The sequence below is a fragment of the Cornus florida genome, unplaced genomic scaffold, assembly GCF_030987335.1.
Source record: "Cornus florida cultivar Cherokee Brave unplaced genomic scaffold, ASM3098733v1 CherokeeBrave_3.0.0_Hap2_Chr11, whole genome shotgun sequence".
Taxonomy (NCBI): domain Eukaryota; kingdom Viridiplantae; phylum Streptophyta; class Magnoliopsida; order Cornales; family Cornaceae; genus Cornus; species Cornus florida.
Genome location: NW_026775581.1, coordinates 135,450,041 through 135,522,129, shown reverse-complemented (window position 1 = coordinate 135,522,129; position 72,089 = coordinate 135,450,041). Strand labels below are relative to the sequence as shown.

Genomic DNA, 72,089 nt, shown 5'->3' with positions numbered 1-72,089 from the left:
AGAGTGCTGGCTCTTGTTGGACCAATCCAATTTTAAGCCTGAGAGACTTCAAGTTCAATTTTCGGATGTCTTTTCCATCAATCATAACTTTTCCAGCTGTAGGATCATAGAATCGTTCAATCAATGCAATTACAGAACTCTTCCCGGAACCACTGGCTCCAACAAGAGCTTGGCTCTGGCCAGAACGTATTCTGAGGTTGAAGTCATTGAACACATTGACATCAGGTCGTGACGGGTAGGCAAAGTCAACGTGACGAAGTTCAATATCTCCACGAATTGATTCAACAGGCTCAGCCTCGGAGTCATCAGGGTCAATCTTTGTGGAACGGTCTAGAATTGAAAATACAGAACCAACAGCTTCACCACCCCTAATTATCTCAGGAGCAAGGCTAACAGTTTCCGCAACTGAATTGGCTGTGATGACTAATACCACAAAAACTTTAATGACCTTTGAGAATGTGGAGACTCCTTTGCTTACAAGGTGGGCGCCATACCAAAGGATGAGTGCTTCCGAGGTGTATAATGCCAGCTGAGAGAGGCCAAATAGGACGCCAGCAGATTGGCTGCGGCGAAGACTTTGGAGCTGTGGCACACGGAGCTCATGCCAGAATAGAGAGAGGATCTTCTCTTGTGCATTGAATGCTGCAACAGTTCGAATGTTGCTCACTCCCTCCCCCGCAATCATGCTAGACTTTGCATGTGCCTTGGCTGTATCTCCAGCAAATCCTTTAAGAGAGAGTTGCTTTATAAGGAAGAAAAATAAGGGAATTAATTGTCAGAAAACGGTTTAGATAGTATACAAGAAACACATAACTCATTGTAATTTAAATGAAAAGGACTGGCTGAAGTCTGTCATACAATCAGAAAATTAGATAACTTGCATAGGAGGATTGATACCGTTAAAAGTAGCTCTTTAGTAAATGTTACTTAAAAGGTGGTAATTTTTCATGCGCCTCATTTACTAGGCTAAATGGGATAGTTGGTATTACCTTTTTAATAAAGATTTTACTTAATGTTATTGACCAGGTATTGATGAGACTATATATTCATTTTTACCAATCAGTTTAATCATATCAGCAAGATTGAATTTGAATAGAAAAATTCACGCTCGTAATGGTGAACTTCATCGTTACAAATGAGAAAATTCGGAGAATAGAATGATAGTCATTTTTATAAGCGATCACGGGACCTGAAGTATTTTTGATCCATGATATTTAATTATTTATATACTGCAGGTACTTCTCAAGTTATTTAACGGTGTGCAAAATTCGAACACTGCTGAATCACAAGAAGCACGCTATCAGTATGCCACAGTATCCAAGAGGCCAGAATTTGAAAACTCTCTAAATTGAGCCTAAAAGAGCTAAAACGACAGCATTTGCAAACAGGGTGCATCACTGCGCACCGGGTAAATCGTAAAAGGCCTGTCCCTAGGCCCTGTAATGCCACCATCACTGGCATGTCCTGACAACCCTCCATGAAAAAATACAACTGCTAGCAAAAAGAAGTGCAGAAGAAGATAATATATTGCCAAACATATACATATATAAATATATATGCACAGACATCATATTAAAATGATCACGGGACCTAGAATTCCTCAAAACCTTCACATGGACCATCTGTAAAGACAGTAAACACAGCAATCAAAGCTGGTGGTACTACTATATTTACTTGCTCTGTTGTTCTCTCTCTCTAACCTTTGACTTAGGTCTCTAAAAAAACCAATATATAATTGACGAAATTTCGAGGTAGGTTCTCAGTGACAGAAATTTATGGGTAATGAACGAATCTTTGCTGTTCTTTTCTTCACAATACATATATAATATGATATTGCATAGTACATATTATATGAGAGTTTCGAAGTGTTGATGCACCAGAATTGGAGGAAGCACGTGAAATGCACCAGTCTGATGCCACGTTGTATTTACCCTTTGTCGTATGATATTATGGGAAGTAGCAAAGTAAGATTCCAGAGATAAACAAGATAAGAAAGTCTGACATGGTAATAAAATTAAAATTATAACTATGATTTTCCCAAAATGCCATCATAGTACTAATGGACCAACCCCATCCAAGAGAATGCTAGCAATTTGAGAAGCAACATGGTTTTGAGGTAAAGTGTGTCATTAGATAAATTTTGTGCTTACCTGGGCAAAATTTGCAAGGACAAGAAGAGGGAAGGTTGCTAGGATGAGAAGAGAGACCCTCCATTCAACTATGAAAGCAACTATGAATGAAGTGAGGAGAGATGTCATGTTCTGCAATATAACGGAAATCCTCTCAGCAATGGCGGATTTCACGTCAGAAGCGTCTGTGGCTAGGCGAGCTGCAACAAGGCTCGAGTTGTGCTCCTCTTCGTCGAACCAACCAACTTCATTCCTTAGGATTGCTGGAGAAAGAAAAACATACCATGAACACCCATTTAATGAATTGATGATTGAATTTTCCTTCGACAAATTTTCAACTACATCCATTTCATGCTTGGTGTAATGTAAAAGCTTGCGCTATCAAATCGATAATATAAGTTTAAAGCTAAAAGCAATCACTTTATGCATATAACCAAAGGTCACCTATGCATATATACCTGCAAGCATCATCCTCCTCACTCTTGTAGTGAGGTTCTCTCCCATAATACTGAAGAAGTAATGCTGTATCAAATATGCAACCACAGCATAAAGACCAGCTCCAATGTATATGAAAACATATTCCTTTGTCTTCCTCTCCATGCTTGCAGGATTTCTGTAGTAAAATACCTCAATCATATTGCTCATCACAATGGCAAAGGTAGGACCAATAAAACCAGAGAGAACAGATCCCACAGCACCCATTATGGAATAGGGCCACTCAGGAGCATTAAGCTTGAGAAGTCGGAAGAAGTACCCTCTTGGTGCTGGATTTTTTCTCTCTGTTTCAGCATTAGAGACCATCTCTATCCTACCATCTGCACCAGTGCTGTACTGATAGCTCAAGTTCCTTAAGCTGCCGGAGCGAAGGCTTAGAGATTTTGTTGACAATGAATGGCTTAGTCGTGATGAGCGTGAACGGCGGGTTGAAGAGTTTGAAAAGTCTCTGTTTCTTACCATTTCTTGGAATCGAATTAATGAAGCATACGCCCCAGCTTTGGAAATTAATTCTTCATGTGTTCCTGTCTCCACAACTAGCCCTTGCTGTATAACTGCAATTGTATCAACATTTCTTATGGTGGAGAGGCGATGGGCAACAACTACAGTTGTCCTCCCAACCATGAGACGGTCCAAAGCTTCTTGAACAATGCTCTCAGAACTTGCATCAAGGGCGCTAGTTGCTTCATCGAGGAGGAGGATCTTTGGGTTTTTCAACATAGCTCTTGCAATTGCAATTCTCTGTTTCTGACCACCAGAGAGTTGCACTCCTCGCTCTCCCACCTGGTTTTAAATGACTATAAAAGTTCAACGCCATACCAATTTAAGGAAAAGTATATTTGATGTGACGCATTGCGATTCAATTTGTGGCCAAAACGAGAAAATTATATATCTCAACTCATATAGAACAAAAACAAAACCACTAAAATATAAAAGCAGCCCTTTTAAGAAATTCAATAATGCAGCTTCATGCTCTACCATTATCAAGAGACCTGGCTGATGTATACCAACCTGCGTGTTATATCCATTAGGAAGCAAGGTAATGAAACTATGAGCATTAGCAGCTGAAGCAGCAGCTTCTATTTCAGCCATTGTTGCATCAGGCTTTCCATAGAATATGTTCTCAAGTATGGTGGTGGCAAAGAGAGCGGGTTCTTGGTTCACAAGACCAATCTGATCACGCAACCATTTAAGTTGTAGTGTCTTTATATCCACACTGTCGAGCAAAATTTGCCCTGCGTTGAGAATACAAAAAATTAGAAAAATTATATATTCAAATCGTTACCAATTTCTTAACATGACTAAATTCTAGTTATTACCTTGAGTAGGATCATAGAACCTTTCTATCAGGGAGACAACAGTGCTTTTCCCTGATCCACTCCCACCAACAACTGCAACTGTCTTTCCAGCGGGAAAGAAAATTGAGAAATCCCTAAATATAATAACATCAGGCCGTGATGGGTAACTGAAGGTCACATCTTTGAATTCTATGTTTCCTTTAACCTCAGCCAAACACTTCCCATCTGAGGGGTCTTGAATTATGGAGGGCTTTTGCTTGATAATCTCCATTAACTTGTACCCAGCTGCTTTGCCTTTGCTAAATGCCCCAAGATTTGAAAATGACTGACCCAAACTCCTGTATTTTAATAGAATAATGAATAGCCGAATAGCGGGCATATATCTACATTGGAAGGAGTAAACATTTCAGTTTCAGATCTTACATGCCCCCAACAATGGCAGAGAAGATAGCCGTGAATGCCTTCCCTCCATCCGTCTGTCCATTCCTGATAAAAACACCAGCATACCAGAAGACAAGGGCCCATGACATGCATGCTATTCCATATGTACATCCTAGTCCCAGGCCTTTAGCCATCCCAGCCTTATATCCGAGCTTCAATGTATTTTGTATGGCATCCGAATATGCGTTGAGGGCCTTGCTCTCACCAACATACGAGTAAACCGTCCTAACTTGTGCAATGGCCTATGCCATTAGAAGTTTTAGAAGGCCAGCCAAAAATAAATCCAAATTAAAATAGAATGCTAATACAAACACTAAACAAAGTATTTAACAAAAGAAATTTTAAAGCCATGCCATGAAAACTGGAAACCCATTGAAATCAAGATCATCTCAAAAGTTGGGATTTTGTCAACAACTCCATTCATGGTTGAAGCAGATAAATTATGAAAAGTCATAATGCTTGTAAAATTTTGGAAGGGGAAGTTAGAAAAGGTAAAAGTAAAATTAAACAAAAGGGAAAGGACCTTTATGATTTTTGCACATGTTAGAGCATCATTTGATCCACAAAGGATCACAAGCAAATATTGCCTATAGGCTAAACTAAAAAAGAACAGCAAAGTAAGCGCACCTGCTCTGCAATTATGCCTGCATTTGCATAGGATTCACGACTCTTGGATGTGAGACCGGTGAGAGTATATGCATACAAGCCCCCAGCAAAAGCAATTCCAGGAATCACTGCCACACTGAGTAGAGCTAATCTCCATGCTGATACAAAACCAACCACCAATCCCGCCAGAAACGTCGAGAGGTAGTGGATGAAGTTCCCAACCTAAAATTCCCCCATCAAAAGATTAAATTAAATCATGTTTCCATCACTTTTGCTATTGCAATTAAAATTCAACCACTCCCCAGAATCCTTGAGAAGTACACACTGCGTGCTGAATGTGTGTATTACATATGAATGTAAAGGGTTTTCTTATTCAGAAACTTCACAGTCACAGAGGTGAGGGCATTGATTAAACTCAGAATTTGCTAACAATGGGTTGCCCGGACCAGCTTTAATGGAAAATCAACCACCGCTATAAGCATTTTTCTGGTTTAGCGTTCACCGTTATCCTTGAGAAAGTACATAAAAATAGAGAGAGAGAGAGAAAGAAAGAGACCTTCTCACTGATGGCATCTTGGACTAGTAGAGTGTCCGTTGAGACACTGAAGACAATATCCCCAGTTCTAGCATCTGTATCAAAGAACCCAACGTCCTGTTTCAACACTGCCTGCAAATACTTCTTCCTCAGTGCACTCACTTGCCTCTCTCCCGTGTACATCCAACACGCAATTTCTGTTCAAATCAAACAATTTTCCCACAAAATTTCAGAAATTACTTCTGTAAAAAATGAAAATCGTAACTTTAGTGAAAGTTAAACAAAACCATCACTATAATTCCGTGTATCAACAACAGTGACAGAGATGCGTTTAATTAGATAATGTTAAGTATTAAACAGTCAAGAAATTGACTAGTGAAGAGGAAAAAGACACAGAAATCAGTCCACAGACCACGTGCAATCCAACGCTTACCGATCTGGCTAAGTAATCAGTTGAATTAGTTAAGCTCAAACATTTGAAGCTCAAAAAATATAAAATACTACAACAGATCAAGCTCACCTGCATAGGAGGACATACACACAAGCAATCCAAGATACACGAAATATAGAGCATACTGCATTCAATAAAAAAGCAAAAGAATCAGATCTGCCTTGTGAAATGAAGGTAAAAATCACAGAAAAATATATCAAATTATAATGTAAAAACTGAAATGGGAGGAATTGATTTTGCGCGGAACCTTGGACACTTCTTCAGTCATCTTCTTCAAATCGGATTGATTTTTGCCGAAACCATTCACCATTTCGCCGAACAAGAGGAAGAAAACCGGCATGGAAGAGCCGTGAACAATAGCTCCCAAGCTTCCGGAGATCATGAGAAGCCAATCGTACTTGTCAGCGAATGAGAACAGTTGATGAAAAGGAAGACTCTGCTCCTTCTTCTTCTCCGCCTCCGGCATTATTTTCGTCTCCGTGGTGGTCGTCTCGGCCATTGGAACAAAACTTTAAGGCCGATCAAACAAAGAGCTACAGAGAACGAACAAAAGCTCTGTAGTATTTATTTTGAATGTCTTATTGATTTTTCACCTTAAAGAAAGTTTAAGAGCTTGAATACAATACACATGACGCCATTAATGCAGAGAAAGATAAAGTGCAGAGAGATCTGAGAGAGTTCTATTTTTGCTTCGTTCTTTACTGCCTCGTTCTTTACTGCCTCAAAGAACTGACAGTGTCGGTTGAGTTTTACCAGACCTAGAAGAGAAAGTGAATGAGTCGTTCAGAACTTCGTTGCCGGAAAGAGTCAGAGAGACAGTGTGTGTGTGTTTTTAGAGAGAGAAAGTGAGCAGTGTGGAGGAGGACCTGTGGTCAAACGTGGAGTGAGAAAATGAGTCCTTCTCAGCAAAGAGAATGGCGTGAGTGAGGAGGACTCTTTGCTGAGAAGGACTCTTATAGTTAGGAAATTAACCTGAGTTGGTAAAATGGTTAAAATAGATTCTGTTTTAACAGAGTTGAGTCGTGTCACTTGTAGAAGTTTGTGCCGCAAATTTATTTTATTTTAGGGCAATACTGGGTCATCGAGGATAAAGTTCATCTCTTAATTAACGTGACTCAATATGATTTAGATATATGTCTAAAATTTACTATTTTTTTTTTTTTTTTCTCAAAAGAATAAGATTGTTTTTATACCCAAATTGAAAATTTACTAAATTTATTTAAAGAATGTGTTGTATCAAGTTTTTAATAGAGAAAAAATAGAAACTTAAATATTATATGAAAATTTGATATTAAATTATATTTGAATACAGTTTTTCTTGTATATTTTTTATTTATTAGTTTTTCTCGTAAATCCATTTTTTTTAGAGTCTGATCTATCTTTGCATCCCTCCCAATTTTCCAACACCTTCAATTGATAGGGCTAAGGGTTGTTTTTTTTTTCCCTTACTCTAATTGGTGAAAAATAAGTTAAGTGTTTGATTGATGTAAATAGGCTAAGATTTTATATTGAAGTTGGATATGGAGATTTGTGAGGGAGGGAAGAGAGGGGGAAGGGGGAGAAGAGGGTCCCTCTAAAAAAGGGATTCTAAAAATTTTTAATTAGAAAAAAAAAAAAAAAAAAATTGGAATAGGATTTAACAAGTAAGAAGTTGGATAATAACTATTATTAAAAAAAAAATTAATTTGGACATATGCCTAAATTGTATTGGCCCACATCAGTTATGTAAGAAAATGGGTAATGATTATTTTTTAAAAAAAATTAAAATTTTAGACATGTATTCAAATTGTATTAAATCACATGAGCTGAGAGGATGAACTTCGTCCTCTTAGAGGAGGACCTAAGTATTATCTAATAAATAATGAAACAAAAACGAAAATGAGTGAATGACTAATACTCCCACTAGTTAGGGATCAGTAAAATGAAATTTTAGACTCTAGTAAAAAAATTCCGTGATTATTGACCCCCTCTGTACCATCCTATGCTGTGACATGCTTAACATATTTAAATCGGTATTTAATACACTGTTTTAATTTATTTTATTCTATTGTAACAAAAAATCAACTCATTCGATAATTACTTAATAATTTGTAAATTTATATATATGCACAGAAAATTTGAACTCTGCTAGTTTTACCGTTTTGATTTTGCACCCAATCACATCATGAAACGAAAGTCTAGTATTTGATCAAATAAAAGCTGAAATCAATGCCTAATTATGACCTATTAACACAATAATTATAAGCTTTAGGCAGATGACTTCACGCATGCCTTGGTGAGCTTTGAGTTTGAATTGAGGTTTTTTAAAATAAAAAAAAAATCTGGTAAGGAACCAAAAAAAAAGGAACATAAAAAAAGGAACATGGCAGTTTTGAAATTTAGAGTTCGTTTACCAAGTGCATTATGGTCCAGTGATGTCTTATATAACTTTTAAAATGAATGGTGAGAGTTTAAGTCTCTAAATGAGTAAAGTGGGTATGTGAATTATATTTGTAAGTTTGTTGCTAATGACAATATATATATATATATATATATATATATATATATATAAAATAAAATTTAGAGTTAGTTTTAGATTGTTTTTCAATTACTTAAAAGCAATTTTATTTTTAAAAATTGTGTTTAGATGTATTTGGTAATTATTAAAAATATTTTAAGTGGTTATCAATTTTAGGTCAGTAGAACTTTTGAATGAAGGTAGAATTTGAAACTTTTTAAAAGTAGAGATTGCATATTTTAGATAATTATTTTTTCTTACAAAATTATTTTATTTTTTTATAAAAACAAAACAAAAGTGCAAAAAAAACTCACCATAGTATAAAAGTGAGCAAGTTAGTCAGTAGTTTCAAAATTGAGGTATTCCTTTGTTTCTTTTTTTTTTTTTTTACAAAATTGTTCATTTTTTAAATTATAGGGATTGACTTTCTCCCTTTTATACCACAGGGGTAGTCCTCACTTGGAGAAAATTGAATAGTTTTTTTTACACTTTTGCCTAAAGAGAATCTCAACCCTTCTTTTTACAAATGTATTATTATCAAATAAGATAACATTATATTAAAAAATATTATGCCAAAATTAGCAATACAAGTGTACTGCCATCTTGGCTTTAGGCCTTTGTGCCTTTGAATGACGATAAAAAATAAATAAATACAAGTGTTTTAAAAAATATTGTTATTAAACAAATTTAAAAATAATTTTATTATAAAAGTACTATTTTAATATGTTACCAAATATTTAACATGTTTTTTACCAATTATAACTTTTAGACCGTTCTAATAACAAAAACGCTTCTTTAATTCTAACGGCATCCCCAAACTAACTCTTAAAATACTTTACTTAATAACTTGGAGAACGTGAGTCTCTAGTGAGACAAATAAGTGCACTTGATAGAAAGAGAAAAAAAAAAAATGGGTAAGACCTAATGAAATTAGATATCAATTAAAATCATGAAAAAAATAATAATAATAATAATTTGTATGATACAAAGACACTTGTAAAATACTAAAATGCATGTAGATAACACAAAACTATTGGGAGAGGAAGATAATATACAATTGAGTTATAAATATTTGTGATTTTTAAAATATTCAGGGTCTCATTCAGATTACAACCTATTTCATATAAAAGAAAAAGAAAAACGAGGCATGGCTTAAATAAAGCTATTAAGGTCTCCATTTTAATTATTATCCTTGATAGTAAGTCTTACGTCTCATCATTTATCTTTTTATATGACATCATTGACATGTAATGCGGCAAAATCAATCATAATTTGAGATAATATTTCATGGAGTATTATTCTGGTTCTGAATTTAAATAAATAAAGCAAACAAACAAACTTCATAAACTAAGAGATGATTGAAATAAACCAATCAGAGGTTGTCTTGTGATTTTTGACTGCTACCATCTCTAAATTCCTTTATTTTTTATTTTTCACTTTTTTCCATTTTTATTTGATGGTGTGATACGCCATGATAAATGACATCACACAAATGAAAACAAGTCCTCTGTAATAACGTTGTATTTTTTTCACTGCTGTTAAGAAAATTTGAATAGTGAAAATAAAAGATAATAATACAAAAATTAAAAAAATATAAAATCTTAAGTGGAGCACTTCTCTTTATGAATGATTATGTGAAATATTCTTCAAAAATATCCTTTACTATAAATGTCTATTGTTTTTGCAAAACATAGGCCATCAAATCAAAGTCATTTCCATTACATATATATTCTTATGAATTGGGAACTCTTCAATTATAAAATTGAGTATTGGACCCAGAAAAGAAATGAAGTTGACAACTAGATTGGAAGCTTATAAAGTGGGATTTATGCCTGTAAAAGTAAAGAGAGTTAATTGAAGCCATTAAAAAAGGTTTTTAAAGAGTATGCAGAAAGGACACTTTTTAATTAAAGTTTCAATGGCCTGAAATTATTCATTATAATCCTCATACTCAGTGATAAGATAGCAGGTCTATCATGAATAGTTTACGAGTACGTTTCTTTAATTTTTTTGATAAATATTTGATAAATAAAAAATGAACTTTTAACAAAATTACAAGAGCAAAGGGAAAATATGTAAAATGAGAATTCACTAAAACTGAAAAATACATTCATCAATTGGGATCTTTTAATACACAAGTGATTCACACATTTATGTACTTAGAGTGTTCTTAAATTACATTTCTAACCTCCCTCTCCATAAACCTCAGAAACTAATATTATTCCAAAGGGGATATAATCCTCCACCCTTTCACAAACACGTACACATGATCAGGTAAAACTGTGTTGGAGAGTTGTTTTACATGATCAAATAATGCATATGTACGTCTACTTTCTTTTTTAGTAAACATATCTTAATGGTTTTTCTATGGAAGGAGTTTATGTACACTGAGGGTCATTTGGTATGTGACTTGTTTTAGACGTTATTAAAATAATCATTTTGTTACAGGAATATTTTCAGTAGAAATTGAAACCATATTTGATAACAAAAAATTGTTTTGAAAATTTCAAAAATTTGCTTTAATTCTTCCATAGAATATCAAAACACAAAATATCACCAATTTGGTGATATGGATTTGAGTCAAAAAAATATGATATGTTATAAATTATTCCAAACGAATATCAATTGTCCCAAACATGATATGAGACCAATTTTAAATACTAATATAAAAATAATAACATCATAACTAATGTCAAATGGACTTTAAGTACACATGTCCAGGGACACCAACAAAATTTCATGAAATCTATAAATTCCGTTTTAAAATGTGATCTCCAGATTTCCCTAATTAATTTGGACTTGGAGAAGCTACAAAATCAACCAAATTTCATCTCCCATCACCTCGTTTTTATTTTTATTTTTTTAGAAAATTTAAATAAATAATAATAATCACCCAAAGGGTACAGGCCCCATCCAATACTTGGGATGGTTGCACTTTGGGCTGGGCTAGCAAGAGGCCCATATGCTCACTTAAAATGGCATGAGTTAAGTGAGTTCGGACCAAAATCAAGCATTTGTGTTTGCTGGCTGCAGACCCAAAGTAAAGTGAGAATAGTGCAAATTTAAGTCACATAAAGCATGAGGGGAAGTGCAAAGGGCTAAGTCACACGTAATAGGTACAAGAAAGTAGGAGGGTATATAGGCTTAAAACCTACAACCATTAAAAAAAAATTGTGTTATTTATAACTAACTCTTACTAGTAACTTTGGGTGTTTGGATAGTATTAGTTATGAGAGAAAATAAAAGAAAAGAAATGACAGTATTAGTGAGAAAAGAAAAGAAAAGAAAAGAAAGGATAATAATAATTTTTATTTGTGTTTGGATGGATAGGGGAGAAAAGAAAAGAAAGGATAGTTATTCTTGTTTGGATAAGATAGAGGAGAGAAAAAAAAAAAAAAGGATAATAGACAAATTATTTTTTTACCCTTTCATAACGATGGGACTTGAATGGAATAATAAATTTGTGTATTAATTTGTGGAGGCTAATTTTGATATTATCAAAATACCACTAAAATCATTATCCTTTCTCTCCCTATCTTCTCAAAATTGAGGAGAAAACAAATAAAAGATAAAGAGGGATTGCTATCCCTCCCTATCTTTCCTTATACCTATCCCTCCAAATCAATCTTACCAAACACACCCAAATGTTAACCGGCAACTTATCAAAAATAAAATGAAATGAAACTCAAAATTGAAAGTAACTCTTGAGTTGAACCAAACAATATTTAATAATATATTTGGTGCTAATGGTTAGACAATAAATTGTGGTCACAAACAGGAGTGGAATTGTCTGCTAATTGTTTGACAAATAATTGTACTTCTTTGTTCCCTGGTCCCTATTTTCTGTAAGGTAGGTTTTAAAGATCAAATTATTTGAGAAATGTTATCAACAAAATATATGATAAAAAAGTCCCTTTGGTTTTAAGCCAGAGGTTGTTGTAGCCAACTTTGGGAACAATCAATTCATTTTGGTGAACTAATGTAGATTATAGAATTTGTTTGAGTATAAAATATTATTTAAAAATATATTTTTTGATTTTTTGATGTTCGATAGTCGTAAAATATTTATAAAAAAAAAAAATAATAAAATCTAACAAATATAATTTATTCATCAATTTTCGTCAAACTATTTTACACACTCCACCCGATAGACTCGACTTCAATCTCGACCTAAATCTTTGTTAGACACTGAAAAATAAAAATAAAAAATATATATATTTTACGTTGAAACAAACCGAGTTTAACAAGTGGTCTAGTTTAATGGTATTTACTTACCTTAGAGTTCAAGTGTATAATACCACAGTGAGTGTACGAATTTTTTGTCACACACACACACACATATATATATATATATTTGGATTGTGTTTAAACGCTTTAAACTATGTAATCACTCTAATTCATGATTCACTGTATCATTTGATATGCGACGTATCAAATACGTTATCTTTTTTCAAGTCCGATATGTTACTTGTATCGGTTAATTTACACTAATTTTGTCCAAATCTGTTACACTGCAACTGTAACTAATACTACAACATGCTCTGATTTATACATTTGTTAGCCCGATCAATCGTGATAAATATTAATTGATTAACATTAATCAAAATTAAAACTAATACAGAAGTGTGATGGACCACAGGATAGACTTTGGGACTATAAAGTGAGAGAAAGAGCTGGACCACAACCTGGAGTCTACGGTCCATGGGCTGTGTCTAGTCAAATTACAGCATATATATATATATATATATATATATATATATAAATGAAAATATATACTGCTTGATATATATATATATATATAATTGCTGTCGATATGGGGCTTTTTTGAGCTTGATTTGGCCTCCATGGACCATGTTAACATGAAATGATTACTGTGAGTGCTTCATTTGGAAAGTAGGGGTTTTATAAATTGTCAGTATTAATTTAACAAGACAATGAGAGAAGTAGCACAGAGGCCAAATCACTAAATTATCCCATTTACATAATTTTACTCATTATATATTCAAATTATACAAAAATCAAATGATTACATGTCAAAGTATTATATATATATATATATATTTTTTCGTACTTCTAAATTTATTATGAATTGTATTGGGGGAGCATTCTCCCCTAAAAACTGACACCTCCCAGTAGTCGCCGTTCATCAAAGTATTAAAAAAAGAAAAAAAGAAATTAGATATGGATTTAAAAATAGGTAGTACTATTCAATAAAAATACAAAAGGATAATTTCACTGACACCCCTTTAAATTTGGCCAAATATCATATTAAAATAACTTTAAAAAATAACTATCACTCAACTTACAAACGTTTGTTCCGTCTTTCACTTACACCTCAACCATCATGTGCAGAACTCTACACTATATAAAATGAGTTATACCTTTTGACTTTGTCAAAAAAACAATATAACCTAAAGAATTAAATAAAAATACTAAAATATCCCTACATACTTTACAAATTCACAATTATAATATATATATATATGAATATGGTATTACATATACTATGTATATTGTTGCGGCCTCTTCTCCCATTCTCACCGACGTCGACCACCATCTACCAGTCGCTATACTACTATCTCTAACTTATTTTCAGCAATCACCCCCAGTTTGTGAATCAATTATTTAAACTTTAAACCCATCACCAACACCACAGGCCACACCTTAATCACCATCGCTCACCGGCAAACCCCTCTTCTCCGTCAAAGCACCACTTCCCTTCCTAACCAATAACTTTGTAATTGAATCTACCCATCGAAGTATTAATGCCCCAATCAACTACCACCACCACCAACTACATAATAGCTTCCACTACAACACTTGCCACATCCAAGACCCAGAATAAGGGGCGATGGTGGAATGGATTTCACGGTCGGAAGAAAAGCATTACCGCCTCTTAGGCGGCGGAGCTCCGCCGCTTCCCAACATCCTCTCTGTCCTCCAAATCCACACCACTTGCAGAACATTGTTCAGTCGTGACATCGGCTTGGATGACTCAGTTGCAGTTCTCGATGCCGTTATCGCACCACTATTTGCACGCTTGCCATCGCAGTTCGGCACCGTATCTATTTCCCCCAAATTTGATGTTCTCCTAACCACGGGTCAATTAGGGTTCCAAAAATTCACTGTATCGTCGACATGTCGAGCCTAGGTGGGGGAAGGGGGGGGGATGGTGATGGGGGTTGCTATTAAAGGATTCATTCCTCGGATACAAAGTGGTGGTGGTGATTATAGTCCTTGTAGAGGTGGGATGACAATTCCTCGGATACAAAGTGGTGGTGGTGGTGATTATAGTCCTTGTAAAGGTGGGATGACAGTGGTGCATGTGATATCTCTGAATTTCTGGATGCAGGTTGGCCAGGCCCACGCTCGAACGTCCAGAAATATCAAAAACAAATCGGTAATAATCAAACACAGAATACAACAAATGAAAATAAGAATAACTAAATGCTGATCGGAAACTAAAATGATAAATAAAACCTCATAATAAATTTCCATTAATAAATTCTTCTGATACAAGTAATCCTCCAATTTATACAACTTGGGAATCCATAATATGTGGACCCCTGGAAAACCAAAACTGAACAATCAACGGTTTACAACTAGATACTGAAATCACAAAGGGAACTCCTATGTAGACAATCCGAAAGAATGAAGTAGACGATCCCTGCTCAACATGAACAATCCGTACTCCTGACGAATACCTGAAAAATGATAGTAGGTCAGGCCTACAAACAAGTTCTACTCTATTACAGTCCAAGCACAGACTCATTACACAGATACATCCTAGATAACTCAAAAATAGTTAAATAGTCCATATATGTATACACACACACTATAGGACTCTCACTGGAATACAAGGCGGTCTCAACCTGACTAGTAGGCAATATGCAAAACGAACCTGAAATGGGCATGAGTACCTAGACCTAACAGGGTACACTTCTACCATTATAGCCAGTTATGCATCCCATTGCATACGCGCTCCCTAACCATCGATTCTGAGACTCAAGCTCATATCGTGGTACCATAATCATATATATATAAATTTATCCAAAACCAGAACATAAAATAAACATCCAATATGTTATCAGACTGTTCCGTTGATCTGGCATGAATATAAGTAGGATTTAACATTGTAGTTAATCTATTCCCTTCTTCCAGAATAGGTAGGAATTAGTGTTTTGATCTAGTTCATCCCTAATATACTACTGTTCTATACCGGTGCATATAATCCACAAAATAATCCAATAATTGATAAATCAGAATAAAGTAGTTCATCAATTAAAATTCAGATAATAATATAATGAAAATCAGATAATAACTGAACACGTTATAATGAAATATCAAAGAATATTTTCATATTAATCCATTTAACTTGCTAGGACATCAATAAGCAATTAAATCTTCCATAATCATTTGACAGCATGCAAATAAATATTTAAATTTCATGATATCCAATATTTTAGCATAACAGCATAGACAAACAATTTTGGGATTTTAACATGTTTATTTAAATCATTTAAAACCTCTCATTAAAGTCCAGAATTCCATTTTAGCCTGTGAAGTTTAAAAAAATTCCAAAAATACACCTACTGGTGTATTTCAGCCAGGGAGCCGCTTCCCCTAAAGAGGGAGCCACCTCTCCCCCATTGGGAGCCAGCTCTACTCCTTATGGAGCCGGCTCTCTCTCTTCTGGAGCCAGCTCTCTCATTTGGAAAACTGGCTCTCTCTATCCCAGAGAGCTGTATGCTGAACCCCTTCATCTTTTTCGCTTCCGGTGATGTCAAAACACCTCTGTAACTCTTTGTTAGGGTTCCTAAGAGTTCAATCTATGTCCCGAATTTATTCCAGAAATTCATAAAAACACAGTATGCATTATTAACAACAATTTAGAATACATAATATGAAACTATTAATGAGATAAATCAATTTCAATTCACATCACATAATACAGTTTAAAACTCGAAATTAATATGCATACAAAATCAGTTTTAATGTCCAATTAATCCTGAAGATTATCTAGGCATGCACAGAACACAAGTCTAAGGGAAGGAGTAAGAGATAGAACTTGCCTTTGAGATTTCGGAATAAAATCTCAACATCATCTTCCTAGATTTTTTCGGTAATCCTTGACTGTTTTCAACTCCACTGTTGCCCTTGGTTCAACCCACGAGCAAGCTTTAATAATCTCTCCTTGGTTCAGCCCTTGTTTTTGGCCAAAACCCTAATCCCCCTCTCTCAGTTTCTCTCTAAAACTTTATGTATTCTCCTGTCCCTCTCTTTGTTGTTATAAGGGTTTACAAACCTTATTACAGACCATCATATGTATTTATAGGTTAAACAGAATCCAACCCTAGTCCTAATTGAAATCCAAGTCCGATGGAAAGAAAAATAAAATATAATTACATATAATATAATGTCGTGATAATTATATATATATATATATATATATATATATATATATATAAAACCTATTAACCTAAACTACTATTATTAGTATTAATAATAAATAATAATTATTAATAATAATACTCTATCCTTATAAACGTATATACCCAATTATATATAAACAACCATCCATATATGGGTAAATATCCATACCCATAATCAACTCCCATTCAAGTAGTCCATGAAACCTAATTATTGGTCAATTACTACTATCCAAATCCATCCATTTTAAACTAAAAATAAAATAAAATACACATTTAATCTAGCAAATAAAATTACATTTAAACAAACACATCATCTTTTAACAAAAAAAATCATACAACAATTAATTTAAATAAATCACTTAAGCACACACTTACAATTAAACATATAATTCATTTAAATATATAACATGAAGCCACTTAAGCACACACTTACAATTAAACAATTAATTCATTTAAACATATAATATGAAGCCACATAAACACATAGCCACGTAAGCAACTAAAATATAATAAAATAAATAATTAAATCATTTTTATATCCTTTTGAAAACTAGGGGTATTACAGTGCAGGCATGCAGAAGAAGGAGAGAGTGAATTTTAGAGAGAGAAACAAATGAGTGCAATTTTGTCTTTTAAGTTTTCTAATATTTTGGATTAAAATAAATTTTAAAAATTAGGGTAAAATTGTCCTTTCACACATTTTTAACGGTGTTAGTGACAGAAAAGTAAAATTGGACCTAACTGATAGTAATTTTCGAAAATTATTTCAGAGAGATATTTGGCCAAACCTAAGGGGGTGTCAGTGAAATTAACCCCAAATACAAAACTGTTCCCTACAAAAGGCAATTTTGGACCCTTAAACCTATCATCGTCTTAATTGCTGCTATTAAGCCATAAGAATTCATACTTTTTGAGTGGTCACGACTCTTTGAGTTTGACAGGTACCCGCAATTATAGTTCATGAAAGTGTGTGTTATGGATAAATGTAACGAGGGGAGTTTATCATTTTATCCTATGTTGGATTTGGACAGAAAAGTAAATGAATATATATATTGATCGGTTGGTTGTTAGTTCCATCTAATAGTTTAGATTTTTGTTTATTGTTCAGTCTTATACTAAATATGCTTACAAATATGTGGGCCTATTTTAAAATAAAATAGGGATTTATGAATAATAGGGATTATCAGATGGTCAACCTTCTGGAAACACACAGTCAAACTTCGGCAGTGGTTGAGCGAGCAAACAGTTTTAAGAAACCAATCACACAATGCGCTAGCGGATAATTTCAATCTGATTATGGTTTCTAAAGAGGTTCAAGCAGTAGTAAGGTAAATAATTTCATATTATTTTATTTTATTTGTTTTTTTTTTTTTTTTTGTATTTTATATCTAAATAATTTATGATTATTTATTTTAATTGATTTTATTTGTGTTTTATATATTTGTTTTTGTTTATTGTTCAATCATATACTAAATTTGCTTACAAATATGCCGGGCCTATTCTAAAATAAAATAGGGATTTATGAATATATAATATGGATTATTAGATGGCTAACCTTCCGAAAACACACACTCAAACTTGGGCAGTGGTTGGGCGAGTAAAGAATTTTAAGAAACCAATCATAGGAGGCGCAGACGGATAATTTTGATCTGATTATGGTTTCCGAAAAGGTTCAAGTAGCAGTAAGGTAAATAATTTCATATTATTTATTTTATTTGTATTTTATGTATTTGTTTTTTGTTTATTGTTCAATCATATACTAAATTTGCTTACAAATATAACAAACCTATTCTAAAATAAAATAGGAATTTATGAAAAATAGGGATTATCATATGGTCAACATTCTGGAAACACACACAAACTTGGGCAGTGTTTGAGCGAGCAAAGGGTTTTAAGAAACCAAACACAGGAGGCGCTGACAAATAATTTTTATCTGATTATGGTTTCTGAAGAGGTTCAAACAGTAGTAAAGTAAATAATTTCAGATTATTTATTTTATCTGAATTCTTTTTTTGTGTTTTATATCTAAATAATTTATGACTATTTATTTGATTTGATTTGATTTTTTTTTTTTTGTTTTATATATTTATTTTTGTTTATTGTTCAATCATATACTAAATTTACTTACAAATATGCCAGGCCCATTCTAAAATAAAATAGGGATTATCAAATGGTCAACCTTTCGGAAACACACATTCAAACTTGAGCAGTGGTTGAGCGAGCAAAGGGTTTTAAGAAACCAATGGAAGCGATGATGGATAATTTCAATTTTATTGTGGTTTATGTAGAGGTTCAAGTAGTAGTAAGGTAAATAATTTCAGATTATTTATTTTATTTTACTTTTTTTGTGTTTTATATCTAAATAATTTATGATTATTTATTTTAATTGATTTTTTTTTTTGTGTTTTATATATTATTTTTGTTTATTTTTTAACCATATACTAAATTTGTTTACAAATATGCCGGGCCCATTCTAAAATAAAATAGGGATTTATGAATAATAGGGATTATCAAATGGTCAACCTTCCGGAAACACACACTCAAACTTAAGCAGTGGTTGAGCGAGCAAAGGGTTTTAAGAAACCAATCACATAAAGCACTGGCGGATGATTTCAATCTGATTATGGTTTCTGAAGAGGTTCAAGCAGTAGTAAGGTAAATAATTTCAGATTATTTATTTTATTTGATTTTTTTTTTTTTGTGTTTTATATCTAAATAATTTATGAGTATTTATTTTATTTGTATTTTATTTATTGTTCAATCATAAACTAAATTTGCTTACAAATATGCCGGGCCCATCGGGAAAAAACATGGGACTAGTGATTTTTTACATTTTTTTTTCTTTTAAATTTCTAAATCATATATTAGTAATTTAGTAAATTCTATGGGAAAAGCATTAGAATCTAAAAAAACTCTACCTCCGTGTAGTTGCCGTTAATCAAGGATAAAATGATATATGCATTTAATATTTAAATGTAAGTCTTAAATTTAGGCTATGTTTGTTTTGATGTAAAATATTTTTTCAAAAAATATGTTTTTATTTTTTAATGTTTGTTGTCATAAAATATTAACGAAGAAAAAAAAAATTAAAATCTAATAAAAATAACTTACCATCAATTTTTGACAAATTAGTTTACACACCCTACTCGATAAACTCGACCTAGACACCAACGGGCCAGTGGCCTAGCAGTATCAGTCTCTTACTTCTCAAAGGGAGGTCAGGGGTACAAGTCTCAGAAGAGACAAGTGCGTGTGAGTACCAACTAGGAAAATAACAAAGATAAACTTGACCTAAACCTAGACCTTTGCAAAAAATACCAAAACAATAATAAAAAAAAAATACCTAAAAAATGAAAAGAATTTCCTCCAAAAATATTTTACCACCCTTGGCTGCTGTCCTAGGGGAGACGTCCCCGTTCCTTTGATCAGGGGTGGAGGGAGGGGTGGGCCACGCCCCCCAATTTTTATTTTTATTTTATTTATTTATTAGTGTACATACATACATACATATATATATATATATATATATATATATATATATATATATATATTATTTTAGTACACTTGGCCCCCCCACCCCCAAAACATTCAGTCCGCAAATTAGGGCGAACAACCAGAATTTCCTTTCCCCCTTCCTCCACAGCTCTGCCCTTGCCTCTTGCCCTAGCCCTCTGTTCTTCACCTTCTCCTCTGCCCCTACTGTTTGCATCACCGTCGGCTAATAGTTGCAGTCCTCAATCTTCATAATTCTTATTTTATCTTTTTCATACTCATTTTCTCTCTCTGACTCTGTAATTGTCAATTGACCAGGTACTGAGCACACCTTATTTATTTGAATCTGTCTCTACAAGTCACCTTATGGTCCTTATTTCTTTGAATTTGACTCTGTAATTAACTCTGTGTTGGAATTTTAACTGATTTTGTGTATCTAATTGTACCTGTTGATTTTGAATTAGTTTACCCATTTTGAATTGACTGATTTTGAATTGACTCTTTTTTGTACTCATCTTCTCTCTCTATCTCTACAAGTCACCTTATGGTTCTTAACTCCTTATTTCTTTGAATTAGTTTTGTGTTAGCAAAAAGTGCTTGACTGCTTGATTTGTGTCTAATTTGTTCATTTCTATATCTCAATGGTGCAAATGTTTATAACTTTTTACATCTCAGATTCTCAGGAGCAGAATTGCATAATATTTCGAGGGAAACTATCACGGAGGCTCTGAAAATCTTAATTGGTACACACTTTTTTCTTCTAAAACATATCTTTTCCTATTTTTTCTTCTTAATTGATTTTGAATTAGTCTGCATAATTAAGTGTTGTTATATATACAAATTCTAAGCTGACTTCACAGGCGTACAATTTATTATTTAGACACTTCACATGCGCACAATTTATTTTTTAGACACTGCACAGGTGCACAATTGTGGGTGATAACTTTTTTATATTTTAAATTAGTTGTTTAATATGCAATGAGGGTGCAATATTATTTTTACTCAATTATGCTTATTAGGAATTTAGGATCGGTGGTTTAAATTACAATGTAAATCCCTATGTATTAAAAGTTTATATTTGAATTACCCTCTTTAGGTACAGTATTATACGATGGTGAAGCCAAAAAGAACTATTGACTATTTTTTTTCAAAAAAATGATGTGCCTTCCGCGGCTTCCGCCTCTAATGTTGATGTTTCGATTCATGATAACCAGCGTCCTCCAAAATCTCTAAGAGTTGAACATACGAAAGTTGATCCTACCTTTTTAGAACGTGATCCAGGATTACGTCATCAAATATGGGATTATCCTGTTGACGAACGTGATGAAGTTCAATGTAAAACCTTGATATTTTAAAGGATTTATTAAATTAAAATTAATTACTTTTATTTTATTTTTAAATGATTTGTTTTATTTAATTCAGTGCGTAGATAAATTGTCTTATTTTAATTAAATTATATTTTCTAATTTTATTTGTTAAATTTATATGGTGTTTGATTTGTGGAATGTTATGAGTAAATTGTTTATTTGATTTGTGTGTATTTAAGCTTGTGTAATTTTATTATGAATTATTTGTATTTAATAGGTTTAATTTAATTATTTTAATTATTTAAGTTAATTGGTTTGGGCTTAAAAGGAGTGGGACCAATGGATGTGGTATTGGGCTTGAATGAAGCCTTATTAGGTTAGTTAATAAAGACTCATGGTTATGAAGATATTTAAAATAATTATCTTTCTATAATTATATATATATAATTATATGTATATAAATATAATTAATTAATAATCATTATGGAATGATATATATATATATACACATTAATGATTATTTATAGAAGAAATATATATATATATATATTATAATATATGTGTGTGTAGATATTTTCTTATTTAAAGATTATTATTTTTTATTATTTTATTTGGTAGTCATAATTGGAAAAGGATTTAGATTTTTAATGTACATAAATATACGCATAAGACTTTAGGGTTAAAAGTTTTCCACGTTAGAAAAATAAACGAATTAGAGAGAAGAAGAAGGGCTGACAAAGAGGAGGCCGGATCAGAGAAATAGGACGTCGGATTTGGAAGAAACAGGCGAGTTTTTCTCTACTTCTTCTCTTAGAACTCATAAGCATATCACCTTAATCATCAAAATTATATTTTATTTTTTATCTAGTTAATTAAAATATTTTGTTAATCGGATTATTATGATCACATTTATCATTTGCAAATATATAGATTTAATCATGTGTACGTATGTGTTATTAGGATATTCAAATTTTAATTTGTGAAATTTTTAAAGGATGATTTAATCATGTTAGCACGATTAATCATATTATATGGAGGTTAAATTATTAAATATGTTAAATATAGTATTTGGATTCTTCTGAAATTTTCTGGGTTTTTTTTTTTTATATATGATTCAGATTTTTAGAATTCCTTTTATATAATTTTTGGTAATTATATAAGTCTGTTATATAATGTTTGGGCTGTTTATAAATACTAGAGCTTACAATTGCATCGGCGCACAAAGGGGATTGGATTCTGTGCGGCGCGGCATAATGCAATTCAGTGCACTCACATTAGGACCATAGAATGGTTCTGATAGATCAGCGAATAATCCTATCTGGACGTGTACATAGGAAGAGGGTGTACTCGCTAATATGGGTCGTAGGTGGAGTTGATGGATGGTGGGCTAACTGGGTGTGGTGCGGCGCATGGAAATCTGGTGTGCTTGGGCATCTGGACTGTTAATGCGGTTTGGTCAACGGATGAGTAATCTGGCGCGGCGCTGCGCACCAGATCACGGAGTGCTAACGAATGAGGAGAAGCCAGCACAGTAGAGGGACATATCAGGCGCGTGCAGACGGGTGCATGCGTGTGAGAGCGCTTGGACGCGCTTGCTAGCCAGTGGAAGCTCGTGAGATGTGCAATATTCTAGCAGTTGTTGAGAACGTCCACTTCCCTATTCCCTTCCACCAGACAGAACTTAATGCAAAGTGTGAATCCCCTCCTTGATGCATCTAAGTCATCCTGGAATCCCCACTATTCATATGAAACTGATATCCTACCAGTCCAAAATAACCAAAATTAAGCTGATTTAAAATAAAACCGAACCAATATCCCAACCAAAATCCTGACCTTTTGTAAAAGTCAGCAACCCCTCATCTAAATCCGTGACAAGTATCTATCATCTCCTCCTGAACATAAAAATGTCTAAAAGGATTTTCAAATGGTCCAACTCGATCATATTAGAGATGGTGTCAAAATCACTACGTCCCTCTATTTACCGATTCCCCAAACCTCAGCTTCATATCGTGAAGCGTTTTGTTTTCCACCAGGATGAATAAAGAACAAAAAGTTGTGAATCTCAGTCTTTACATCCTTCGTCCCATTTGCCTACAGGAAATATCAACTGGTCTGGTACCACTAGCTTTTGTTTATACCCATTGCTTACATTGGAGCATCCTCAAAAGCTAACCCTGCAACTGTAGCTACGCATTACCAGTTAGTGATAAGCATACCGATAACAAAATCAACCGGTAATTCCATTCAGGGAAAGTCAATTCACTATGACTGTCCACACACACTGTGCACCGCTTCCTTATATGGACATTCGGTCTCTCCTTCCTGTCATTAACACATCATATTTCTCTAATATAGGTAAGTGTTAAACTGACTCCTTGGCTCGTTTCAAATGTATATGAAACTTTTCCATCCTCCATAAAGGCATCAATATCGGAGCAACAGCTAATTGTTGCGAAAGATAACCTTAAAAACAAGATTTTATCAGCCCACTATCCTCTCTCGGCGTCATTCTAATAAGTACCTACCAGTACAAAATCCTCCGTCTGAACCATAGTGGCATTACAGTGATCTTTACCTACCACAACCTCACGAATCCCCAAGACACTAACAACCACCATTATTATAGCGTTATAAAAACGAATCCCCACCTAGCATTGAGCATATCAAACTAATCCTTTTTGATTATTTGACTCGTTTTGATAGTTTAATTATCCCATCCTAACTAGCATACCATATTGATGCATATCCAGATCCATTAGATTGGCTAGAAGTTTGAATTTCTACCTAATCTTATGACCATACTTTCATAAATCCTAGCGTACGTAGCGCTATTATCCATGTCATCAACATAATAGTTGGTTGATCACATACTTGTGTTCCCAACCAATCCATACTCCTAATCCGAACTAATTAACAAAAATGAAACGCGTAATAACAAAACTGAAACACATGACAATCAAAGATGAAACATGTAGTACACACAATACACAAAACAACCAAAATATAACTCCACTTAAGACATATTCCATTCCAGAGAAGAAAACCTCCTTTAAACTCAAGTTTGCAAAAGTTCATTCCATAGTTTCGTTGGTAATTATCCAACCTTGAAACTTATCCATTAACCGTAGCTTAACTACACAATCGTTTGCTTAAACAAATATCCAAAGGTTTAACCCTCATCCTCCTAATATACGGAATGTAAACCGTCTATCATGGCTTTACAAACCAACTTAGAATGTCACAACCTAATCCCCATACTCTCCGGAATGTGATATAAAATCACGTCTTTGTTTTGGTAAGAACTCCATCCGATTCCCAAACTCCTAAAGAGTACTTCGTAAATAACTCCCGGAGAGATGTTACGAAACGTTAACTATATGTAGATTGGTTCACACCAACTCCACTAGTACCATTCACTATACCATTGGTGAATGTGAGTACCCTCGTGCGATCCTTTATCTTTAAGCTTTAATATCCCCTTTCTTGGAGACGCTGATAACTCCTCCCTTAGGATCCTCTTCAGAATCCTACTCTTCGCTTACCTCATTTTTTAGAACAACTGAAGTTGTGTTGGTCCCGATAAGCGGTGACCTAACACCTATACCTTAATCCTTCCTTGGCGTATACTTTCTAAGTAATACCAACCTTGGAACTAAACCTTCGATCCTAAGTTCTACTTCTGGTAAAGAACTCGACAACCTTTTCCGTTACTCCGTTGGGTCTGTATCGCTTTCGCCTTGAACCCTATCCTCTTTCTCGTGTCAACCACCCTGTATCTACAGAATTCAATTGACATCAACTCCTCCTAACGATCCGTAACGAGAGTACAACGAATCTTAACATGGCTCTAAGTTTTAGAAGACGCAACGCGGAAGTCTTATAACGAAAACACTCATAAGGACACTAGAACCTGGAGTGCTCTGATACCAACTGTGATACCCCCGAATTTTCGGATGTGGATTGGCCAGGCCCACGCCCGATTACCCGAGGATATCAAACAAAATTAGTAATAAACGAACACAGAATACAGATAAGATAAACAAGAATAAATAAAACTGCTGAAAAGAAACTAGAATGATAATCCAAGACTGAAAACCTCAAAATAAAATTTTATAAATAAAGTATTAATCTGATACATCCAACTTTTTCAATTCCAATACAACTCGAGAATCCATCTGGTGGACCCCTAATTAAAACCAACACTGGAAAACGAACAACTGAAAAGAAGTCCACTGCTAAACCATGAAGAAACCTCCTACGTCGTCGGTAGAATGAGTAGTAGTCTCTGTTTAGCATGAACAAGCTCTAAGACCTGGAACCGTCTGTTACCTGAAAATAATAGTGGGTCAGGCCCACGAACAAGTTCTATCCTAACTACAATCCAAACAGAGACCCAATACGCAGATACATCCTAGATGTCCCAACCATATCTATATTATCCGTAATAGATAAATATATATCCACATTACAGGACTCTCACTAAACTATGCTGAGAGTCTCAACCTGAATAGAAGGCAACATGCAATACGCACCTGAGTGGGCATGACTACTTAAGCTTAACATGGTATACCTCAACCAACATAGCTAACTACACATCCTACTGCATATATGCTCCCTAACCGTCGACTATGAGACTCAAGCTCATGTCATGGTACCATAACAATATATATAAAATCCGTTCACATTCATCCATAAAAAATCCAGTAAGTCGTTCAGCGTATTCAACTGCACCGACTCATATATATAAGGAGGATTTTATTTAACAACCCGTACCCTTATTCCAAAATAGGTAGGACTGAGTATTTTGAATCAATCTGTCCCTAGTATGCCACCGTCCCATACCGGTGCATACAATCCACAAAATCCATATAATTGATTGAACAGGTAAAACTGTTCACCAATTAAAATCCATAAGGTAGGAATTAGCGTTTTGAGCTAAACCATACCTAGTATGTCACCATCCCATACCCGTGCATCCAATCCTCCATATCCGTGTAAATTACAACAATTACATAATAGTTTAGCAATTTATAGTCCATAACCATTCCAAATAATTGCAGAAGAGTATTTAGTATTTCAGCAATTTAAATCCAAAACCATGTAAATTTCAACCGATATATAATAGTTTAATAATTTATAATCCAAAACCAAAATCCAAATAATTGCAGAAACATATTTAAAGTTTTAGCAATTTAAATCCAAGAGTTAAACCATATAGTTGCAGGAAACAATTAATAATTCAGCAACTACCGTCAAGAGCATGCATAGATCAAATCTAATACATCAATGACTCTATCATGCATTTAAAATAAATTCTATAATTATATTATAGTCCAATAAATCGGTACATTAATTTAAGTAATTTAATTCCTTCCATCCGGTAACAGCGTACTAAGTTGTATACTTGTATTCTGTCCTATGTTTTAGCAAAGAGCCATGCACTATGCCCCAAGTCCAATTTATTAATTTAAAAGACTTCACTGTGCTTTTAAACTTAATTTAGAATCATTATATAGCACCCTAAATTGTCAAATTAAAACTAGACAATAAACTTCCTTCCAACCGTTAACTGCATGCAAAGTTGCTAATTAGCGCACTGTTAATTCCATTCACTTAGAGGTCAACCTTACTCAATTTAAAGATTTAATAACACCCTAAAACAACCTTATAATCCCTCTGTAAAACCCCAGAGTCAACAAAATAGTTTCCACGCTGCAACAGTAACAATACAGTTCGTAAAAAATAAAATTCTGAAAACACTATTGAAAAGAACCTTCTCCAAAAAACTGGAGAAGGCTCTAAACCGCCTAGAGCCTTCTCTAAAAAACTAAAGAAGGCTCTAAACCACCTAGAGCAGGTTCCACATTTAAGAGCATTCTCTTTCTTCCTTTGAGTCTTCTCCTTTGCTTCCTATTCCACTTGCATAATTGCATCTCTTATGCACTGAAAGCTTATAACAATACCTAGGTTGCATGTTAATCATCTTAGTCTACTTCCCACACAGGTCCAGATTCAAGAATCATCCACACAGTGCACCCAAAAAAACCCACAATCAAACCAAACAACTAGGGATGGCAATTTGACCCGCCCCCGCGGTTATCCGCCCCCGCCCGCCCCGTTTTTGACTATTTTGGGGGACCGTTTAACTAATTTGGGCGGGGATGGTTTTATATAACAAAAACCCGCGCGGGTTTGGTGCGGGGGCGGGGGGGAGGTCGTCCCGCCCCGCCCCGCACCGTTTCAATATGAAAATTACTTAACTACCCTTATTTAATTATTATATATATTTCCTATTAGAAACCCTACGTTTTCTTAATTCTCTCATTCACATCATTACTGTCAGCAGCGCCTGCTTGTCACCCAATAGGTAATTAATTATCCATCACCCAATAGGTAATTAATTATCCTTACCTGTCACCCAATAGGTAATTAATTATCCTTATTTTATTTAGTATATATACTCGCATTAGAAACCCTAGACTTCACAAGTCATAACTCTCGATTACTCTTCAATCTTCTTCACTATCAGCGGCGTGTCACTGTTAACCTGATCTTTAGGGGTAAGTTATCTCCCTTTTCCTCTTCTATATTTCTAATTCCTCTGTGCTTTTATATTCACTCTGCCTTATAGAATGAAGAATCTATTGAAATACATGTATAATATATTCTATATGTGTATCATATATAGAATAATATATTCTATATATGTATAATATATTACATGTATATATAGAATATATTACCAACAAGCTTCATCCGTACACATCATGGATTCCAATAACGTGTGTATATTCTTACTTTGTTTTTACTTTATATTATCAATTTTGTTATTTAATTTTTTAGATATATATATATATATATATATATTTTTCTGTAAATGATACGTATTTTTTATAATATTATTTTTATATTTTTATCTGAGAATTTTCTTGAGGAGTCTACAATTGTGACATGTTGGGCATTTAATTTTGATTTCAGTGTATACATATGCTTCAGGAATTTCACTTAGGAGCTTCAGAATTTGTCATTGACTCTCTTTGCGTAAGTTTTAATTTGCCCCGCCATGTATATATAGAAATATATTATTCTATATATGTATAATATATTACATGTATATCGTATACATATAATATATTATATAATATATTCTATATATGTATAATATATTCTATATATATATATATGCTATGTAGATATTCTATACATGTATAATATATAGAATAATATTATATATATATATATATATATATATATATATTACGATATGTAGATATTCTATACATATTGAATAGTGGTCAATCATTTAGAATTGTCTCTTCTTATTTTTCAGCATAGGACTTTTTGTTTTCTTTTGATTCATACTAAGACTCTAATTGGTCAATCTCCTCAGAAAGGTAGAACTCTAGTGAATCTGAAAGTGCGCTGAAAGGTTCAAAGCAAAACCAACCAATTCTTCAAGTGAGGAATAGGTCTGAGGCATATCCGGCACAGAGTTAATTGGAATTTCCATAATGTTGTGATTTCTTTTCAGCATAGGTTATTAACTTCTTATTATATATCATTTTAATTTTATTATTTTTTGTTGTCTATTTTGCAGTATAAGTAAATTGAAAGATGTCACAGGGTGATAAAAGAAAGATTGTAGATTTATCATCAAATGATAACTCATCTCCAATTCCTAATTCTACTCCAATAACAGATTCTGCTCCAATGACATATACAAATCCAGTTGATGAATCAGGTCCTGAAGCAACTTCGCCCAAGCAAAAAAAAATTAACATCAGCTGTGTGGAATGATTTTAAGAAGATAAAGATAAATGGGATAGAGTTTCGTGTTTGCAACCATTGCACTTCAAAGTTGAAAGCACCTAGTAGGAATGGAATAAGTAGCTTGGGCGACCACTTAAAAAGGTGCAAGAAAGTTGGAAACAAGGATATGAGACAGTTTGTTTTGTAACAAAATCTGAAAAAGATGGATGGACAGTTGGAATGTCTTACTTCTCTATTTGATAAACAAGCTGCAAAAGTTACACGTGATGAGCTTGCGGGGATGATCATAGTGCATGAGTATCCACTCTCTATTGTTGAACATTCCCACTTTCGAAGATTTGTTAATGCCCTTCAACCCATGTTTAAAATGGTTTCTCGAAATACAATCAAAAGGGACATCTTAAGTATTTATGAATCTGAGAAAGCTAAAACGTTGTGGTTGTTGGAGGCCCTTGGGAGTAGAGTTGCCATCACTTCTGATATGTGGACTTGCAATCATTTGAAGAAAGGTTTCATGGAAATAACAGCCCACTTTATTGATGATTCTTGGGAGTTGCAACAAAGAATTTTGAGGTAATAGACTAATATTGATTTCTTCATTTACATATTTATGTTTATTTACTAGATATTCAATTATTTTATTTATTTCTCTTGTTATACTTAATTAATTAAGTATTTTTTTTTTTATTTTGATTCATTTTAGGTTTTTGTATGTTCCTGCTCCACATAATAAGGAAGTCATTTCTAAAGTTCTTATGGATACTTTTTATGATTGGAATATAGATAGGAAGTTATCCACAATTACTTTGGATAATTGCACCACAAATGATGCTATCATCAGTTGTCTTTTAGACAAGCTTGATTCTAATGCACTTTTACTTGAGGGAAGCTTTTTTCATATGAGATGTTGTGCACACATCTTAAACTTGATTGTTAAAGATGGGTTGGAAGTAATTGGGGATGGGACAGAAAGAATACATGATAGTGTTTGTTTTTTGGACAGCAACACCAAGTAGAATTGAAAAATTTAAAGAAGCTGCTCACCAATTAAAGATCCCATATACTAAAAAGTTAACTCTTGATTATAAAACTCGTTGGAACTCAACATATCTTATGTTTGAAGTTGCTTTGCATTATAAAGATGTGTTCCCATGATTAAAACAACGTGAGAGACTTTACACTAGATTGCCAACTAATGAAGATTGGGAAAGGGGAAAAGAAATTTGTGAAAATTTGTATTTGTTTTACACTACCACAGAATTGTTTTCTGGTACTCAATATCCTACTTCCAATTGTGATTTTCATAAAATTTGTTTAATTAGAGAGGAATTGTCTCTTTGGCTTCAAAGTCCTAATGAGATCATTAAAGTGATGGCATCAAAAATGATGGATAAAATTTTGAAATATTGGAACGTTTGTCATGTGGTGATGGCAGTGGCTGTGGTTTTAGATCCACGATATAAGATGAAACTAGTAGAATATCATTTTGGAGAGATATATGGAGATGAAGCTTCTAGTGAAATTCAAAAAGTTCGTCAAAATGTTTATGACTTGTTTTGTGCATATCAAGTCAATACAATGACAGATGGAAATATGGATGTTGATGTTGCTTCTACTTCAAGTCAAGCTACTAATTTGTCTGAGGATGCAAGTCTGTCTAAGTTTGATAGGTATCTCAACTCGAGTGTGACTAATTTTCATACAAGGACTGAGTTGGAGTTTTACTTGGAAGAGAGTGTGCTGCCTAGAACCCCAAATTTTAATGTCTTGACTTGGTGGGGTTCGAATGGAGTTAAGTTTCCTACTTTGCAGAAGATTGCTCGTGATATTTTAGCTATTCCCGTGTCTACCGTTGTATCAGAATCTACTTTTAGCACTGGCGGTAGAATGGTTAGTCCACATCGGAGTAGACTTCATCCATCTACTTTGATGGCTTTGATGTGTGCTCAGAATTGGTTATTGTGTGAAGACATGGATGGTAAATTGATTATATTAAAATTCTTTAATTTATTATTTTCTAATGCATTAGTTATCTTACACTTTTGTTTTATTTTTAGGAACTGATTCAATATTTGATCCATGCAAACTCAGCATATATTCTGATAATTATAATGATGATAATGAATGTGTTCCTGAGGTTTGCCAAGGTATTGTTTCAACTTTAATAAGAATCTACGTTAATATTTCATGCTAATTTTGAACTTTTTAGTGATCGAATAGTGATATTTTTTGCAGATTAATCATCAGCATATGATTCTTTTGGGGATGTTAAAGAAATTATGCAACTATGGAGACATTGAAGAAACTTATGAGAAGCTTGTTTTGAAATCTAAATTTTCTGATAACTTATTGCCACTATGTAATGAATTATCTTTTTTTTTTTTTTTTCTTTTTTTAATTAAAACTCTTTTGGAAGCCAAATTGGAACGATGTAATTTGACTTATCTGGTTTTGGTATGTTATCTTTTATGAAATTACTGTTATAGAATGTTTTTAATGTTGAATTAACTATTTATTTTCTATTTTTTAATGAATATTTTCAATAATTATATAATTTTAGTTGATAAAAAAAAAAAAAAAAAAATTAGGAGAAATTTTGGTCTTAAACGGGGTGGAGTGGGTACCCGCGGGGGTAAAATTGTTAAACGAGGGCGGGGTTTCTAAACGGTTGCGGGGACAGGGGGTGTACATCTGCCCAAACCCATCCCCGTTGCCATCCCTACAAACAACGCATAAAACTGTTTCTGTAAACAAATAGGATCACAGAGCCTTCTCCAAAATAGTGGAGAAGGCTCAATCTGCCTAGAGCCGGCTCTCCCAAAAGGGGGAGCCGACTCTCCTTGCCTAGAGCCGGCTCTCTCCCTTTTGAGAGCCTCGACTTTGTTCCTTCTTCATTTTCGACGATCTGCTCCATCTTGGACCCTTTTCTACCCCTCTGTTGCTTCTTAAATCTGATCTTAAGAGTCCTAGAACCATCCAATAACATCCCAATGCCTTGTACATAATAGTTCAATTTCATTATAGTGTTTAAAACCTTAACCGATTAACCATGCTTTTAACGCAGAATAAAACACAGAAAATACTAGAACTATAACAGAACAATTTCATGCATATAGATATCAGAATTGGCATATAACAAGCATGTAAGCTTTAATTAGTAATCCATTAAAACCCTAGAGACAGTCTAAGGATGCACAGAACACAGGCAACGTGAGAGAGTAAGGAAATAACTTGCCTCTGTAAGTTTGGTTTGCCATCCTTTGTCCAGACTTTTCGGCGACCTCTTGACTGTCGACCACTACATTGCTGCCCTAAGTTAAATCCCATGAGCAGCACCCCTTCCTCCTCTCATTGGTTTATCATTTACTCATGACCAAAACCCCCGTTTCCTCCTCTGTTTTCCTCACCATCTCTCTCTGTTCCCTCTATATTATACTGTACGTATATAGGGTTCTCAACCTTTTGAAGATACATAATAGTATATATATAGGCATTAAGAAACCCTAAGCCCAATCCTAATCCCCAATGGAAAACCCTAATTCTAGTCGGCCTTAGTTAACGTAGATTTTAAAACCATTTAACGTAATTAAATAATTAAAAAAAATAAACCATAAATTTAAATCATTACCACAAATCAATTAAATAAAGGAATGCAATTAAATTAAATACTACCAATTGCAATTAAATTAAATACTACCAATTAAATCATATAAATAAAGTAAATCAAGGAATGCAATTTAAATTAAATAACCAAACAACAACCCTAATAACAACAATTTAGTTAAATAAAACAATGAATTAAAACAATTTGACACATAAGCACATTGAATAAAATTTAAATTCTAATCTTATCCTTTTGAAAATTAGGGGTATTACAAACCATTTGGGAGTTATTAATGGATTTACTATTTATTAGTTTTTTTCAGCGTATTATTTATTCTTTATTTCATTTTGTAATCTGTACTTGTTTAAATACTTTAATTGTTTTGATATTCTCTGATTTTGTGCGCGGATTTGATCAATCCGTGTTCCAAAATTAGGGGGTATCACATTCGACGAGCTTATATCAAAGCGAAACCATACCAAATTGTGCTTTCAGTATATTTGCTTTCTGGATCGGAAAAGCATCGTCTTCGATTTGAATCATCTTGGTTTAAATTATTTCCTACCTGGTTAAAGTATTCTCCTTCAAAGGATGCTGTATATTGTTTACCTTGCTTTCTTTTTGGAGCGAAACCAACGGGGCATCCCAGAACCAATGCATTTACTAGTGAAGGATTTCGAAGTTGGAAGAAAGCTAATGATGACAATAGGTGTGCTTTCTTAAATCATGTGGGAGAAAGCCCATGTTTTGCTCATAGCATTGTTGAGAGAGCATGTAAGGACTTAATGAATCAACCTTGTCATATTGATATAGTGATGGTTAAACAAACTTCTGAACAAGTTTTGAATAATCGATTGAGATTGAAGGTCAGAATTGATGCGGTCCGATGGCTTACTTATCAAGCTTGTGCTTTTAGAGGGCATGGTGAATCTCTTCAATCAAGTAATCGAGGCAATTTCATTGAAATGGTAAAGGCTTTTGCGTCATATAATAATGATGTCAGTAGAATTGTTCTTGAAAATGCCCTAAAAAATGCCAAGTATACCTTGCCACAAATTCAAAAGGAGATATCGGCTATATCTTCACGAATCTTACTTCTTACTTCTAAAAAAGCAAGAAGTAAGATTCGTGAAGATATTGGCGATGCCAAGTTTTGTATTCTTGTTGATGAAGCTTATGATGAATTTAAAATTGAGCAAATGGCTCTCGTTTTAAGATACGTCAATAAGGATGGTTTTTTACAAGAACGTTTCTTTGATCATGTGCATGTCAAAGATACAACTTCATTGAATTAAAAAAAGGATCCTTGTGCGGTTCTTTCTCAATATAATCTTGATGTTCACAATCTCCGAGGTCAAGGTTATGATGGTGCTAGCAATATACATGGTGAATGGATTGTCCTTATGCATATTATGTGCATTGCTTAGCTCACCGACTACAACTAGCATTAGTTGCCGCATCTAGAGAAGTAATCGTTGTCCATCAATTCTTTTCAAACTTGAACTTCATTATCAATAACATCGGAGTTTCTTGCAAACGAACTGATGAATTACATTCTGCTCAAGTTATGGAAATTGCCCATTTGATAGATCTTAGTGAACTTGAAACCGGCCTAGGAGCTAATCAGATTGGTAACTTGTAACGACTTGGAGATACTCATTGGAGCTCCCATTTTGATTCTGTTTGTAATTTGATAAGGTATTTGGTCCAACATGTTCAGTTCTTAACAACCTCATTGAAGATGGATGTAATTACTGTTATGGAAATATAATTTTATGCACTAAAATATTATAAACAAATCACACAAAAATATTATATAAATATAATTGACAATTAAAGTAAGTTTTACAGAAATTAAATAAATGAGAATATGGTAGTTTTGTATGATATTACTTGTATACAAATATATATATATATAGACACACAATTTAAATATAATCGTTACATGTAAAAGAAAAAAACAAATAAAATATAAAAGTAAAGTTAAAAAAAGGCTGGCCTGATATGGAGAGAGGCACGTGATAAACACGTTGACCTAAAGTTGATAGCCCTCCCCTACGTGCAGGTGCGGATGGTGCTAGTCAACTCTAAGATACAACCCGATCAGTTTTTAGTGGCACCTCCTCTATGTGCGCGACCACAGGAAGGAAAATGGACCAAGTCTCCAATGTCGGGTTGTCCAAACTAGTGAAATATATGTGAAATATGTGAAAGATATTGATAGGATAATCTCTGGAAAAGTAATACGCAAATGTGGTAGAGTAGTTTGGTATATCTCTTTGAGTGCATCCCATTGCCATATATATAGGCCTTCTCAAAGAAGCCAAAACGGCTAACTCTTTATTTGCTATAATAAAAACCCAATAAATTATATACGTTATAGTGTAACGTTCATGTAAATTAATTTCGTAAGTTACAATATAAAATTCAAATAATGAAATTAAATAATAAAGGAATATTGAAATATTTTAAACGAGTTTTAAAATCTTTTAAAAATCTTAACAATCCCCCACAAGATTTTAAAACTTTTAAAATCATAAATGTGTATATAATATATAAAAATAATATGGGCAACATGATATTATGCAAAGGGTGTAGGTGTTTTATGAGTTTGAACCTTCACTTAGTGTAATTGTTTCTATTTGAAGAACCAGAATGAACTATGTCTTGAATTCGGCCCTCTGAACCAAACTTCAACACATTACACACATAATATTGACGAGAGACTTTGGTCAAGTGGGGTAGCGCTATTAATGGCCATGCGCTAATATCTTGATTCTTATGAGAGTTACTAAAGAACAACCCAATTCTCATAGTCGCGGCCTCACGACGGCTCTCACTTAGATGAATCCTCTAAGAGTATATGTGACTTATACCCCGCGAGAGTATGCTCGCCTCGAATTCATTCAGGGCAAAGCCTTTCCTTATCACATCACAACACGGATGCCATAGGGATGAACAGGAAAGAATCTCCTCGAAAAACCTCATAAAAAGAGTGTTATCAATGAGTCACGCTGTACAGATTGTTTCTACCCATTGAACCTTTCGTCATGTGATTAAATCGCCAATAAGAAAGTTGGGTTACTTCCGGAGGTGACTTACTTGGGGCTTAGGCCCATCCCCCTCAACATATCTATGACAATCTTCCAAGAAATAACTTTTTTTTTCCCCTCATATCTCAGTATATTTTCCTTAAGAAATCACATGTTTCCTATTCACATATATGTATCTCATTTGTATGTATCCATGCACCTTGTTCTTTATAAGGTGTTAATTCACCAAATCAATATCACGTTATAATGTATCAATCTTGCAAACATTGGCTTATCTATTAAAGGTAGGATATGTAATAGGAATTTGTTACACATAATCTTGTGATTCAAGTAGTATTTAAGGCTAAAAAATAAAAGTAAATATTATGATTCATAGTACTCCACAGATAGAAATTTATTTGATTTCTAATTAATTGGTTATCCAATTTGTATCACTATATCTTTCCACCATATTTGAAAAAACCTTTACAGTACAAGGAGTAATCTTTTGTGGTTTGATTCTATATAACATCATCAAATGATTCTTAATCAGATTATGTGAATATCTACTAAGTTTATCAACAGATAGGCAATACCAGACTTGATACTTGGTAAAGATAATTTTCTAAAACATCTTTTCAAAAAAATTTCAGTGATACTTTGAGAAATTTATTTCTATTTTCATACCTAACATCAATGATGCCTTTTCTAGATCCTTTATTAAAAAAATCCAGAGGTAAAATTTCTAAGTTTATCTCCAAAAAATAATGTCATCCACAAAAAACTTTTTCTCCATTATTTCATTTGTTACACACTTACCATCATCATTAATCTATAGTACTCTAATTAGATTAAAATATCTTTTGCCATTGATTCCAGAGCTTGTCAATGACCATAAACGGATTTACTGATCTACACACCAAATTTCTTGTCATATCTTTTTCCTTTTAACTAGATCCAAGTAAGATTACTTTAGCTAAGCACCCCCACAGTTTTAGGATTTTTGGACTATAGTAAAATCTATTGATTTCTTATTATTATTATTTTTTTTCAAGTAACATGTCCAAGTCTTTCATGCAAAATATCACAAAATTCAACGCTATAAACTTGTGGATAGATTCCATTCATATCGAAAATAACATTCAACTTAAATAATCCCTCACTAATATAACCTTTACCCACAAAAACATTGTTCTTTGTGATTACAACTCTATTTGACTCCATTACAATTTTAAACCCTTGTTGAACTAAAGAATGTCCACTAACTAAATTTTTCCTCACTTCGGGTACATGTCGCACATCCTTTAAAGTTAGAATCTTCCCAAATGTTATCTTTAATTCCACGTCTCCAATTCCATAAATTTGTGCGATAGAATTATTTCCTAAGGTTACACTTCCACCATTAAATTTTTTGTAAGTCTTAAAACAGTCACTACTAAAGCATACATGTACATTAGGCCCCGAGTCTAACCACCAATCAATGTTATCATAGGTAAGATTAATCGAAGGATTAAATCCTAAGGCGATCTTGCTAGAGTTTCCCATCTCTATCATCATCATTATATTATAGACCTCAAATTGAATTGGATATCAAGTCTACTTACGTGAAAGATGTAAGGTCAATTTCCTATTGAGATTAAAGCCACTATAAAAATTTTCAACAAAATATAAATCAGATGCAGATCGTCTAATTAAAGCAAAAGGATGCACAATATAAAATACACAATTTAAAATAAGAATAATAACTTTTCACGCTTAAAATAGTTTCAATACTAAAGTAGTTTCAATACAACAATTTAAATGTCCAAAAAAAAAAAAAAAAAAAAAACTGATTTCAATAAATTGACTTTATAATAGTAACTGTTTTATAATAATAACCTGATCTGATTTTTAAAATTAAACTACCTTATATATATATATATAAATATATATGATCATGTTTTTTAAAAATAAATTGCCTTATATATATATTTATATATATAACTCAATGCTAAAACAGTTAAAAAAAATACCAATTTAAATTCCAATAAATTGTTTCCTTTTGAAAATAGAACCCTTTAAAAAAAAATTGACTTTCTTATAAAACAAATTATAAATTAAAAAAAAAATGTTGAAACTATTGTATATTTCAATAAATTAAACTCGCCAAAAAATAATCAATACAACTCTTTGCAATACCTTTTATTATTATTATTATTATTATTATTTTTAATATTATGAAACGTATTGTAATTTTAATTTCCAAAACAAAACATGTTCTGTTCACAATAAAAAAAATATTTAGGTCTTTTACAGAATGGGCAATAAGCCAAGAAGCTATTTAGAGGGGCTATCAACTTTAGACAGTTATGGAAATATAATTTTATGCACTAAAATATTATAAACGAATCACACTAAAATATTATATAAATAGACAATTAAAATAAGTTTTACATAAATTAAACCAATGAGAATATGGTAGTTTTGTATAATATTACTTGTATACAAATATATATATATATAGACACACAATTTAAATATAATCGTTACATGTAAAAGAAATAAAACAAATAAAATATAAAAGTAAAGTTAAAGAAAGGCTGGCCAGATATAGGGAGATACGTGATAAACACGTTGACCTAAAGTTGATAGCCCCCCCTACGTGCATGTGCGGACGGTGCTAGTTAACTCCAAGATACAACCCTCTATGTGCACCTCCTCTATGTGCACGACCACAGGAAGGAAAAAGGACCAAGTTTCAAATGTCGAGTTGTCCAAAATAGTGAAATATATGTGAAATATGTAAAAGATATTGATAGCATAATATCTGGAAGAGTAATACGCAAATGTGGTAGAGTAGTTTGGTATATCCCTTTGAGTGCATCCCATTGCCATATATATAGGCCTCCTTAAAGAAGCCAAAACAGCTAATTCTTTATTTACTTTAATAAAAACCCAATAAATTATATACGTTATAGTGTAACGTTCATGTAAATTAATTCCTTAAGTTACAATATAAAATTCAAATAATGAAAGTAAATAATAAAGGAATATTGAAATATTTTTAAACGAGTTTTAAAATCTTTTAAAAATCTCAACAATTACAAGATCCGGGGAGATGTTGATATTGCTTTTAATACTCTTAAATCATTTCAGTTTGTGTTTATTTTGCATTTGTTAAAAGATATTATGGGAATAACTAATATCCTTTGTCAAGCTTTGTAACAAAAAGATCAAGACATTGTAAATGCTATGCAATCGGTTTCGAGTACAAAACAAATCATTCTGAAATTGAGAGAAAATGGTTAGAACAACTTACTTGATATTGTTAAATCATTTTGTGAGGGAAAATCAGTATTTCAAGGCAGATCTCATTGATCAGATAGAAGTCTGATCCAGCATCTGTTGTTTACCATCAAAATAAATAAAACACAAAAGTATTTCCTTCCTACCAAAAGCACTTTTGAGCCCTCAAATCTTGATGTCACCATCTTAATTGCTGCTCTTAAACCTGTCATATTTCCTACTTTTGAAGATTTTCGAATTCGCTCGAGATTATTTGAAGCAAAACGACGAATGAATTATTATCTAAGCACAAAACCATTTGGCTCTTGAAAATTAAACACATTATTGCAAGCTTCATGAGTGGTCATGACGCCTGAGTTTGACAGGTGTCTCCAATTATAGTTCATGGAATGTTTTGGATGGACTTTTGTGAAAAATGACTACCAAATCAACTGTTTTAGTTTGATGAATACTACTGCCATATGGTATGGTTAGGTACACAATCCTCTCGTGTTCCTATTTCCTCGAGTTAATGGTACTACCTATAAAAATATTATAATATTGACTAAAACTTTTATTTTTATTTTATAAAGTGCATCATTTCAACGGAGTAAGAAAATTGTTCTATTACAGAGGATCCGAGTTAAATATAATTTTGTGTATTTTTAGATTTCAAAATAAATGGTTGGCAAATTATAATTTTATAGCTGTGTGCTGGCCCTACCTAACCAATGCATCAAGCTATTTTAATTATTAACTAATAACTACAACTTTATAAATAAATAAAAAGACATTGGCATGCCTTGGAGTGGTTTGAGTCATTCTTGTTTTTCATAAAATTAAATGACCTTTGTGTTTACAGATTTCAATTTGATAATCATACTAATATGACTACGAATTATTTAATTAGCAATATCGGACTTTTTCTTAGGCTTTGAGTCTACTTTTTAACACTCACAGTTTAGGTGCAAATGGATTCCATATGCGCTTTGAAGGACCAAAAGCAATAAAATATATATATATATATATAATGGAATCTAATTATACTTAGCAACTGTATATTAATATATAGTGCAAATGATTCATCCTTGTGAATGGTTTTGCATTGTAGCCGAAAAGTGAAAATTATGGATCTCATTACTTATGATTCATGAATTCATCATATTTACAAGCATGGTTTTTTAATATATACGCGTCAATTTGGATCTAAAAGGAAAGTAATGAGTGGGCTACTAAAGCACAATTGTTTGTTAAAATTAAAAGAATAATTTTTTGTTCACTCATATACTACGTATTTGATAGCTCAATTTAGTATTAAATTATAAAAGAATTAAATGATCATTAAATTGAGTAATTCGATAAAGTAATTTGAATAAAGTACTTTTTAGGATTACGCAAGGAAAACGTTTAAGATGTTGTCTACGGTGAAAAGAGAAAGAGAGCGTGGATGGTTTAACGAACGGTAGTAAAATGGTTTACAAAAAATTTGATGGCAGGTCATTAAAATATTTTTATAAAATATTTGAATTCTAAAAATATTTTTGAAATAAACTTTATTTTAAAACAAATAGGGCCTAATAATTGAATATATTCAAGAATTGAAAAACATTTCATTCTAACTTTAAAACTTGACAAGCCCAAGCATTATATTGCGTAATCAGTAACACTATTAATGAGTGGTAGATAACATTTTAAATGGTTAATGAAATTACATATGCTCAAAGTCATAGTGAGTACATAATTTTGATAGCAGCCTCTTCCATTCAATTGGGCTATGTATTCGGCCTGCTAGGTGAGGCCCAACTCCATATTCCGGCCCATTCCGATCCAGAGTCCAAATGTGCATTCGTAAATTCAAATTTTCAAGGGGGAAAAAAATTTCAAAATTGCAAATTCTAAATTTCCCACCTTTGACAGACCCAACGGTCCCGACAGATCCCATTCAAATTTGAAAAGTTAACGTATCCCAATACTAGCCGTTTCAAAAGCATCTTCTTCCTCAATCTTCCTATATATACATACCTAACCCCCAACCCTAATTTCTTAACACTCCCAGTTTTTTGGCCTAGACGTCTTCGTATACGTCTTTGGCATCTCTCTTTCCTTCTCCGTCTCTCTCTTTCTCTCTCTATTTCTTTCTTTCTCCTCAGTTTGCTAACAACTTCTCAGACAAAATGAGAGAGTGCATATCGATCCACATTGGTCAGGCTGGGATTCAGGTTGGAAATGCCTGTTGGGAGCTTTACTGCCTTGAACATGGCATTCAGGTCAGTATATTGCCTTTTCATACCCTGCATCAAACCCTAATTTTATTTGATTTCAAGTTTATATAAGTGACATTTAGTAGAAGTAATTATATCATGTGTAACAATTTCTTCTGGGTCTTTGGGGAATTTTTTGTATGTGCAGCCTGATGGACAAATGCCCAGTGACAGAACAGTTGGTGGAGGCGATGATGCCTTCAACACATTCTTCAGTGAAACCGGTGCCGGAAAGCATGTCCCTCGCGCTGTTTTCCTCGACTTAGAACCTACTGTCATCGACGAAGTCAGGACCGGGACTTACCGCCAATTGTTTCACCCAGAGCAACTCATTAGCGGCAAAGAAGACGCTGCCAACAACTTTGCTAGAGGCCATTACACAAGTACTAATTTTTGGGGGTTTTGATTCTTTGAACACAAATATATGTTTCTGTCATATTAAAATTTGCTTTGATGATTGATGTTGCACAGTTGGCAAAGAGATTGTGGATTTGTGTCTGGATCGCATAAGAAAGCTTGCAGACAACTGCACTGGTCTTCAAGGGTTTTTGGTTTTCCATGCCGTTGGTGGTGGGACTGGCTCCGGCCTTGGCTCTCTGCTTCTTGAAAGGCTTTCCGTCGACTACGGAAAGAAATCGAAGCTGGGCTTCACAGTTTACCCTTCCCCTCAGGTCTCAACCTCTGTTGTTGAACCTTACAACAGTGTTCTGTCCACCCATTCTCTCCTGGAGCACACAGATGTTTCAGTGCTTCTTGACAATGAAGCAATCTATGACATATGCCGTAGATCATTGGACATCGAAAGACCCACATACACCAATCTCAACAGGCTTGTCTCTCAGGTATACTCAATACCATAAATTCTGTTCAAAAGGGGGATTTTGTGACACTTTGTGGGGTAATAAAATTAAGACTTGTATTGTTTAACTTGCAGGTCATTTCCTCACTGACAGCGTCTCTCCGGTTTGATGGAGCTCTAAATGTGGATGTGACTGAATTCCAAACCAATTTAGTCCCATACCCAAGAATCCATTTCATGCTTTCTTCGTATGCCCCGGTTATTTCAGCAGAAAAGGCGTACCACGAGCAACTCTCAGTTGCAGAGATCACAAACAGTGCATTTGAGCCGTCCTCCATGATGGCCAAATGTGATCCGCGCCACGGGAAGTACATGGCTTGCTGCTTGATGTACAGAGGTGATGTGGTGCCTAAGGATGTGAATGCAGCCGTGGCCACAATCAAGACCAAGAGGACCATCCAATTTGTGGACTGGTGCCCAACTGGGTTCAAGTGCGGAATCAACTACCAGCCTCCTACTGTGGTCCCTGGGGGTGATTTGGCTAAGGTTCAGAGGGCTGTGTGTATGATTTCCAACTCCACTAGTGTGGCTGAGGTGTTTTCGAGGATTGATCACAAGTTTGATCTCATGTATGCGAAGCGTGCGTTTGTGCACTGGTATGTTGGTGAAGGCATGGAGGAAGGAGAGTTTTCGGAGGCTAGGGAGGACTTGGCTGCTCTGGAGAAGGACTATGAGGAAGTTGGTTTGGAGTCTGCTGAAGGAGAGGATGATGATGGTGAAGATGAGTACTAGAGGGCATGATTGATTTAGTCCTTATTTTTATATTTTATATTTTATTTTTTCAGTTTGGGAATCCAATTATGGACTCGCTCGTCTGTAATTGGAAATGCAATTAGCAATTAGCGACTGTTCCTGTCATCAGTTTATCTAATTTTACATAAATGGTTGAACGAAAACTTTGCTTAATCTTAAATTAGTGGTCTAAAGGGAAAAAGGACAATTCTGACTCAATAACCTCAACTCCAAAACTTGCTAAAAATGTATCATTTCCTAGTTTTGCCATATACTATTCTCAAAATCAGCAACATTCATCCTTCTCAAAATCAGCAACATTCATCCTTCTCAAAATCAGCATCCCTTAGCACCTGATTTCTGTCTATAAAATTGTCCAGATTGCAAATAAGTCTATAAAGCATGAAATAAAAAATGAATAAAAAAAAAAAGAAAAAAAAAATCTTATTGGGTACACAACCATCCCTCTAAGTAATTTGTTTGCACTTATCGAATGATACTTGGTTTTGATACTTTGGTCATGGTAGGGAAAACGTTGGTTTTGTTTAGTAAAAGTCAAGTAGGAAGAAAAGTCTATCCAGCTTTCCCCTCTGATCGGTTCTTTCTTAAATCAGTAAAGAATCGGCCTCAGAAGCGGACCTTTTTTCCCCTTAAATTTCACACATGTCAAAAAAAAAAAATCGTCAAATTTTTTTATTTTTTTTTTCGGAAGTTAAAAAAAAAAAATTTAAAAATAAAAAAAATTAAAAAATTTAAAATAATCTCAATTGAATTTACTAGTTACCGGCTGTTGTTCAGCCAGTGGAACACATGGAATAGTATATGTAATTCACAGTTCCTATCTTAAATAACTCTAGCTTCAATTAATTATTATTATTATTATTTTTTGGCAAAAATGAGAAATACCCCTTAAATTTTCACACTATATGAATAAAGAACAATATTGGGTCCAACCCAATCTAATCTGAATTTGTGGCCCAATCACATTGCGACATGTGGCTGTAATGAATATAAAATTAAATTGGGCGTTGCCCACCAATTTAAGGGTATAACCCGTTCCTATTTCATGAAACCCATTTCATCATCCATCTTTCCTCCTCCTCTCTTCTCAAGTCCTCCATATTCGGCTGCCTCATATCCGATTCTCGTTTGGTGGCTGTTGGCGAAGAAGCAACCGGAGTTGAGGTCGGTGGTGTAGTCCGGTGTCGACGAGGTGGCCTAAGAAGAGCATGGAGAGGATAGAGCGAGTAGTGTTGGATTGGTGGCTGTTGGAGACCACGGCCGAATTCGGAAATCCCGGCAGATTGACGGCAAGATAAGAGAGAACAATCGACAACTTCACGGCACAGAGAACGGAGAGGTTGACGAAGACCTCGTTGCCCGAAGAAGAAGGGGCGTGTGTGCGCGTGAAAGACACGTTAGATCTACTCGCGTGCGCGAGTGACGGCGAGTGGGAGACGAGTTCAGTCCGGCGATGAATCAAGCATGGCAGATTGTTACATGGATGCTCCTCGAACTGTCGTCGCCTTCTTCCTCCTCGAACTGTGGCCGACGGACACCAAGAACATAGGAGAAAATGGAGGCTAGGGAGTTGCAGTCACGGCGAGCATCCAATTTCAGTGCCTTGGTGTGCGTACGATTCGGGTTGGATCCTTCCTCGGTCACGGCTTGTAGCGGACGCTGTTGTGTGAAGCTTGTGGGTGTGTGTTGCAGTGCTCTAAATTGATGATTGGGGTTGCGAATTGGTGGTTTGGGGTTGCTGTTTGGTTGCTTGATTTGGTTGTTGATTGCTATGGGTGGCTGAATTTTGTGTTTGCGGGCCAACTTTGTGATTGGGTGGTACTTCTTTTGGGGATTGAAGATGGAGCAAGCAAAAAATAACTATCAGTCTGATGCGTAGAGTTCTGAAAATTGGGGATGGAGATGGAGAGAAGAACTGGTTATACCCGGAAAGGTGGGCAATGCCCAATATAATTTTATATTAATTACAGCCACACGCCCCAATGTGATTGGGCCACGTACCCAGGTTGGGGGAACTTCATCCAACCTGGGTTGGACCCAAATATTGTCCATGAACAAAATACTCTCAAGTGAACATGTTAGTCAAAGGGGTTCCAAAAGTGAGCATATTAGAGCATCTCTATTGGGACTGCTATTTGGGCTGCTAATTTAAAATATAGCAGATGAGTTTCAAAATAGACTCATCAATACAATGCTATTTGGACTGTTACTTTTTAACTTTGTCATTTCTTATGTCAATTGTAACAAAATATATAGCAATTGCTATATGAGCTGGGGCCACAGAAAGCAACGGACTGAATCCTATTTCCATCACAGGCAACAGAGAGAGAGAGAGAGATTCAACGGCATCGGAAAACTCCGACATCGGAAACGCCACCAATTGAACGCCACCAATTCCCTCTCGCTCTTCCCCTTTCCCATCGTTGCTATTAAATAACACTAATACTCATAATCTAACTTCAGAGATCCAACGGTTGCTTTTCACACAAATGTGTGTGAGAGAGGGAAGTTCTGAAATTTGATATACAGAGAGTAAGCAGAGAGAGATATGGGTTTTGATATAGGTAATAGGTTTTGAATTTTGGATTCTTGCAGACAAATAGATAAATTGAAATTCTTGTAGATTTTGTAGCTTGCAGTTGTAGAGAGAGAGAGAGCGAGAGAGAGAGAGAGGGGGCAAGTAGATTTTGTAGTTTGCATTTGTAGAGAGAGAGAGGGGGCAAGTTCTAGCGAGAGTAGAGATGGAGGCGATTGGGGAGGCTGAAATGATTTGCCCTAAAAATTTTTATGGCTATTTGGGAGGCTGAAATGATTTGCCCTAAATATATATATATATATTTTTAATAATAATAATATATATAATATACATATATATATATAATATATATATATATATATATATATATATAAATTTCCTAAAAAGGAAAAAGAATTATATAAAAAAATTATATAATAATATAATCAAATATATAAATTTATACATATATATATATATATTATTGGGTTCTTTTTTAATCAGATATTTTAGATTTTTTATTATTATTAATTAAGTTTAATTTTAGTTTCCTTTTAAAGTCTACAACTTGACTTGGAATGTGTCTATATTAACATTACTGAAGCAAATATGAATGGTAGGAATGATAGTTGAATATGAATGGTAGGAATGATAGTTGAAAAAGAATAGTGATTCTGTTAAAAAATAGCATTTTCATCTATTACTAGAATGTAACATTTTGACACTGTAGCACTGTCAAAATATAAATTTGGCATCCGAATTTCACATTTTAGCATTGAAGATGCTCTTACTCCCTTAAATTGACCACTTCCCATCCAACTTATGAAGCATGTGCCTTTTTTTATAATTCCAAAATTACCCTCCTATGTGACCGCTATAACCCTTTGGCATGTCAAATATTTAATTAAAATTTTAAATTCACATATCAAAATCATAAAACCCCCACTATTTTCAAATCATAAAACCCCCACTATTTTCAAATTTTAATCATATAACCCTAACTTATTTCAGAAAATTTCTACACTTTTAAAAAGTGATCATATTGCATCAATATTTGTATCCGACCAATTAACCGGATTATAAAATGACAAATTTAACCTTACTCTTTAATGTTAAATAAAAAACTAAAAATTATTTTTTAAAATTACAAATTTAACCTTACTCTTTTATGTTTTAGAGAGAGAGGGTTACAAAAATTATGTTTAAGACAGAGAAGGTCAAGAAGAAGATTAAAGGGTATTTTTGTAAATTTAAAAAATAATTTTTAATTTAATATTAAATAGTAAGGTTAAATTTGTTATTTTATAGCTCCGTTAACGGGTCGGATACGGATATTAGGGCAACGTGATCACTTTTTAAAGTGTAGGAAGTTTTCTGAAATAGGTTGGGATTTATGATCAAAATTTGAAATTAGTAGGAATTTTATGATTTTAACCCTAATTTATATTTAAACTTTATATTAATTATATTTTAATTAAATATCCAAATGTAAATCTATAGTTTAAAATAATATTTATTTACAACTTAAAAATAAATAAATAATTTAATAATTATTTAAATTTAGAGTTTATAAAAAATAGAAATAGAACTCTCACGATACATTCAATACTTTAATCTTCTTTTTAATTTCAATCTGCTTAATTTTATTTAAGAAAAAAAAGAAAGAAAAAAAAAAAGGAAAGAAAGGAAATTAGAAACCAGATGCACCACCCACTCCACTCCCTTTGATCACCACCACCTTTTTCACTCTCAAACATGTCAAATATTTAATTAAAATTTTAAATTCACATTTCAAATATATATATATAACATAATAATTTATATTTAAACTTTATATTAATTAGGCGACAACTCTGAACAATATAGAGATTCTTGCTTATGAAATTTGCTATCGATTAACTTGTTATTACAAAGAGATATATGTTTCACATCGGATTCGGATGGAAGAGTAATTGAGTAGAACTGGGTGAGTATGCATCATCACCGAACAACTCAATTTAAACTTTTGGATAAATGAGTAAGCGCCCACCCGTTACACTTGTCTAGGCTCTGAATTTTATAAAAAAAATTATTACATGGTTTAGAATTACAGAGTTGAGTTATGTGATTTGCCACGATGTCTCAACATTCGAATTTTGATTAGATGGGAAATTTTTTCGATTCTTTCATGAATTGGGCAATCACACACGGAAACAAAAATTTAACAAAGCCTTCATACTTATTTGCTACTAAAATTGTGATAGACTGAAATCATATAATTATGGACTAGGTAATAAATTTTCTGTTCTCTTAACCATTGCCCTTTAGGTTTGTGACCTCTTAGGTCTGTTTTTACTTTTGAAAATTGAAATTCCTAATCAGTGATTTGTTTAAGATGCTCAAATAATAATAGGGTTATTAGCACTAATATGGGACTGAATTCCTTATTTTTTGTAATTTAAGAAAAGTATTGTGCATTCTGCAGCAGAGAATACTAAATAAAAATATTAATTTTTTATTTTTTTTATTCAATTGGGCCGGTTGGCCCATAAGCATCCGAATCCAAATTAAAGTCCGTAAATATAATTCTAGGGTTTGCCGATATTCGAAGGCTTGGAAAATTTTCTCCTTTCTCGCGCTTCGTCTTCCTTCGCTCCTGACGGCAACTAGACGAAGCCATGGTTCACGTCAATTTTTATCGAAACTGTAAGACCTCTCTCTCTGTATATATACGTAAATGTATGTATATGTACGTGGTCACACAAACACACGCATTTAATCACTCACGTTTCAGATGTGTATTTAGGTTCAGGGTTTAGATTTCAAGTGTTCTGATCTCCATTTCTGCAACAATCTACATGCATTTGATCCCTGCAACTTGTTCTATTTGCATTAGCTTGTATCATGCCTTGGTCTGATACGTCCATGTGGTTGGTTCTATAGTTCTGTGCTCAGTCATTCAATTTCTCTGATTACTATATGCGTTTAAAATTTTGTTATCTATCTTACCTAAGTTGTATGTTATCTAAAATGTTTCGTCACAATCGTTGAAACATTGAGGCTATAAGTTTTCGAATCGATCTTTAGTTTCCGGGTTCAAAATTGTTCTCACATGACTGCTTTATTTTCTATAATAGCTAATTATTTATTTATTTTTTTCTTTTTCCTTTCAAAATGGTATGAAATATATTGTGAATTTGTGATTGAATTATATTCTGTTTCAGCGATATAATTTAATTCGTATAATTTGATTTAACTAAATTGTGTGCAATATAGGGTTTATCAGTTTTTATGGTGTCACTATTTTCTCTCAAAGTTATTAGCTTACTGAATAATATCGGATGGTTTTAGATGGGAAGACATTCAAGAAGCCTCGCCGTCCATATGAGAAGGAGCGTTTAGATGCGGAGCTGAAGCTTGTTGGAGAGTACGGACTCCGATGTAAGCGGGAGTTGTGGAGGGTCCAGTATGCACTAAGCCGCATCCGTAATAATGCAAGGATGCTTCTCACTCTTGATGAGAAAAATCCTCGTCGGATCTTTGAGGGTGAGGCTCTTCTTCGCAGGATGAACAGGTACGGTCTGTTGGATGAGAGCCAAAACAAACTTGATTATGTCCTAGCTTTGACTGTGGAGAACTTCCTTGAGCGCCGACTTCAAACACTCGTATTCAAGACGGGCATGGCAAAGTCCATTCATCATGCTCGTGTGCTTATTAGGCAGAGGCATATCAGGTAAATATACAAGTATACAACCATTAGTACTTAGTTGAAGTTGAATCCAAGGTGTCCTGCTTTAATTTAATGTTTTATCGTGAACCATGTTCATAGAGTTTATAGTTCTTTGAGCTTTTCAAATGAAAATGTAGTTTATAAACTTTGAAAATTTACCCTGCCTTATAGCAAATATTCTTACAACAGAATCCAACAATGGCGGACATTGTCAAATTTTGTGTAATTTTCTTTTGTGAAACTTTTATCTTTTGCATCTTGGAGAATTGGAATGTCCACTATGGAAATGCTAACTAATATCAATGATTTCGTGTTAGGTGCTTATCATTATAATTCCTCAAGTTTTTATATGCTTTATGACATTTTCTGGATTCTGAACTGAACTGGCAGTAATGGAAACCTTATTTCAACTTGAATTCCATCTACATTTTTTTTTTATTCGATTTGACTCAACAACCATTTTACAGTTATTTTACTCGCATTGTTAATGACCCATAATAGATCCATCCACCACTAATTCTTACTTTCATAATAATTGCCACAAGATTTCAATGAAAATATAGAGGATTTTCTTTTTAAAATAAATCACTGTGCCTAATTTCCTAACTCAGGCAATCCATTTACCGTGTCAAGTGTTTGCTGATTCGCTGTTCTACTGTCTGGTTTATTGGAGAAATATTGGTTTCTTGATGATCTCATTCAGTCCTTACCAATCTTAGTATTTCTTTTCAAGAAACAAAATTCAAATTTTAAGGCGAACACTACATTGGGAGCCTTGAATCCTCGATCATATTTTTTCTGCTTAGAAACCTAAGCATGGACACATACACGATACAGATGCTCTGACATGTCAAATTATTAAAGATGTAGGACATGGACATGGTGTGAACGTGGCTAATATAATTTAATTTCATTTTTATGTGTATTGAGCAAGACAAATATGAAACTTTAATTAATTTATAATTTTGAAACTTAAGTTACATAAGTTAGAAGATGAAGCTAGTAGAATATAAAAAAGAACACATTATATTATATATGATATTTGCATCCTATCTTGTTATTAGAGTTATATTTTTGTTCATTACATAATGTGGCACGTGTTTAATGTTAATTATTTAAAAAAAAAAGAAGAAGTTTGACACTTTGATGTACGTTCATAATGTTTTTTTCTAGAATTGTCATGTATTTGTTTTATATATGATGAAGAGTGTAGAATGTGTTGGTCAAGTGTTTGGAATGTATCGACCAAGTGTCCAAGTTGTGTCGGCCAAGTGTTTGAAATAATAAAATTATGGACACAGCGATGTAGTGTCAGAATTGTGTCCAGGAGTGCTATGACCGACACAGAGATGACACCTTAGAAACAGATATGTATACCATTGTTCTAAGATACTAATTAATTAAACAGGAGTTGGCAACGAAGAATAGGATAATGAGTTGTATGAGTTGCCCAAGAACCATGATGAAACAAAAGGTCATAGTGATTTTAGTTGTATGGTGTCTGGTTATATAAATGATCTCTAAAAAGATGCGAATGGTTCATGGAGAGCATCTAAGGAAATGAAATGAAAACCTGTTGATATCATATAGTCAATTCCCTGCAATCCTAAATGAAACAGTGGGCAAAAATCTATGGGATTTGATGCATTGATTATGTGCCTTAATGTCCTCTTTCTTCAAGATGACGATATGTGCAACTTTTTAAATTCAAACACTGCCCTTTAGGTTCAATGATAAACCACACAAATTACGGAAATAGCCGGATTATTTATTTTCTCATTTTAAACTGTTTGAGAGCTATGTTGAGCCAGAAAAGAAGCCAAGCAATTTTAGTGGTTGTGTCTTAGAGATCTTTTTCTGGGTCTCCAGACATTCTCTAGAAACGTGCTTTGCTAAAAAAAATTTGACAAGTTGAGATGTCTGCCTTTTTGTTTCATTTTTCGAACTCAAGCCTCGCTCATCGGCAATGGAATTCAATGTTTAAGATCTGGGAAACATGTATAAATTACATAATATTTGAAACATTGGTATTGAAGGTCTGAGACTACTGTTTTGATCTGATTTGCTTATGGTCTGATGTTTAGAGATTATTATAAATCAGCATTCTGTGCATGCTTTATTGTATTACTGTATCCAGTAACTTCAGTTCATTTTGAACTTCATATTAATATCTTAAGAATAATACTTTCTAGTCTAGCTTATCTTAGATATGTAGTTGAGAATTTACAATTATGTATTTCAATGATGAGCTCTTTGTTGGAATTGGTTATCGTGCAAGTGCACTACATGGTTAAGGGGGATTTCCAGTAGACATTCTTCCATCTGAATGACCGATTTAGAAATCTCTCTCTCTCTCTCTCTATATATATGTACGTATATATATATATATATAAATTCACACACACATTATAATGTGTCTGATTTTAACTTCTCTGTCTTACTGTTGAAAATTTCTGTCTTGGATAATGCTGCTACAACCTAGCTTAGAACTTGGGAATCAAAATTTTTTTTTTTGGTTAAGTAGAACTTGGGAATCAAATGAATAAAAGTATGGAGCAGTTCTGATATGATAAATTACACACGACTCAATTTAGATGTAAATGGGGGCAAATGGGTCTTATGGATCTTCTCTTTGAATAACTAATTTTTCAATTTTCAGTTAATATTAGTTCAATTTTTTAGTTTAGTTAGTTATTCACGTGAGGGCAAACCCGGTGCGTGGAGAAGAGCCTGTTTATATGTTTCGAACCCTTGACTTCCAGGTGACAATGGGGCAACCTTGCCGATGCACTAAGGCTTGCCCTCATTTAGTTATCCAAGTGAATCGATAGCATTCACAAACAGATAAATTAGTTAAAGTAGAGCAGTTTTTTCATGGAAAACTCTATAATGGAAAAAACCACGGGACCCTCAGTTTAGTCATAAGTAATTCAATGCAGAGAAATGTTTACACAACTAAGTTACCATACTCTAGCCCTAAGATTCCATTATTTACATCCGACTCAAATTCACGACACATTATCCTCCTCCAATTAATCTGCTAGTACAAATTTGATCACCATAAGCTTGCCCTAATGGTTGCTTGATGAATTTTGGATTTGTTCCTTGCTTTGTATCACTTTGAAAACTCTAGATTGATACTCAAAACATTTTTTTTCTAAAAGATAATATGTTTTATCTCATACCCTAGATTGATGAAATAGGGAAATTTAATCAATTAAAATTCTGATCTTTAAAGAGTTTCCAAATAAATTTGTCCTGATTGATCAATCAATTGCCAAGTTTGAGCAATCGAACTTATTCTAGTAGCATTTGAACAATATGCCGAAGAGGCCTCATTGATTGACTTCTCGATCAAAGCACTTTTAGACGTGTGAAAAGATCAAATCTTACCCTTAACCTGAATATGTAATGTGCTTGTTTAAATTATTGAACAGACAACACAAGACATTTTGTTCAAACTTACAACCCCAAGTTTGAGTATGATATGCCAAAACAAGAGTCAATAACCTATCAATTCAGAAGGTCTTTGATTGTTTGAACTGCTAGAATTTCTTGCAAAAAGTTATTGATAATCACCAGATGCTTTTGTATATCAAACTTTTAATATTATATTATTTTTTAAGGTTGTATATTTTTTTTTGAAATCTGGGGATGCTGCATCATGACTAAACTTTTTCCCTGGCCAGGGTTGGAAGACAGGTGGTTAACATAGCATCTTTCATGGTGAGGGTGGACTCACAGAAACACATTGATTTCTCCCTTACAAGTCCACTGGGAGGTGGTCGCCCTGGAAGAGTCAAGCGAAGGAACCAAAAAGCAGCTTCCAAGAAAGCTTCTGGTGGAGATGGCGACGAGGAGGACGAGGATTGAATAGCACCAACACTAGAGATTAAATGGGTTTTGTTTTGTGTTCGCACCATGTCTTCGGTTTGTTGTTCCTTTTTTAGATTCATATTTGCAAAATTTTATAATTAGAAGGTGATACAAGTTCTGTTTTTTGGTTCATATGGGTAAGAATATATTGACTGTTTAGAATATGTTTGTATTTTATTTTGGTTATGGAATTGGGTGGCCGTGGATATATTGATATATTTTTCTATCTCACTGGGATGGCCAAACTTTTCTTCATTGAAGGTTAAAACCCGTCCGCTGTCCCCATATTTATGAGTGAGGTGGTTAAGTGGTGAGATTCTAATATGGTCCTGTTTCACTGGCTATGTGCCAGTTTTTACTCGTGTCGATTAGTGATTGGAAGACCAATGGTTCACGACCATATAATGGTTGAACAAAATAAAAATAAACCATATAATGGCTGAACAAAATAAAAATATAAAAACTCTGGTTTCAGTTTTAAGTGTATATTAAGGGTTGAACATATATTTTGGTACAATTTGCTCATATCTTCGCATGTACAATTTGCTCATGTTGTTAATGTTACGGATTTACATGTACATACTAATTTTCTCTTTAAACATATAGACAAACGCATCAATTCCTTCTTCTAATAGCTTTTTATTGAAGCTTTTTATGGAGTCTTCTTTTTCCATAGTCTAGTCAACTCACTGGTCTTTGTTCTTTTAAATTTATTTTAGTACATACAATATAAATACGGTGTATATAGTACACCCATTCAACCATATATATATATATATATATAAATGTTATATACACTAGAATGGTTTTGTATCAAAATTTTAGATGTAAATAGACTAAAATTGTGTTTAGAAGCAACGAATGCACTTGGAATTCTCAAATTTGGAATATGTTTTTTTAGGTGAGCCAGCAGATTAATAATATTCCTTCATTTTCTTTTATTTTATCTCCCAACTGTTGGGAGTATTATTCCTTTATTTATTTATTTATTTCTTCTTCACTGTACCAAATATAACCAAAGGGAATGACACGAGTGGATACATATGGAACTTAATAGTGAGTAAAAAAAAAAGTAAAATGAATGGAAACAACATATATTAAGTTTTTAATTAGCATTAAATGTTCGGGAAAATGCAACGATCATATCATCAAACATAAACTATTTATTGGTAAATTTACCATGTAATTCTTCCATTGTTACACATGCACCGAGCAAATAACATTATTCAAATACATTTTGTAGAAACGTCATATAAATAAAGGGTTTATATTTCACATAATGTAAGGTGCATAATCTACAATTTGAAATTAGTGCCAATCCTAATGAAGAAAATCATTGTAGATATTGTAATTGTATTTCAAAATATATGCTCCATATATATATATAGACATCCTACATTATGGAATTATGGGTTTGTTATTCTTTCTTTTTTGCCCCCTGTAAAAGTGTTTTTATTCCACTTCTTTCCTTTTATTGTTCCCTGTTAAAAGTGTTTTTATTCCACTTCTTCCTTTTATCGTTCCCCTTTTGCACTTCCCATTAACCATTAGGGGTCAAATAGCGTAAAAGTCATGCTATGGTTTTTGGAGTGGTCTCCAAGCCAAAGATAATCCTTATCACATATTCAATAGCTTATGAAGCCCGCCACTCCATACATACACCACACACATATATATATATAGACACACACACCAACAAGGCTCTATACATACACCAAGTACGTGTTTTAGAAGATTCGACTCACTAAACTAGACAGACAACTATGGTCCTTGATCTTAATTAATAATGTGGTTATGCACATATTCGAAATTGTTGCTGTTCAATTCGTCTAAATACATGTAATCGCCAAAGGTCCGGCGATGGAACAGCAGCAGCTTCGATTATTTTCATAGCCAGTTTAGATTCGCAGGTGAGGGACATAATTGGCATAGGAGTACTCTATCAAGGTTGGTCCTCCTCTACTGCAAATATTATATCGGATATTTTTCTAATTCTTTTTTAGTTATATTTGTATACGACGCTAGCTTTTTAATTTTGGGTGTCTAATATATCATATACAATAATATGAGGTGTAGATGAATTGTACCTGTGCCGTTCTTTGGTTTTGCTTGCAAAAATATGTTCTCCATTGAATGAATTTGATTTGATTTGTGTCACGTTTTGGTTAAATACTGTTTCAATTGATATTGATTTATGGCATGTTACGTTCAGATTTTTTTTCTCTACTTTGGTTGGGCCTCCTCAATGTAGTATGGTTGTTGCATACGATAATGAAATACACCTTATCTCTCAGTCTTTCGTATACATTAAGCTTGATTATACCTATAACATATACCAATTGTTTCAGAAGCCTCTTGGGAGGGAACGACTCTGGTCTTTGATATTAATTATATTGGAGTAAATAGATATTATTATTATTATTTTTTTTCTTTTTATTCTCTACTTTGGTTGGGCTTACTTAATGTATGGCTGTTCCATAAAATAATGAAATATTTTATATTATGTTTGAAAAAATCAAATGGCTTGGATTTTAAATTAGGGAAAATTTAGTAAAATTTTAAAGTAAATTAGTTCCAATTCTAAATTAAAGGTTTGGATTTAGAATTACAAAAAATTCATTGAAAACTAAATTCAACTATTAAATTTGTTATAATTTTAAATTCAAAGCGCCATCGCAAACACAACACGAGTAAAATTGTCAATTTTTTCGAGTTTACAATTTCTTTTTCTTTTTCCTGTGATTTTTTTTTGCCCTTTTCCTTTTGGGGTCTCGACCACTCACCACTCAATACTCGTCAGTCTTGGATATATACATATTTTCCATTATAATAATTATGTGCCTTGCAATAAATGTTCTCTAAGGAAAAAAAAAAAAAAAAAAAAAAAACCCTTTGATAATATATTCCAATTTCCGCCTTTTAAATAATTAAAACATAGTACAATGGAATGAAGTGAAATTCTCAATTTTCTTCTTTCAGTTTATAACAGAGTTAATTTTCTTTAATAATATGGTTGATTTGGTATAACTTAGCTAATTTAAACACACACACACATATATATTTGTATATAGTAAGTTAAGAAATTATATCAAACTTTTCGCAGCAAATGCCAATAATTAGAAAAGACAAAGGTTGGAACCAATTGTAAAGGCATTGCATTACTACTTTCATCATGCGTGAACGTTCACAACTCAATTATTTAATTAGAATATTTCTGGACCATATATAATAGATTAATTGATGGTTTAGTCCAATTAAAAACAAATTTAAGATAATTTTGATTGATATGACACACTTTATTATCTCATTAACCTGCTTGACACGAGCCATTAATCTGTAGGAGAACTTGAATAGCGTAAAACCTAAGTTCTGGTTTGTGGAGTGGTCTCTAAGCCGAAGATTATCTATCATCACATTACAGTGACATAAAGTTACATGCACCTTAGCCAATCGCGTATTAATTAAACCCGCCACTCGATCTATACATGCACCATCCAGCATATATCATATACCACATACCATATCTTTGATAAGGTTATTCAGAATTTCAGATTGATATAACCCACATTATTATATCATTAACCATTGCTTCACATGAGCTATTAATCTGGTAGCTAGGTACTGAAATAGTGTAAAAGCCAAGTTATGGATTGTGGAATGGTCTCCAAGCTAGCCAAAAGATTATCTTTATCACATATTCAATAGCGTATTAAGCCCGCCAATCTATACATACACCACACACACGCACACACACCCCAACAAGGCTCTATACATACACCAAGTGTTTCAGAAGACTGGCCGGACTCCATAAACTAGTGGGACAACTATGATCCTTGATCTTAATTAATAATGTGGTTATGCACATATTCGAAATTGCTGCTGTTCAATTTGTCTAAAGATGTCTCTGATATCGAAGAAGGTCCAGCGATGGGACAGCAGCAAGTTCGATTATTTGCATAGCCAAAAAAGAAAAAAAAAAAAATGGGTTGGTTCTCTACTACAAATATTATATTGGATTTTATTTTATTTTTTATTTTTATTACTATTATTTTTTTCTCTAATTCTTTTTAAGGTTAAATTTCTATACGATGCTAGTTTTTTTATTTATTTTGGGTGTCTAATACCATGTACCAATATGGTGTCATATCATGAACTTCGGTTTTATTTGTGTCATGTTATTTTCAATCTTGTCAGTAGTTTTTTTTTTTTTTTACTTTGGTTGGCCTCCCTAATGTATGTTTTGCATACGATGACGGAATATTTTGAGTGGAATTGTCAATTTTTTGGAGTCTCCAATTTTATTTTATATATAATATGGGATCCCAGTTCTATGACTTGCAATAATATGTTTTCAGTTGAAGTTTCTATTTTTGGAGTCCAGGTTACTGAAATACGCCTTCATCGTCTGTGGCGTTCAACTTTGATCAGACGATTCAGACATGGTTTTATATTTTATTTATTTATTTTATTTATTCTTTGGATGGCCCTCCATAATGCATTGTTGTTTCTTTATATATATATATATATATATATATATATTCACTTTTCCTGCAGTTAATAAAGTTCATTTTTTTTTTGAATTAAAGTAGAAAGTTTGGTGAAGCATGAATTTTGCGTTATATATCAATATTTTTTTTAAGGGACATTAATCCCTTGATTGAAATTACTATCTTAGCCTGTAAACACTATTTGCATTAATAAGACTTTTACACCCTCTCTTTTACTTTTTATCATCTTTCTAACCTAACCAAACATAGCCTAACCCATGTTCTTATCTTTCTAACCTAACCCATCTTTCCCCACTCTATTAATCTGTTTAGAAACTTCATCAACTTCTAAATAATTTTTCCCCTTTCAATAGACATGAGACATGCAATCCTTTTTTTTTAATATTGTTCGCATTAGGTCTGAGTTGGTGACTTTTGAATGTGATTTTTAACAAATCTATTTTTGTAATTATTTGCTCATTTTTTGGTCTTAACAGTAACGAGAAATTATTTAATTCAAATGACTTGGAATAAATCTAGATTCTTAAACAGAGTTTGGATTTTAATAGTAATTACAAATTGTAATAAAAATCAAAGGAATATATATATATATATATATATATATATATATATATATATATATATTTGTGTGTGTGTGTGTGTGTGTGTGTGTGTTGGCACCAAAACTTTGCAGCCATCTCAGCGATGACGTGGACCAATGAAAAGCTGATAAGTATTTTTAACATGGCGTCAAGGGAATCAGCCAGTTAAGAAATATCAGGAGCAAGTATTGGAGAAAATTACTCAGCCACTTCATTAACAAGGCAGTTGCTAAAATATAGCAACAAACATTTGACTTTATTCAAGTTGGGTTATCAACAGGAAAGGAAAGACTAAAGTTTTAAGGAAATCAGACAACTAGAATTCCTATTTTATAGGAATTCTAGTTGGATGGAACAAGGAAAAAATACAAAAGGCAGCCGCGTCATGAATATAAAAGCGATAAATGGCTTTTGGGCAATTTAAGGGAAGAAATGGTGACCAAGTATAAGGAAAGAAGTTGCTAAAAATTAGCAACTTTCCAGCAACTTCTTTAGCAACAATTCGACAACTTGCATTTGACTAAATCAAGGAGAGTTTTTAACAAGGAGTTTCTATTGAAGTAAGACGAAGCAAGGCAAGAAAGGAAGTGGAAGAACACTGGGTTTTGCCCTAGAAGAAAGAGAAAATCAAGGACTAAGAGATTTTCTAGCAAAAAATTAGGAAAATAAGTTGAAAAAAGAATTCTATAAATAGGAAAGTTGTAATCCTATTCAAGAGATTTTGAACTTCGGAAGAGGTTTGAAGGAGTTCCATTTCGTGACATGTATGACCTGGCCGAGAAAGCTACCAGGTATGAGTTGGTTCTCAAGGAGGAGAAAGAACGAAAAAATTCCTCTAAAGGTACGTACTATAGGGACCCCAACTATGAAGTTTATTCAACTGATGTGGTTGAAGAGGAAGATTTTGAAGCTAATTTAGCCGAAGTCATTCTGAAGAAACCTTATGTATGTGACGCTTTAACAAAACCAAATGTATCCACCAGTGGTACTCAGCCATCGACTTCATCGGCCAGGAAGGGTACGGCTGATACTGGTAAGGTTTATACGTTTGATCTGGCCAAATGTGATACCCCCGGATTTCCGGATGCGGGTTGGCCAGGCACACGCCCGATTACCCGAGGATATCAAAACAATTAGCAATTTAATGAACACAGAATACAATATAGAAAACAAGAATGAATAAAATTTTTGCTGAAAAGAACCTAGAATGATAATCCAATAATTAAAAACCTCAGAATAAATAATTTCATTGATAATTAAAACTATTTTGATACAACTGATCCAACCCGAATGGAAATCGTTCTCCAATTTATACAACTCGGGAACCCATCTAGTGGAACCCTAAAATATCCAATGGTACTCAAAAGACTGGAACAAAACCCAAGTCTTAACATGAAATAAAATCATACGCCATCAGTAGAGTGAATAACTGTATCTGCTCAGCACGATCAAGCTCTACAGCCCAGAACTGACGAACACCTGAAAAAAAATAATAAAAGGGTGGGTCAGGCCCACTAGCAAGTTCTAATCTAACTGCAATCCATACAGTGACCCGATACGTAGATACACCATAGATACCTCACAATATCTATCTAGTCCATACATATATATATCCACACTATGGGACATTCACTGAACTACAGTAGGGATCTCAACCTGAATAGAAGGCAACATGCGAATACGCACCCAAAGGTGGGCATGAGTACCTAGACCTAACAGGGTACACCCAACCTACTATAACCAGCTACACATCCACTGCATATACGCACCCTAACCAACAAGTTTGAGACTCAAGCTCAACTCGTGGTACCATAACATATATATCTAAACTCCGTTCCTAACCATTCACAAGAAATCCAATAAGTCATTCGGCGTATTCAACCGTACCGACTTATATATATACAAGGAGGATTTATTTAACAACCCGTTCCCTTATTCCAAAATAGGTAGGACTGAGTATTTTAAATCAGTCTGTCCCTAGTATGCCACCGTCCCATACCGGTGCATACAATCCACAAAGTCCATATAATTGATAGAACCAGTCATACTGTTCACCAATTAAAAATCCATAAGGTAGGAATTAGCAATTTGAGCTAAACCATACCTAGTATGCCACCGTCCCATATCGGTGCATACCATCCTCCATATCCATGTAAATTACAACATTCAAATGATAAGCAAGTAATTTACAATGCAAAACCAAACCCAGATAATTGACAGAATTTTAATGTGAGAATTCAGCAATTAAAATCCAATACATAATTCCAAATAATTGGTCAAATTTAATATAAGAATTCAGCAATTATAATCCAATATATGATTCCAAATAATTGACCGAATTAAGTATAAGAATTCAGCAATTATGTTCCAATACATAATTTCAGGTAAATTACAAGGCATAAATAATAAGCATGTAATTTATAGTCCAAAACCAACCATCCACATCGTTGTAGACTAGTATTTAGTATTTCAATAACTTAAAACCCAAAACCATGTAAATTACAGACTACGACCTAACAGGGTACACCCAACCTACTATAACCAGCTACACATCCACTGCATATACGCACCCTAACCAACAAGTTTGAGACTCAAGCTCAACTCGTGGTACCATAACATATATATCTAAACTCCGTTCCTAACCATTCACAAGAAATCCAATAAGTCATTCGGCGTATTCAACCGTACCGACTTATATATATACAAGGAGGATTTATTTAACAACCCGTTCCCTTATTCCAAAATAGGTAGGACTGAGTATTTTAAATCAGTCTGTCCCTAGTATGCCACCGTCCCATACCGGTGCATACAATCCACAAAGTCCATATAATTGATAGAACCAGTCATACTGGTCACCAATTAAAAATCCATAAGGTAGGAATTAGTATTTTGAGCTAAACCATACCTAGTATGCCACCGTCCCATACCGGTGCATACCATCCTCCATATCCATGTAAATTACAACATTCAAATGATAAGCAAGTAATTTACAATGCAAAACCAAACCCAGATAATTGACAGAATTTTAATGTGAGAATTCAGCAATTAAAATCCAATACATAATTCCAAATAATTGGTCAAATTTAATATAAGAATTCAGCAATTATAATCCAATATATGATTCCAAATAATTGACCGAATTAAGTATAAGAATTCAGCAATTATGTTCCAATACATAATTTCAGGTAAATTACAAGGCATAAATAATAAGCATGTAATTTATAGTCCAAAACCAACCATCCACATCGTTGTAGACTAGTATTTAGTATTTCAACAACTTAAAACCCAAAACCATGTAAATTACAGACTACGAATGATAGTACAGCAATTTAAAATCCAAAACCAATATCCAATTAATTACCGGAGATTTTTAAATGTTTCAGCAATTTAAATCCAACCAATTAACCATATAGTTGCCGGGGATGAATTAATAAATCAACAACTAACTTCCAGAGCCTGCATAGATTACATCTAACACATCAATGACCCCATAATATATTTAAGACCATTTACTAAATATATTACATCCCACTGGAATGCCTAAAAATAAGCTTAAGCATTTAAAACTTCATTCATCCACCAACCGTATACAATTGTACATAAGTGTTATACAGTTTGATCCGTTAATTTAGCATTAATCTTAAATTAATTTAGGGTCCTAATAACACCCAAAAATTAACTATTTAATCCCTCCGTGAAGTCTCATTAAATTTCTAAAATTTAATCAAGCCATTTAGTTCCTTTCTCTGTTAGTAGCATACACCGTGGTATATTTTTACACTGCTTCATCCTTTGTCTTAAAGACTTAAACCATGCAACATTAAGTTTAATAACACTTAAAATTAACTACTTAGATCCTCTGTTAAGTCCCTACAGTTCACTAGAATCACTCAGAAGCCCAAACAGTGCTCAAAACACCAAACAGAGCCCTAAAACCACTTTCTGGACGTAAAAACAAATTGGAGCCGGCTCTTGGAATGGAGGAGCCGGCTCTTCCCCTATTGGAGCCGGCTCCAATCCCCTAGGAGCCGGCTCTTGCTGAAGGGGAGCCGGCTCTTGACTTCCTAGAGCCGGCTCTCTCCCTCTTGAGAGCCTCCAGTTCAGTCTCTGCTTCGTTTTCGTCAATCTGCTCCTTCTCCGATCAATTCCTACCCCTCTGCTTGTTTCTTAAACTGACCTAAAGGATCTAACACCCTCCTGATAGCATCCCCAAGGTTTGATTATAGCAATTTAAGTCAATTACAAAGCTTAAGTTTGCTACCCAACTTAACATGCTGTTAGTATGAACACTGGAACCATATGCAAATTGAAGCAGAACGGATTGCAACACGTATTTAAAATAGAATAATAGCATCCCTATAAGCTTTGTATAACCCCAGTAGTGTTCCTATACTGTGTTTACAAAAGTTGCAATCACATACAGAGACTAAATTTACAACAGAATCAATATACTTGACGTACAGGATACTGAAACAAATATACACGAACTGTAAATATATTGGATTTTAAAACAAACAGACTATCACCCAAGCATATAATAAACATGTAGGTTTCAATCATTGATTAGTTATTCCCTAGAGATCATCTAGGTGCACAGAACACGGCCCAAAGGGAAAGAGGAAGATAGAACTTGCCTCTGTAATTGTTGGTCTGCTTTCCTCTGTTTTGGCCACACTGAAATACTGCTTAGCCTCCTATTACTTCTGTGTTTCCCTTCTCCTAGGTTTGGCTTTGAAACCTCAGTCGAGAACTCACAATTTGCTCTGTTATCTCAACCCTTACTCTGCATCTCTCTGTGTTTTGCAGAACCCTCTACGTGTATATGCTATGTGATATATCGTAAAACCCTAGCTTAATGCATAATGGAGTATTTATAAACTAAATACTAAAACCCTAATCCTTGTCACATTGAGATAAAGCCCTAAACTTAATCCGAGTTTAGTTAGATATCAGATGCTTATGAGACGGCTCCAAAAACCCTAACTAAAACGTATCTAAAACCCTAGTTAATGGGAATGACATAATTACCCTGTTCAAAAATTAAATACTTAATAACAATTAATTTAAACCCATTAATTAAATCAAATAAGGAAGCAACGAATCACTTAAAACACATAAAATAAATAAAACAAGTAATTAAAATAAACCAACAAATAAAGAATTACACCCTTAATTAAAATAAACAATAATAAATCAATTAAATCAAATAATCCAATTAAGTCAATTAATGCAAATAATGTTAAATAATTCAACTAAGACAATTAAACAAAAATAATAAACGCAAATAAATAATTAACAAATAAATCAATTAATACACACAAATAAACATTTATTCATAAAATTAATAAATAAAATAAAAATGCACACAAAATAACATTTAAATTCCAATTTTATCCCTTTTGAAATTAGGGGTATTACACCAAAACAGAACAAATTTTTGATCATTTGTTGGCCGACAAACAAATCGTTTTGCCAAAAGGACACAATATACCATCGACCAATGATTTAAAAGGAAGAGAGTTCTGCAAATTTCATAATTCATGGAATCATACTACTAACAATTGTTATGTATTTAGAAATGTATTGCAGAAATCTATCGATGAAAGTGTATTGAAATTCCCTGAAAAGAAGCCAGATGTAATGGGGATCGATGGCGATCCATTTCCTAATATTGTCAGTACCAATGTAATCAGCTTGGCAACTGAAAAAGCCGCTGATAATGGTAGACAAGAAAGATTACCAAAAGTTCTTGGTAGTTCATCGGCCAGTAATGATGAGCAGAAAGTTAAGGACTTGGAAATCCAGTTAAGAGAAGCTCAAATTGCCCTCATCAACCATGGTTGTTGTCCAAATTGCAAAGGCCAAAGGAATGACTCAGACAAGAGGGGCTATTTCCAATCAACCAGAAAGCGCAGTGTCCATGAAAGGTTAGGCCATCAGCCTAGACAGAATCACGAAGAAATCAATCGATCAATATTTAGAGAAAATGGGCCGAGGGCAGTGAGAATCATTCGGTCATCGGTGGTCGATAGAGTCCTGCCAGAACAACATTTTTATCCTAGTTTCAAAAGGAAACCAACAATTCAGTCAAAAATATGGGTTCAAAAAGGAGAAGAATCTAGTCGTGTAAGAACGGTTAGACCTCCTTTGGTTGACCATGGCAGATGGACTCGAGTAAGTCACCCAAAGTTTCCTAAGCAGCCTCCTACACGTACCCAAAAAAGGAGGATGCAAAGGAAAAATGCAGAACTCAAAAGGAAGGAAGATAAGATCGACCATGATCAACTAGAAAGGAAAAATGAACCAGTGGTGGCTGAAGACATGGAGGTCGCTACATCCTTTGAGAATAAGGCATGCTTTTATGAAGAAAAAGATGATCAGCCCGACCAGGATCCAAAGCATGCGACCAAGTACAGAATTCGTTTTGGTTTTCTCCCAGATAAGGTAAATTGTAACATGGTATTTGTTTTGCCTTCTGTGTTTGAAGCAAGGATAGAACCAACGGTGAACAGGGATGTGGAGTCAGCCAAGCAGGAGGAAAAGGCTGAATCTTCAGAAATTAAGAACGATTCGACAAGTTCATCGGCCGGGATAGGATTGATCTTTCAGGATCAGCCATCTAAGGCCGATAAAATCATTTTTGAAAAACCACCTTTGTCCATGACACAGCAGTTGAGGCCGTTGTATGCTAAAGTATGGGTTGAGGGTCAGCCAATCAATAGGGTTTTGGTTGACAATGGTTCGGTGGTGAATGTCATTCCATCAACTACGTTGAAGAAATTGGGTAAAACCATGGATGATGTAGTTCCAACCGACGTGGCCATCAGTGGTTTTAATGGAGGATCTAGTAACACCAAAGGTATTCTACCTTTGGAAATTACTATTGGCGGTAAGACATCTTTTACGGCTTTCTTTATCATTGATTTAACCGCGGCCTATAATCTCCTTTTAGGCCGAGATTGGATTCATCCTAACATATGCATCCCATCAACCTTGCATCAAATGTTGATTTTTTGGGACGGAAATGAGGTAAAAATTGTTGAGGCCGATAACAAACCCTTTATAGCTAGGGTGTATTCGGCTGAGGCTGCACTTTATGATGAAACTGTTGTACCTATCAAATTTATTGGCATTAACAGGATGGGACGACCAGCAGCGGCAACAATGAAGAAGAATTTAATTAATGCTGATATTAAAGAATTATTGTCAGAAGCAGCTCGGCTGAAAATTGATATTTTCAGGTTGACCATCAAGGACATTGAAGATGTTACTGATGGATCACAAAACCAATGAAGAAAAGAAACGGCAAGCTTTCAGGGCCGCTCGTATCAGACTGAAAGCATATCTGGCTGAGAAGAGACTGGTCAGAGAAGAACAACTATATGAAGAGGTATCGGCCATCACGGCCGATATAATTGAAGAAGGTTTCGAAAAACTGGATGCAATCCAACTTGAAGATTTGGAGTCAGCCCCTTCCAGGATGGAAGATAATAAAGCAGAGGTGCAAGATCCTTTATTGGAAATAAATGTTGGTACTAAAAAAGATAATCGGCCATTATTTGTTAGTGCTTTGCTTGAGCCTAAATTCCAGGCCGATTTGATTAAATTATTAAATGAATATAAGGATTGCTTTGCTTGGAGTTATGAAGAGATGCCTGGCCTGTCTAGAAAATTGGTAGAACATAGATTACCGATTAAGAAAGATTTTCAGCCATATAAACAACCACCAAGAAGGATGTCTTCGGAAGTAATGCTCAAAATTAAAGAAGAAATTGAAAGACTTCTTAAGGCAGGATTTATTCGAACAGTTAGGTATGTTGAATGGTTGTCTAATGTTGTTCCTGTAATGAAGAAGAATGGCAAACTTAGAATTTGTGTGGATTTTCGTAATTTAAATAATGCCACTCCAAAAGATGAGTATCCAATGCCTGTGGCCGATCAACTTATTGATTCAGCCGCTAAGCATGAAATATTGTCTTTTATGGACGGCCATTCAGGTTATAATCAAATCTATTTAACCGAGGAAGATGTTCATAAAACGGCTTTTAGATGTCCTGGGTCAATTGGTACTTTTGAGTGGATTGTGATGCCATTTGGCCTAAAAAATACCGGGGCTACTTATCAAAGGGCAATGAATTCTATCTTTCATGATATGATTGGCCGATTCATGGAAATTTATATAGATGATGTAGTTGTGAAATCATCGGCCAAGAGACAGCATTTGGAACACTTGAAAAGGGCCTTTGAAAGGATGAGGATTCATAAATTGAAAATGAACCCATTGAAATGTGCATTTGGAGTTTCAGCCGGGAATTTCTTGGGGTTCTTGGTACACAAACGAGGTATTGAAGTTGATCAGAACAAGGTCAAAGCTATTATAAATGCTAGGGCCCCAGCCAACAAAAAACAAGTGCAAAGGTTCCTCGGCCAGGTAAGTTTTCTTAGAAGATTTATTTCTAACCATGCTGGCCGAGTGCATGTCTTTTCGACTTTAGTGAAATTAAAGTCACATGAGAAATTCCATTGGGACGAATCCCATCAGAAAGCCTTTGACAAAATAAAAGAGTATTTGGCAAACCCCCCGGTTGTAATGGCTCCAAGAAAGAAGTGGCCGTTAAAGCTTTATTTATCGGCCGCAGAAGAATCAATTGGTAGTATGCTCGCACAAGACAATGAAGATGGAAAGGAGCAGGCTGTCTACTACCTGAGTAGAATACTGACTGATGTAGAATGCAGATATTCCTCAATTGAGAAGCTTTATTTATCTTTGTACTATTCGGCCATGAAGTTGAGAGTATACATGCGGCCTGTTGATGTTTACATTCTTTGTCAGACTAACGTGATCAAGTATATGCTATCAAGGCCATTGATCACTGGCCGAATAGGTAAGTGGGCTTTGGCTTTGATGGAATTCAATTTTATCTACGTCTCACAAAAATCAGTAAAAGGAAGGGTTCTGGCTGATTTTTTGGCCGATCATCCTTCAACTGATATTGATCCATGGGTTTATGATGAATTGGAGTCATCAGCTATATTCTTGACTCCTTGGATCTTGATGTTTGATGGATCAAGCACGGCTGATGGAGCAGGAGCAGGTATTGTTATTATTTCGCCAGCTGGTAGAAAGGCTTCATTCTCCTTCTTTTTAGATTTTAAATGTTCAAATAACCAGGCCGAATATGAAGCGCTTATAATCGGCCTGGAGATTTTAATTGAAATGGCTGTTAGAGATGTAAAGATTTTGGGAGATTCAAACTTAGTCCTTAACCAAATTTCTGAAGATTTTAAGTGCCTAATAAGTTGGCAATTAAGGCCGTTTCATTTTCTGGCCACTTCATTAATCAATCAATTTGATAATGTTCAACTTAAGTTTTGGCCGAGAGGGCAGAATAAGGAGGCCAACAGCATGGCCCAAGCAGCCTCATGAATAGGAGTACCAGTCAGAATAGAAGAGCAGTTGATAAAGATAACACGAAGATCTTTGCCATCGGCCGAATTGAGAAATACTATGTTTGATACTTGGACAATTGATATAGAAGATTTGACCGACGATGACTGGAGGATACCATTTATAATGTTCCTTCGAAATCCAAACATCAAGGCTGATAGAAGTATTAAAAGAAAAGCGATAAAATTTGTGCTTTTAGATGGGGATCTATACAGAAAAGGGTTAGAAGATGGGCTTTTACTACAATGCATAAACAAGGAGGAATCACTTCAGGTTATGGCCGAGGTACATGAGGGCAGCTGTGGGGCTCACCAAGCTGGGATTAAAATGAGATGGCTGATTCGCAGGTATGGATATTATTGGCCGAGAATGAGGAAAGATTGCATAGATTACTCAAAATGTTGTCAAGCTTGTCAAAGACACGGGCCGATTCAAAATGTACCAGCAAAAGAATTACAGCCAATAATCAAACTTTGGCCATTCAGAGGTTGGGGCCTTGACCTTATTGGTAAAATTAATCCACCATCAAGCGAAGGCCATCACTTGGTGATTGTTGCCACAGATTATTTTGCTAAATGGGTTGAGGCCAAGGCTTGCAAAGTGGTTGATCAGCAAACAGTGATTAATTTCATGGAACAAAACATCATTCACAGATTTGGGATTCAAGAAACACTTGTTTCAGACAATACAATAGTATTTAGGGCAACTGATGTACTACAATTCGGCCACAACATGAATATTCATATGTCAGCCTCTACGCCATACTATGCTCAAGCAAATGGCCAGGCGGAATCTTCAAACAAAATTTTAATAGAGATCATTGAAAAAATGATCAAAGATAAGCCAGAAGGCTGGCTGAATTATAATCAGCTAGAAGGTTGGCCGAATTATAATCAGCTGCTGGTGGTAAATCAAGATCGACCGGTCATTGATTATCTTAATCAGCCAACGACGGTCGATAAGGTTCAGTTGGCTGATCCTATTAAGCAAGAATATGGTAATGGCCTTAAGCGAATAGGTCGACCAATGTACAAAAAGCCAAAATCAGCCACATCCGACACTCAAACATCTACCATATCTGCCAAAAAGGGAGCAGATGATGAAGTCACGGAGGTCGACAATGACATTTTCATACCAGGTAGTAATGTGATCGGCCAGGCTCCCAAAAGGAAGGTTGATCAGCCTAAGGTTACCGAGAGTACACCATCAGCCATTCCGAGTGCCAAGGCTCTCATACAACACGATTGTTGCCCTGAATGGAAAGGTAAAAGAATTTCAGAATTAAATCGGCTAGATTACCAAAATGCTTGGCCGAGAGTGGTATATAATCCTCAGCCAGAACCATCATTGGCTGAGAGAATTCTTTTAGCTCGTCATCCTCAACCGAATTTCAAGAAAAGAAAGCAGGGATGGAAACTAAAAAGGATTAAGTGGAGAAGAAATTCGCGGAAGAAAGTTTAAAAATTCAAGAGGATCAGCCATTAGAAAAGCTCTATACTGGCAGAATGTTGTTCTTTTAATGGAGAAGCCAGTTAGATCGGCCCAAATAATATTACATAACAACTTGATCCCGGCCGATTACGATCATACCTTACTAGTAGAGTTGGGAAACTTCAATGGTGAGGTCTATCATGTATTTATAAATGGCCAATGTTTTGAGAGGTATCAGCCAGCTTTGTGGGAATAATAGAAGAACCAGGATCGGCCAGCCCTGGCTCTGGCCGACGCAAAATAAAGACCAACATAGAGGTGGTTCGGAAGAAATAAAATCTAGAAGCTCGCTGGCTGCCAGTTTCTTTCATGTTATAAAAATTCCAAAAATCTAATCGGCCTGAGTAGCCGATAAGACATTTGAAATTTGGGGGGCATTTGTTGGCACCAAAACTTGGCAGCCATCTCAGCGATGACGTGGACTAATGAAAAGCTGATAAGTATTTTTAACATGGCGTCAAGGGAATCAGCCAGTTAAGAAATATCAGGAGCAAGTATTGGAGAAAATTACTCAGCCACTTCATTAACAAGGCAGTTGCTAAAATATAGCAACAAACATTTGACTTTATTCAAGTTGGGTTATCAACAGGAAAGGAAAGACTAAAGTTTTAAGGAAATCAGACAACTGAATTCCTATTTTATAGGAATTCTAGTTGGATGGAACAAGGAAAAAATACAAAAGGCAGCCGCGTCATGAATATAAAAGCGATAAATGGCTTTTAGGCAATTTAAGGGAAGAAACGGTGACCAAGTATAAGGAAAGAAGTTGCTAAAAATTAGCAAATTTCCAGTAACTTCTTTAGCAACTTTTCAGTAACAATTCGACAACTTGCATTTGACTAAATCAAGGAGAGTTTTCAACAAGGAGTTTCTATTGAAGTAAGACGAAGCAAGGCAAGAAAGGAAGTGGAAGAACACTGGATTTTGCCCTAGAAGAAAGAGAAAATCAAGGAATAAGAGATTTTCTAGCAAAAAATTAAGAAAATAAGTTGAAAAAAGAATTCTATAAATAGGAAAGTTGTAATCCTATTCTAGTCCGTCCAGCACCACCACAAAACATGCATTTCAACTAAAATGTTTTCAATTGACTCTACGTCATTTTCCTATCAATTTCTTTATTTCAATTTAATGGCAATTGATTAGATCATTGTCAACTATTTCGATTCAGCCATTTACTTTCTTTCAATTTCAATTATGCCAATTTTAATTACGCAATTTTAGTTAGGCTTTCAATTCAATGGCAATTGATTAAATTCTTGCCATTGAATTGTAGTGACAATTGATTAAATTCTTGTCATTACTTGGCTGATAGCAATTGATTAAATTCTTGCTATCACGTTTCAGTGGCGATCGATTAAATTCTTGCCATTGTGTTTGGCTGATGGCGATTGATTAAGTTCTCGCCATCACGTTCGGCCGGCGATCGATTAAGTTCTCGCCGCCTGTCTTCACTCGGCCATTCCATCCATTCAAACATTCATCAGCCGTTGCATTTCTTCAGACACTCTAAAAAGTCCTTGCTACAAACAAGGCATAAAAGAACCTTGCTGGGAGTTCTTACTAGTCTCTCTCCCACACAATCGCCTGATAGTCAGCCATCGGAAAAAGGGATAGGCTGGTGTTCAATTACATATTTTAGGTATTTTGTACAAATACTCTGGCACGCCCGCGAAGAGTCCATCGACCGGCGTAGGGAACAAAAACCGCGCGAACAATATGTTAAGAAATAATGATTTTATAGTTGACATAATATATAGTTGACATAATATAAGGTGCATCTCCCCCCACCCCAAAAAAAAACACACTAAATAGGAGCAGAATTATCACTTCTGTCAGTTCCAAAAAGGAGAGAGGTGTTGCGATTGGTCTTTTTTCATTTTAGAGAAGTTTCCAAAAGTTGCAGGTTAGCACCAGAACAGACCATAAGAACTTGCGAGCCAGGAATTTGGATTTGGGGGCGACTTAGTATTATGTAAAATCAATTAAGAAGATATCCAAATGTATATATGCTGTATATATAATATACACACACTCAACCGATATAGGCTAGAATTATTTTCGATCAAAAACAATATATGTTAATTATATACTATATCCACCAATGTTTGCCTCGGAACGTACAGGCGTCGGATAGGAGAGGGAGAAGTGGGTCTGGAACTTAAGGCAATGTTTGCCTTGGGTTGTTTACTATTTTTTGTCTTTCAACTGAAACGTCAACGTTTTGCAATAATTTAAATTTCCTTCTTTTTAGTTGACGTGGCTGGCACTAAAAAATTATTTTATTACAAATTATATTGGATTTTATTAGAAGTAGATTTATTGAATTGGTTCATCAATAGTGTGTTGGGTCAGAATTTGTTTTATTTATTTATACTCTCCCATTGACTCCACCATTATTAGTGAGCAATAATGAAATAATTCCTTGAATCCACATATATTTTCCGTTCCCTTGTAATAAATGTTCTTATATTCACTTATTTAAATAGACTAAAACTTTATTAATCTGTTTAAAAAACCTGATCATCTTTTTCCTCTCAATAGACATAGAATGTCCAATCTCCAATTTTTCCCTATTGAAAAGACAAACACCCCAATCCCTATCTCTTAAAACTCATTTGACTTTTCTTTTCCATAGACTATTCAAACTCATTTTTCTTAATTAATTTTGCTTATATAAACACCACAAATATAGATGTATGTACGTGTATGTAGACGTTTATATTAGTTAGAATTAT

The 72,089-nt window shown here is 34.1% G+C and overlaps 4 protein-coding genes across 11 annotated transcripts in view; 3 read left to right on the top strand and 1 right to left on the bottom strand.

The window, feature by feature from the left end:
- LOC132284886 (ABC transporter B family member 19) overlaps nucleotides 1-6,865 on the bottom strand; it is a 7,564-nt gene extending 699 nt beyond the window's left edge. The window contains exons 1-10 of the mRNA XM_059787024.1: nucleotides 6,203-6,865; nucleotides 6,025-6,079; nucleotides 5,526-5,701; nucleotides 4,991-5,191; nucleotides 4,346-4,605; nucleotides 3,944-4,260; nucleotides 3,636-3,859; nucleotides 2,588-3,407; nucleotides 2,151-2,392; nucleotides 1-742 (exon numbers count right to left, since the gene is read on the bottom strand). The exon at nucleotides 1-742 is cut by the window's left edge and continues 699 nt beyond it. Of these exons, the coding sequence (XP_059643007.1) occupies nucleotides 1-742; nucleotides 2,151-2,392; nucleotides 2,588-3,407; nucleotides 3,636-3,859; nucleotides 3,944-4,260; nucleotides 4,346-4,605; nucleotides 4,991-5,191; nucleotides 5,526-5,701; nucleotides 6,025-6,079; nucleotides 6,203-6,454 (3,289 nt within the window). The 5' untranslated portion in view covers nucleotides 6,455-6,865. The remainder of the gene's footprint in view (nucleotides 743-2,150; nucleotides 2,393-2,587; nucleotides 3,408-3,635; nucleotides 3,860-3,943; nucleotides 4,261-4,345; nucleotides 4,606-4,990; nucleotides 5,192-5,525; nucleotides 5,702-6,024; nucleotides 6,080-6,202) is intronic.
- Nucleotides 6,866-20,462: 13,597 nt separating this feature from the next.
- LOC132285192 (zinc finger BED domain-containing protein RICESLEEPER 2-like) lies at nucleotides 20,463-31,927 on the top strand. 8 transcript variants are annotated; one of them, XM_059787358.1, is made up of 6 exons: nucleotides 20,463-20,694; nucleotides 21,052-21,119; nucleotides 29,281-30,026; nucleotides 30,157-31,431; nucleotides 31,511-31,600; nucleotides 31,689-31,927. In XM_059787358.1, exons 4-6 carry the CDS (start codon nucleotides 30,825-30,827, stop codon nucleotides 31,691-31,693), a joined length of 702 nt encoding a protein of 233 aa, XP_059643341.1. In that variant the 5' UTR covers nucleotides 20,463-20,694; nucleotides 21,052-21,119; nucleotides 29,281-30,026; nucleotides 30,157-30,824; the 3' UTR covers nucleotides 31,694-31,927. The 8 variants fall into 8 exon arrangements, 3 of the variants coding, with proteins under 3 accessions (XP_059643341.1, XP_059643342.1, XP_059643343.1); XR_009472464.1 differs by lacking the exon at nucleotides 30,157-31,431; XR_009472467.1 differs by lacking the exons at nucleotides 20,463-20,694; nucleotides 21,052-21,119 and adding exons at nucleotides 22,660-28,724; nucleotides 29,074-29,152 and having other exon boundaries at nucleotides 30,157-31,600.
- Nucleotides 31,928-41,389: 9,462 nt separating this feature from the next.
- Nucleotides 41,390-43,386, top strand: LOC132283957 (tubulin alpha chain-like). The gene is made up of 4 exons (XM_059786008.1): nucleotides 41,390-41,620; nucleotides 41,763-41,997; nucleotides 42,086-42,456; nucleotides 42,549-43,386. Exons 1-4 carry the CDS (start codon nucleotides 41,528-41,530, stop codon nucleotides 43,203-43,205), a joined length of 1,356 nt encoding a protein of 451 aa, XP_059641991.1. The 5' UTR covers nucleotides 41,390-41,527; the 3' UTR covers nucleotides 43,206-43,386.
- A 4,912-nt stretch (nucleotides 43,387-48,298) lies between these two features.
- LOC132284905 (small ribosomal subunit protein uS4y-like) lies at nucleotides 48,299-53,557 on the top strand. The gene is made up of 3 exons (XM_059787048.1): nucleotides 48,299-48,426; nucleotides 49,072-49,453; nucleotides 53,140-53,557. Exons 1-3 carry the CDS (start codon nucleotides 48,399-48,401, stop codon nucleotides 53,321-53,323), a joined length of 594 nt encoding a protein of 197 aa, XP_059643031.1. The 5' UTR covers nucleotides 48,299-48,398; the 3' UTR covers nucleotides 53,324-53,557.
- Nucleotides 53,558-72,089: the final 18,532 nt, after the last annotated feature.

Coding starts and splice junctions, on each gene's coding strand:
- LOC132285192 (XM_059787358.1), top strand. CDS start 30,825: ATGGCATCAAAAATGATGGATAAAATTTTGAAATATTGGAACGTTTGT. Junction 31,432..31,510: donor ATTGTGTGAAGACATGGATG/GTAAATTGATTA, acceptor TTTTATTTTTAG/GAACTGATTCAATATTTGAT.
- LOC132284905 (XM_059787048.1), top strand. CDS start 48,399: ATGGTTCACGTCAATTTTTATCGAAACT. Junction 48,427..49,071: donor CGTCAATTTTTATCGAAACT/GTAAGACCTCTC, acceptor GGATGGTTTTAG/ATGGGAAGACATTCAAGAAG. Junction 49,454..53,139: donor ATTAGGCAGAGGCATATCAG/GTAAATATACAA, acceptor TTCCCTGGCCAG/GGTTGGAAGACAGGTGGTTA.
- LOC132283957 (XM_059786008.1), top strand. CDS start 41,528: ATGAGAGAGTGCATATCGATCCACATTGGTCAGGCTGGGATTCAGGTT. Junction 41,621..41,762: donor GCCTTGAACATGGCATTCAG/GTCAGTATATTG, acceptor TTGTATGTGCAG/CCTGATGGACAAATGCCCAG. Junction 42,457..42,548: donor TCAACAGGCTTGTCTCTCAG/GTATACTCAATA, acceptor TTTAACTTGCAG/GTCATTTCCTCACTGACAGC.